At 37.9% G+C, this 72,089-nt stretch overlaps 1 protein-coding gene across 10 annotated transcripts; it reads right to left on the reverse strand.

Annotated features, from left to right (window-relative positions):
- Positions 1-10,853: 10,853 nt before the first annotated feature.
- Positions 10,854-50,502, reverse strand: LOC122313943 (ENHANCER OF AG-4 protein 2-like). Of its 10 annotated transcripts, none has more exons than XR_006243546.1 (13): positions 50,026-50,502; positions 49,264-49,340; positions 35,815-37,845; positions 35,199-35,718; positions 31,776-31,884; positions 31,536-31,648; positions 31,272-31,459; positions 29,763-30,465; positions 29,191-29,677; positions 16,118-16,213; positions 15,368-15,539; positions 14,627-14,847; positions 10,854-11,116 (listed from the first exon to the last, which is right to left on the reverse strand). XR_006243546.1 is itself a non-coding variant. In XM_043129283.1 (12 exons), the coding sequence occupies exons 1-11, from the start codon at positions 50,137-50,139 to the stop codon at positions 15,469-15,471; spliced, it is 4,509 nt and encodes a 1,502-aa protein (XP_042985217.1). In that variant the 5' UTR covers positions 50,140-50,502; the 3' UTR covers positions 14,513-14,847; positions 15,448-15,468. The 10 variants fall into 10 exon arrangements, 2 of the variants coding, with proteins under 2 accessions (XP_042985217.1, XP_042985218.1); XR_006243548.1 differs by lacking the exon at positions 10,854-11,116 and adding an exon at positions 15,773-15,822 and having other exon boundaries at positions 14,513-14,847; positions 15,448-15,539; XR_006243550.1 differs by lacking the exon at positions 10,854-11,116 and adding an exon at positions 49,049-49,133 and having other exon boundaries at positions 14,513-14,847; positions 50,026-50,067.
- Between the last annotated feature and the right edge of the window lie 21,587 nt (positions 50,503-72,089).

The following is a 72,089-nucleotide window of genomic DNA, read 5'->3' on the forward strand; positions in this document are numbered from 1 at the left end:
GTGGCTTTCGACGCCATGGGCTGTGCCAGGCAACAAGCAATGCATGGGTTGTTCCCAATGGTATAATTCTGTTTCCCTCATTATTTAAGTTAGTTGTGTAGTTGGATATTGTGGACTATGCTATGTTGTGGAGTTTGCTATGTAGTTGTAATGTGAAGTGTGGATGTGTACGTGAAGTGTGCTGTATCGTGTTGTGAAGTGTGGGTGTAAATTATGTGTTGTAGTGGTGATGTGACATAATGTAATGTGAAGGGAGTACACGTGGCGTGTACTCCATGTTGTGTAGCAATGCACTGTGTAGTGTACATCGTAGCAGCAATGTGGCATAAAGTGGATTGGAAAAAGTACACATGGAGTGTACTCTGTGTGACATAAAAGGAAGTGTGGATTGAAAGGAGTACACGTGACGTGTATTCCATGCGAAGTAGTCGTGACACACCATGTGACCTGTCACGAAGGTTGGGATGGTTACGTAGTTAAGGAGTGTAGAGCGTGATGTAAAGTGTCAACAATTGTGAAACAATATCCCGGAGTAGTTGTGATATGGTCTTGCCGTAGTGATGGGTGTCACGGTGTAGTTAGGAAGGAGTCCTGTCATGTTAAGTGTTAGGATGAGCTATGTTGTTGGATGGGTAGCATGAAAGGTTATGGTAGCCGGGTTTAAGTAGAAGTTGGTATCGGAGTATAGAGCTTGTTTACACAAGCGGACGTTCAACGGATTACAAGTTGATTTTAGGTGATAAAAGGAGGTAAAGTAGGTGTTTAATCTGGTTAGACACATGTGCTGGATGGATTTACTATATATATAATGAGTAATCTGTCCTAAGCATGGGTACACTATGTTTAAGCCTCATAGTTGGTTTAAAGTTGTGTGGCATGCATGGATGGGAATGAGGATGAAGTGTGGGCAAGGATGCAGAAAGGAAGTGATGTGTTTATTGTCTAGGATTGGGATGCGTGACTCAGTCGGTCTAAGTCATGCATTGGAATGAAGTTAATAGAAAGAGTAAGGTGTAGGTCCTAATGTCTTAACCCTAAAGTGAATCATGGAGGTTCACTTTAAACGATAAGATCTTGAAGTAAAACACCAAGTTTGGAAAAAGGTGACCCGCATGGGTCCTAAAAAATGGAAACATGATAAAGAAGACATGGAAAACGAGATAGAAGGAGAGTGTGTCTAAGTGAAGTGTAGTTTGTGTTTTCTAGTTTAGTTGCTTATGCACTAGATACAAAATAACCCTAAGGTTGTATATGCATGTAAGTTTCCATTTGATACACATATGAATAGACTACATGAAATGAGTATGGCATAGAGTCCAAGTAAGTATTATGTTCATACACTTCTAAAGTTTTCTAAAAAGATATGAAATGAAAATGAAATGTTTTTCCTTTACAAAGTTTTAAGAGATGACATAAACAACGTTTTACAGAAGTATGCTAAGTATAAGTCTTCAAGTATATGTATGTAATGGCCCTTCTTGGCAGCCCTTTTTTATACACCGTAAGTATCTAATTGTATGCATGTGATGGATGACTATACGTAGTAAGTATTGGATATATTTTCACGAAATGAAATGTGAGGCTTATGCCTTATGCTTTAAACGATACTTTAAATAACGCGAAGAAAGTGTTTTAAGATGTCCTTAAGAACTGATGCTTTAAAGATGCCATGAACTGAGGTTTTTAAATGATGCCTTGAAAGATGATATTTAAGCTTATGCTTTTAAATGATATTTATGAATGCACAGACTGAAAAAATGAAGGAAAAGAAAAGGAACTGTAGAGATGGTCGTAAGTAAGGATGGTGGTAAGTCTCGCATGTGATTCCCGCCTATAGTAACTGGATGAATGAAAGTTTAAATGTATGAAATTAGTAACGGCCACATAAATGAATAGGCAGATTGCAATACTGCTAACCCTAACCCAAGAGGCATAACAGTATGTACAGGCAAAAGGAAAGTGATAAGGAAATGTACATATGCTCAGACTCTTTAAAAAATGAAGACACGAGGTGTGGGGAAATGTTTTACGAAAGAAAACCCTTTTGAAGAAAAACCCCACCTCGTAATGTGTTAAATGAACTCATTTCACCATTATTTATATTGATGATGTTCTTATTTATTCAAAATCTATTGATGAATATTGGAAACATTTACATTCGTTTCTTCACATCATTAGACAAAATTTGAAATCTTGCAGTTCCGTAACTCTTTTTCCTTATAGTCAATGATTTGTACTGGCTTCCCTTCGTAGGTCAGGTTGAATTGCAAAGGTATGCTATCGGGATCTACTACTACTGGTGTCTGATTCCCAAAACTCTTCTTCAATAAGGACACATGGAATACATTGTGGATTCCACAGAATGGAACTCGATTAGCAACTCCAAACGGTATGCAACTGCTTTGACTTTGTCCACTATCTCATAGACTCCCACGTATCTTGGACTTAATTTGCCTTTCACTCTGAAACGACTTACTCCTCTCATAGGTGATACCTTCTAGGGGTGTACAGAAAACCGAGCAACCGACCGGAACTGACCTCAGGACACCAGAACCGGCAAAGAACCGGTCGGCGGTCGGGAGAAAATTGTATGAACCGATATCAGTCGGTTCGGCGTACGGTTTGGCTCTTCAGAAACCAAAAAACCGGCCGACCGAACCTAATACATTTTTTCCCTTTTTATATAAATAAAACGACGCCATTTCACTTAAGTGAGTGAAACGGAGGCATTCTTTGATCTATATGTTTCAAATTCATAAAGTAAACGGCGCCGTTTAGCCTAATGCCAAACGGTGCCGTTTTGTATTAGGGCAAAACTGCCCCTTTGCCCTCTTGGCTCTCAGAATTTCAGTCCTCTCCGTCCCATGCCATCTAACCTCTCGCCTCTCGGTCCTCTCCCTCTGTCCCGATTCTCTCCTCCGGACCTCTCGGCTCTCGGTTCTCCAGCAGTCCAGCGGCCGTCTTCCCCATCTGACCTCTCCCTCTCTCTCGATTCTCTCCTCTCGGCTCTCTCCCGATTCTCTCCTCTCTAGAGTTTCGTCTACCAGAGATTCGTCGCAGACGCTGCTCCTCCGTCCCAGACGACGCCGACGGCGAACCGAAGACCGCGCCTACGCTAGTTGAGACCGATGGAATCGGTTCTCTCCCCCCCAGTCGATTGGTTTCGGCCGGTTGTAAGCACCGTTTTCCCACGTCGGTGGGGTTTCGGTTTGACGCCGAAACCGATGCCGACACATCGGTTTACACCCCTAATACCTTCACATAGACCCAATCTCCAACTTCAAATCCTATACTCCTCCTTCGGTTATCAGCATAACTCTTTTGTCAACTATGTGATGTTCTCATCCTCTCTCTGATTATATGGACTTGGTCTTTTATCTCTTGCAAGACTTCTAGTCCAAACACTTTACTTTCTCCTACTTCATCCCAATACAACAAGGATCTACACTTCCTGCCATACAAGACTTCATATGGTGCCATCTATGGCCTGAAAAAACTATTATTGTAAGCGAACTCTACCAGAGGTAGTTGCTTCTCCCAATTTCCTTCATATTCCAATATATAGGCTCTTAGCATATCTTTCAAAGTCTAAATCATCCTCTTTATTTGCCCATCTATTTGCTAATAGTATGCACTACTAAATTTCAAACTAGTGCCCATTGAATTCTGCAAACGTTTCCAAAATCGTGATGTAAAATGAGGGTCTTTATCTGACACAATTGTCTTAGGCACTCCATGCAATCTGACAATCTCTGCTATATAAATTCTCATCAATCTCTCCAAAGAATCTGTATTCTTGATGGGTATGAAGTGTGCACTTTTTCGTTAGATGGTCAACTATTACCCAGTTAGTATTATTCCCGGCTAAGGTCCTTGGAAAACCCACTATAAAATCCACTTAAATATCTTCCCACTTCCATTCTTAGATTGGCAATCACTGCAATTCACTTGTAGGCTTCTGATGTTCTACTTTAACTAATCTGCAGACAAAACACTTGTTCATAAATTCTGCTATGACTTTCTTCATTCCTTCCCACCATAAATGTTGCTTTAGATCCTGATACATCTTCATACTACCGGGATGAGCGATGTAAGGTGTGTTATGATTCCTTCATCACTTTTTTCTGTTAACTCTTGATTTGTTGGGATGACTCTTTGATTCTTGTAATACAGAGTCCCATCTCCTCTGATATTGAAGTCCCTTGGTCATTCCAACTTCTTAACTTTTCTGATGACTTCTGCAAGCTTGTTGTTTAACTTCTAAAGGTCTTTTAGTTCTTCCTAATCCAATGGAATGAACTCTTCAACTGTAGTTAGAATGACTTTTTGACTACGGTTCCCAATCAACAATTTCCTTATACCACATAAGAGGGAACTTACTTCTAACAATGGAATAGATGAATCTTCCAATTTGCTCTTGCGACTCAAAGCATCGGCTACCACGTTGGCCTTTCCAAGGTGGTGCTTGATGTCGCATTAATAGTCACTAATCAATTCCAACCATCTTCTCTGCCTCATATTAAGGTTCTTCTGCTCAAATAGATACTTGAGGCTTTTGTGATCTGTGAAAGCTTCACACTTTTCACCATACAAGTAGTGTCTCTAAATCTTAAGAGCAAAAACCACTACAGCTAACTCCAAATTGTGAATAGGATAATTCTGCTCATGATCCTTCAGTTGACGTGAAGCATAAGCAACCACTTTTCCTTCTTGCATCAGTTCGCAATTAAATCTTGCATTTGATATGACACTATACACCAGAAAAGGCTTAAAAGGCTCTGGCAATGTAAGTGTTGGCGTAGTTGTAAGTCTTTTCTTCAACTCATGAAAATTTGCTTCACACTTATCGCTCCAAACGAACTTCACGCTCTTCTTAGTCAAGGCAGTGAGTGGTCTAGACAAACTGGAGAACCCTTCCACAAACATCCTATAATAACCAGCCAGTCCTAAGAAACTTTGAATCTCACGCACACTGGTCAATCTCTGCCAATTCATTACATATTCAATCTTGCTCGGGTCCACTGTTACTCCTCCGCTATAAATTACGTGACCTAAAAACTTCACTTCATAAAGCCAGAACTTGCACTTACTGAGCTTAGCATACAGCTTCTAGTCTTTAAGTATAGTCATGCCATACTTAGATGACTTTTGTGCTCCTCCTCATTCTTCAAGTAGATTAGGATGTCATCAATGAATATAACAACAAAACCATCCAGATAGAGTCTGAATATTCTATTCATCATGCCATGAATACAGCTGCAGCATTGGTTAACCCAAAAGGCATCACTAAAAACTTGTAGTGGTCGTACCTTGTCCTAAAGGCAGTTTTCGGCACATCCTATTCCTTGACTTTCAACTGATGGTATCCAGATCATAGATTGATCTTTGAAAACACTGTTGCTCCTTGTAGTTGATCCAGCAAATCATTGATCCTAGGTAACAGATACTTGTTATTGATCGGTACTTTGTTCAGCTCTCTGTAGTCTATGCACATACTCATAGATCCATCCTTCTTCTTCACGAATAGAACAGATGCTCCATACGGCGAAGAACTGGAGCGAATAAAGCCCTTCTCTAATATTTCCTCCAGCTCCACCTTGAGCTCCTTCAATTCAGCAAGAGCCATATGATACGATTCCTTGTGAGTCGAAGCTGTTGCAGGTTCCAACCCTCCCTCGAATTTTGTTTCTTTATCCAGTGGTAATATAGGTAACTTGTTAGAGAAAACTTCAGGAAAGTCTCCAACTAGGGGTATCCCATGGATTTCTTCACTCCCAACTGTCTTCCCACAATCATCAATAGAAAAGTTCAGGCTCCTTCCTTATTGCAGTTCATGGCTTGCAAAGCCAAAGTCATTAGAGGGATGGCCTTAACTGACGCTCTTGCAAAACTCATCCTGTCTTCACTTGGGGGTTCAAACACGACTTCTCACTTCCAATAGTCTATTTTAGCATAGTGTTTGAATAACTAATCCGTCCCCAAGATTAGGTAGAACTCCATTTGACTAAATACTAGCAAGTTAGCCTTTAGCGTCCTGCCTTCCAGCTCTACAAGATAATCCTTAACTAAACGGGTACAAGCTACTATATTCCCATCATGAATTATCACTACAACCTGACGAGGTAATAGCTCAATTTGCAAACTAAAAATCCATGCAAATGCTGCAAACACAAAGGACTACGACATGCCCTAATCGAATAGCGCACAAGCCATGAACCTTAATAGGTTGATGTTTCCTAATAATCATATAATGCAATATTATTATTATATACTAATTCTAACATATAAGCGAACAAAAAAGGGTACAAAAATTTAGGAAATACCAGTGATTACGCCAGTCTCCTTAGCCTCTGATGCATCAACATTGATATCACCAGGGATTACAGCATACACGCACACTGGGATGTGGGGCCTTGGCTTGTTATCACCAGCTCCACTACTTTGTGCGGCATTGGGACAATCTTTGATCAACTATACAGTCTTCCTGCATCGAAAACAAACTATACCCATAGCGACATTCACCAAGACACTTTGGGCACTGCGGGTGGAAAGACAGCATTTGTCTTCCTATCACTATTCCTTTACCTTTAGCCGGGTTGGGAAAATATATCTTCTTCTTGGCACTACTGCTTGCAACAAACAGCATAGTCCTCTTTCGCTCAGAATTGAACTGCATCGCCAGACTTCTCTGTTTAGCTTTTGCTATAATAGCTACGTTCACCAACTCTTGGTATGTCTCTATTCTATAACAAGCCACATGGCTTCAGATCCTAGGCAAAAGTCCTACTCGAAACTTTTGTGACTGCATCCTCTCTATAAAGATCAGGTGTGGTGTGAACCTGCCATAAACTTGGCAACGTACTATTCTACAGTCAAGTTACCCTGAGTTAAAGATGTAAACTCCTGCATCTTTTGTTATTTGACAAAATCTAGGAATAATCTGTCGTCAAACTCTTTCTCGAATATTTCACATGTCAGTGCAGCGAGATTTCCTAGTTTCCTAACTAGAAGCTGCCTTTGGGTATTCGACCATTTTCCTACTTCTCCTTGCAATATATATCCAGCGTATAGAACCTTCTAGTCTTCAGTGCATCCACAGATCTCGTATGTCCTTTCGAGATCGATAATCCACTTTTCAGCCCCTAATGGTCCTTCATTGCTAGAGAAATTCAGGTAACGAAGGATTAGGAACTTCTCATACAAACAAACCCCTAACTTCGGGTCTGAGTGCGTGCACTTGCTGCTATTGCTAGTGTCTAAGCACATCAGTCAACAGACGTACAACTTTAACTAATCCTCTATCCATCGAGGGATTCTGATTCTCTTGATTGATATCTCCACAAGGGTTCCAAGGTATCCTACTACATATCATGTGTCACTTCCTTAAACACACAAGCACATGTATCAAAACCACGCACTATCTCTTATACATCAAGAAAATCAAGCCTAACAAAGACTAAACTTTCAACTCAACGTACCTTAAATTCACTTTTTATCTCCTATGTCACATGAACCCTATTCAATGCTCAATCCTTGTCTCTACTGTACCACCGTGATCTCCACACCCTACTTCATCTTCACTTCACTTTCTGCATGATCTTGGATTATTAATCACTAATCTACCCATTTTTCTACATATAATGATTGAACTAGCAAAGTAGAGTGCATCTATTGTCATTGCAAAGGGTGTGGTGGTGGTCATTTGACATTGGCAGCTATGGCAGCTGGGGCTCAAGAAAGGTTGAGACTATAAGCAAGGTGTGCATTTGTTGACGAAAAACGTGAACTTGTAGCTTAGTTTTAGGCTCTAGATAATGACCTTAATAATCTTGTAGAAATAAATCTATTTGTAAATCTCATTTTTAACACACCCAACAAATAGACCTTCCACATCAGTTATGTCAAGAAAATATTGGTGTTTTGACTTTTTGAAAGTTGTAATAGGTCCCACAACTAGTGGTGTGTTTAACAAACTAACTCGAATGTAACAAAACTAAATCTCATAATGTTGCTACTACTAACCATGCGCTCTAATAATTTTTCGGTTTCTCTATCTTTGGAGATGGATGTGAAATTTCTATCTTCTTTTGAAAGCCCCCATTATAACGGAAAGGAAAAACGCATAAGAAAAAAAGCCCACAAAAAGAGATCCGGTATGAAAAAGGCTCTGTATTTTGACGTGAAAGCTACAAAGGTGGGAATATATATTAGGGCATAATTTGGGTCATTCCCACGTTTATGGACTCCGGAGCTGTTATTTTTTTTAGATATATTTATTAAATTGTTTTTCTTATTTCTCAAGGGCTGGAAGGGGAAAAAGAATTAAAAGATAACTAACGCCACTTTCGACTCGATCTACCCGCACTACTCAAATATCGGTCTGGTAAGTTCACACGCCAAAGAAAGTAGGTTCAGCTTTTGGTCGACTCAAGACCCAACATTCCTGCTCGGGTTGAACTCCGAGAAGACCCATGGCGCTGCATAAAAAGAAATAAAATGAGAACTAACGCCAAGAAGGTTAGTTCAGTGCCCTTTTTCCTTGCCCAAAGAATCAAGAAATTTGCCACCCTGAACGCAGTTTTTGAAGAAAAACTTGTGCATTGTAGTGAGTCATCTGGCTAAGATTGGTACCCAAGTATTCGACAATTATAAAAGCATAGTCTGTGACTTGCAAATCAGAGGTTTATATTCTTCGTTGTCAGACTCAAAATAAACTTTTAAAAGTGACTCTTCACAACTCTTTTTTGTTGGAAATATTGCATTCAGAAAATTAATGGTATGAAAAGAGTAGGAGACCCCAAAATACGCCAAATGCATGAAAATGAAATAAAAAGAGAAATGGGGTCAAGAAGTTTGCCCAGTCTCGTGTTTTCTTAACATGGTTTTCGTCCCCGAGTCAATAAAATGGATCACCAAAAATGCTGTTTTCAAAGTAGTTAATTGATTGGTTCTTATTGAGTCATATACTGCAATTGGAAGCTAAAGCAGGGAAATGTAGACCGAGTGAGACCACATTGAGGGGGGCGACGGAGATCTAATCCCACGCTTGTTGAGAGATTGTGGGATCGAGAGATTGTGGGATCCAGACCATATAAAAGAGGATTGACAAAACCAAGAAACAGTGGCTCTCAAGTGTCACCTACAACGGTCATGAGAGTCATGTGTTGATGTAATGGCAGACTGATGGTTATGCAAAGGGGGATGAGAAGCCAGTGGTGGGTGGGATGTGGTTGCTTCTTGGCAAAGTTGGGAGGTGATTTTCATGGACTGGGACAGAGGTGAGGTGCGGAAAACAAACAGAGATGTAATCAAGAGTTGTATCAGAGCTCTTTATAAACATGCATGTGAGCGCTCTAGCTTAGGGTACTTGCCAAGGCATACTCTTTGCTGGGGCTCTGGACGCCGCTTCCATCTACAATATGCAAGGGCTTGTGGCAAGTCCAATAAGTGGGTGCTTTTATCCTTATATTATAACCAAAAGGAAAATACTTATGGTTTCCTTTATGAGGGGTGTGAGGATTAGTCCAATTAAAGAGGAATCGTCTTGCTGTGCCGTGACTCGTGTTAAAAGGGTCATCCCAGATTCGTGTTAAATGGATACAAAGCAAAGCTTTAGGTGTTCCAAATATATTGGTCATCGTACACGCTAAAAGATGAAAAACTCGGGTGAAATATGACTCTTTAACCTTAGTAACAGTACCCCATTAGGTAGTAGGCTCCACATCTTCCTTGAGTGGATTCAACTTAATAACTTATCGAAAAAAGAATATAACAATAAAAATGAATACCAACTCTTTTGGGTGTATCCTTAATGAATGACACTCAAGATTTAATATCAGAACTCTTCTAGGGAGTTTTGACAGAACTGGCTATTGTAATCACCGCGCATTTTAACCCAAAACGATGCTCCCTTCAAAACGGGCATTTTCTGAGGAAAGAGTATCAAATGATATTGAGATGAAATTCTATGATTTTTTAAAACATAAATGCCTCAAATCCTACCTCTACCTTTATTTTCAAAGAGGCAAGGATCTTGCTCACATGATAATTTTGTTTTTGTTTTTGTTTTTATTGGCACCGGGTGTTCAGGAACATCTTGACTAATCCTGATGGTGCACAGGCTCTTGGCAAGAACTTTCCCGTAAATGTACATCGGGTAATTCAATGGGAAAAATAAGAAACAAGAAAAATTAAAAACCATTATATTTTGAAGAAGCAACGCATGCATTTAGCAGGCAGCCAATCAATCTCATCGCCTCACACTATCTACACATAATATATTGACACTTTACAAAACACAATCTGGCATGAATATTAAACCAATAATTTTCCAAATACCATTGGTTTGCTTTTATCCAAACCCAACATGCTACAAACTATCAAAGTCATCAAACGATTAAGAGATGTCTCATCAATAAAATATCTAGGACTACTAATAATGACTTTATAAATCATATCTAGAGAAAAATCAGATTAAAAATGGAATTTCAAGATGCATGATAAACATGAGAACATCTAATCCAATGGCTGGTCACCTAAAATTTCATTCTAATGAAAATATATTTAATGGCATTTTTACCAAGTGTTTCCCCAATTGCAGATAGCAAAAACCAAACTATCAGTCCATGGCAGATTTAGTAGTAAGGGATCTGAGAGGGTGATGACAAACGATCTCCAATGAAAGATCTTGAAAACAAAATGGTAAAATTGGCTGCTGTGAAGAAGATTTCGAAATGTAAACACTATCTTCATCGCATAAGTGAATGATTGAGCAATCAACAAATTTTCTGTGTCATGTGTTTATATCATAGATCATGAAGCAGATCACAGTTTTGATAAATAATAAAATTCTATTGCAGAGAAAAGAACCATCTATTCTTGAAGCATGTAAGAGAATTATCATAGAATTAATATGAGGAGCATGTAAGAGAGCCATCCTCATATGGATAGAAGTAGTTTAACAGGAAAGTGTACCAGTTATTAGCATCATACAACATTTACCTCAAAATCTTGTAGTTATATCTGCCATAATGTATGAAACCATATTAGTGGATTGATGACCAGATTGATAACCTCAAAAATGGTGGACATTTTGGTTTTAATGTTTTTCCATAACCTGTAACAATACAATATGTTATTACCACAAATTCTGAACTGAATTGTACTTCGGCGAAAGACAAAAGAAAAGGCATATAGCACAGTACTTGTTGCTTTTCATATACTCCAAGTGGGCTATATTTCAAGCATGTACTACAGATGCATGAAAATTACAGCTGGTCATATCGGCAATAATCCCTGATTCCATAACCTATTAAAGATAAATATAGCTTTCAAGTTGAACACCCCTCCTAAACTCCCCCAAGGACAAATGACATCTACTCTACAAGAAACAAAGTGGACTGCCTTGCCTCTCTTGGGAAAATTTTGACGTTGGACAATTTAAGGAAGCGGGGTATTATAGTTATGGATTGGTGTTTCATGTGTAAGAAGCATGGGGAAACTGTAGATCATTTAGTTTTGCATTGTGAGGTGGAAAGAGCTTTGTGGGATGGCATTTTTTGTAGAATTGGTTTGGCTTGGGTGACGCCTTTGAGAGTGGTTGATCTTGCGTGTTGGAATGGGCTTCATGATTGTGCTCAAATGGATGGGGCTTGGAAGATGGTTCCTTCGTGTCTTATATGGTGCATTTGGATGGAAAGGAATGAGTAGTGTTTTAATGACAAGGAGCATACTTTGGAGCAAATCCTGAACTTTTTGTGCACTCTTTATTGCTTTGGTTTTTTGCTTTAGTGATTAACGGAACCTTTGTTCATGATTTTCTGTTGTTGCTTTCTGTTTCATAGAATGTATATCTAGTTGTTTTGTTTTGTATACTTCCTGTGTACATGAGCTTTGCCTATACATTCGTTTCTAATAAAATTACTTCTTAATTATTAAAAAAAAACAAAAAAACAACAAATTAATTAAAAAAAGAAAATCTTTCAGCAACACCTAGCTTCCACAACTGTGCCACTCAACTTAAATCATATACTATAATAGAGTAGGCAATTTGGGAATTTAAGGGAAAAGGATGTCAATATCATGATTGAAGGTGAAATCAGATGTGAAGTACAGGTATGAAACAGAGATGCTATTTAGACATATCGCTAAAAGAATAAGAGTGGAGGCATGAGGCGTTAAGGGAGTGCAGCATATTTAACCAATATAGACAGATTTACAAGAAAACTATATGAAACTAAAAATGCACCATGAAATGTCAGGCAAAAAAAATAATAATAAAAGGAAAACAGAACCAAAGACACAATTGTAAGCTTCCACTCTAACTCCTAAAATTACTTCTTTCCCACTCCCTTAAAACATTCTAATCCACATCATAATGGTATCTGCAAATTTAAAAAGTAAATATGGGGCATCATAGCATGGGGAAAGAAGTTCAAGCCCTTTAAAGCGCTTCCAAGGGGCTCCAATTATAAAATTGACTAGTCTTTTTGGAGTATATGCCCAGACATCACTTTGAATTTCCTTAAGCCGTTACAGTAAAGTGTTGAAGCCATGATAACCAAAAGTGTGATCATGATGTAATGGCCTGATGAGACGTCAGCAATTTAAGGGGGAGATTGTACTACCCTAAACTGTGTATGGTAAGGTGGTGAATTCTCACTCCAAGCACTTTACAATGATTCCAAGGAGCTCTAATCGTAACATTAAAGTCCTTTCAGAGTATCAGTCCAGATGAGACCTGGACTTTCCTTGGGTCATTACAAGATAGCTCGACTTCTGAAGCAATGGGAGCGGATGAAGTGGGATGGTTAAAAAAGTCATTTGAGGAAATTGAAGTCCATGAGGTGGTGAAAGAAATGAGTGGTGAGAAAGAATCAGGACCAGAGCGATACTCAATGACTTGTCCCAAGCCTATTGAGAGGAGGTATAAGAGGACTGAATGAGGTAATGAGGGTTTTCATGACTTTTGTGCTAGGGCAGATTTGAAAAAATCCTTCATGTGACATCCATTGTCCTTATTCTGAAGAAGCACCCCGACCACATCCCCCCCCCCCCCCCCCAAAAAAAAAGAGGCACCGCGTGGGCCCAAAACCCACCCACCACAAAACATAAGGTGTATGGACATAAGAGTCTTTGGACCTATAAGGCTTGTGAGCATAATGCATAATCCACAAAATCAAGGCAAGAGTCCTAGCTAATAGGTTGAATTCGGACTTCTTGCTGTGTATGTTGAGGAGATGCAACTTCGTGGAGATGTGGTGCAGTTGGACTTATAAGTCTTGTTGAATGTCTTTCCCAAAAAGGTTTTTTTGAAAGTTCACATGGATTGTGACAATGGTAGGAATTGTTTTCATTATTGTTATTGTTATGAAGACTCCAAGTAGAATGATCTCAGTTTCCCTGCTGCAGGTTTGCTTCAAGAGTCTCAGAGGAGACCCATAATGAGAGAGGACTTCTGATCTCAAATTTAGCATTTGCAGACGATACAATGATTGGTAATGTAATGAACTCTTTGCGTTGCTTGTTCCTTTCTCCAACGCATTTTCAGGGTTCAACATTAACTTGGCTATGTTGAGTTTCTATCGATTGGTAATGTAAATGACACTGAAGGTCTGACAAGTATCTTGGATGTTGACAATCTAGCATGTCATACTGATGGGTGACTGAAAATGCTCAAAAAGGCTGCTAGAATTCGGTGCATTTAAGAAATATGTGCCTAAGTTCAACATATGAAGGGAAGAAAACCAACCGTACTCCAGAATAATAACGTCTGGAACTTAAGATAACCAAAATAATGAATCTAAAGATCCTAGACCAATTAATAAGCCTTCGCCATCAACACAAACATGGACATAAGTTATGTGTGGGGCAGTACATCAGTTCAAAGGTTAACTAAGAGCAGGATTTGATGGCAGGGAAGAATTTCAAGTGACAAAGCATTGCAGCTCTCATGTCCCACTATCAACTCTAAAAAAACGTGCACATCTGTCTGTATGTGTGCATGTAAAGGTACAAGTTCAGGTTTGATCAAGTGTAACCCTTTGCAAATGTCATACCATCATCGTACATAGATATATACAAACACATACGAACATGCACAGTCATGTTCAAGTTATGGCTGCTAATGTTACAACTTCAATAATTTTTAATGATTCACTTCATATCAATATCATGTTTTTTACGGATCAATCCTTTATTTAATGCTTTTTCCCAAATATAAGAGAATAAAACTTAAAGATGAGAAAGAGTTTAATCTCAGATCATCTTCATCCTTTGCAAGTAGGGTGGCTATAGGGAGACTGCATAAGCCAATGGTGAAATTACCAAAACATTCAACCAATAAAATGTTCCTGAGTGATAGCAGCTAAATCAGAAGTAACTTAAACCCTACACATATATCAAGTAAAATAAGGGAAGGGACGAGGGACAGGAATGACACAAACCCAATTAGTGGAGCATGTTACATATATATATATATATATATATGTAAGGGATGATGAGACCAGAGAACAATGCCGAATGAAGAATAATTTAAATTCCCCAAATCTCGAATTTGGTTTACGAATTCATTGCTATGTACAAAATACTAAAATAATTACAAGAGTTAAGAAACAGATGCACTAACCAAGTCAAGTGACATGGGCCTACACTAGGCAGAAAATGTTCTCAGGATACACCTGTCAGGAAAAATTAAAATCTACAGAGTCCTGCCCAGAGCCTCCACTAGTTCTTAACACTGCCGTCATGTGTGGATGGATTGCCCTGAAATTCAATCTTACTCCGAGGCAATACGTAAATGGCATTTGCTACTTGGTGCAACCAAAGTAGGTAAGACAAATTGATCACCTGAGAAAAAGAATGCCAGTTAAATTAGCTCACCCAAGAACACCCCCTTCAAGCCAAAAGGAAAATAATAACAATAACAATAACAAGAGGTTTCTATAAGCCAACAAAGGAGTACATGAACCAAATGGAGAGATATCGAGTATAAGAATATGAGAAATGCTTTAGCCACAAAGAAATTCTACAAAAGTAAAACCACAAACTGATGTGACTTAATGTGGTATGTCAGATTGTAAAGCTACTTCTATTATAAAGTAAATTTAACATATCACATGAAGTCATGTCAATTTGTAAGTTTACTTTCGTGGAATTTTTCTGTGGCTGTAGCAGTTCTCTAAGAATATAAGAAGTGATCAGTCCTAAATGTTTGCTTAATGAAGCAAACAGAAATTTAGGGAATATTTGATCAAATGGTAGTCCAAATTATTTAAAATATGATCCCAAGGATTCCCCTGTAATGTGCTTTTAATGTTAAAATAGGCACCAAAATATAATATTCAGATAAATTTGACAAATTACATACATGTGACCTTCCACTTCATTTGGAGAACGTTAAGGCATTTCCTTCTAAATTAAATCAGCTGCAAAGTACTGAAAACCTACAGGTGTTCTCACTTGAGACTATCAAGCTGGCCTCCAACAGTTAAGAGAAGAATTGTCTGGTCTACAAGGAAACATCTGGGACACAGCCTGACCTGGAGAGAAGTCCAAAAATAATTCTTTGTAATAGAACTCAACTCGTAAATAGTATAGCAAGCACAGGTACTAAGACAAGGCAGTTATGTTCAACCACGCATGGGTAAGCAATTCAAGCAATGAAGTGAATATGGTATCCAAAAATACCAAAAATTACAACTATAAAATCTTACCTAATAATTTAAAAAAAATGAAAAGAAAAAAAAGAACAAAGGTTCAAGACAAAACTAACACTTGACAGCTTTCCTCTCTATCTATCGTCTCTCCCATCCAATCTACTCCCTGAGACAGAATATTCTCATCATGACAAATGTAGATCAAGTTCCAACCGTTTTTCCTTTCTACTTTATATGTTTTTTTTGGGGAAATAAAAGAGTTACAGGTTTTTTAATGAAGATTACGAGCAGATCAACATCCATTTCCAGAACTTGACAGATAAAGGCATATCAAGACATATCCTGTGTGTAGTTGCATAGGGCATCAGACAACCCAACATCAAGGCATGTCCATCCTTGTTTATAGTACATAAAGTTGCGTAAAAAAGAATTGGCAATGGCTTTTAGAAAGGGAAGGTCACCTGATGTTGGAGCTCCAATTGGTAGATTATTAGGGGCTGGCCGCTGAAAACCAATATTATTTGCAAGTGGCCTCTCAAGGTGTGGCCGAAAATAACCTGCCATTGTAACGAGCTTTAAAACCATTCTGTATATATGCACTTCAAACTTTCTATATTAACCTCCAACTTAGAACATTAGCTTAAGACATACAGGACCTAGATGATAAAGATATCCCCATAAGAAACACAAACTGGGAAAAGAGAGAAGCTTCTGGAATTTCCAGTCCATGGTATGGAACAAATGCTAATAAAAAAACAAGCTTATAAGGAAACTATGCTCAAAAAGCAGATGCAAATAATGAACATGTACATATGTAGTCAATTATACATGAGTGCATGTGAAAGAATGGAACTGATGCAACCTTTTGCAGCCTTCTTGACCTTTTCCTAAATTTTTAAGTCTCAAATGAAGCTAAAGTTGTCAACTCAATTATGGCAGAATAAGTGCATGTTTAGAATTGCTACCAATAATAGAGCTTTTGATGTAGAGCTTTAAGATGTAGAACTTTATTCTTCTACAGCGGGTTATATGCGTTGAAGCTAAGGGCTGGAGGGGAGGACAGAATATTATGGACATGCACAGGGAACAAGAAATTTTCAGTCCGTTCTTACTACAAGGCCTTGACGACCCACTCCTCCAATGCCTTCCCTTGGAAGAGCATTTGGAGGAGCAATGTCCCCCTCAAGGTTGCTTTCTTCAGGTGGGTGGCTTCCCATGGTAAAATATTGACTATAGACAAGTTAAGAAAGCATGGACTCTTAATAATGGATTGGTGCTTCATGTGCAAACACAACAGTGAATTTGTGGACCACCTTCTTCTTCATTGCGAAGTAGTTAAGGTATTGTGGGATGAGATCCTCTTGAGGCTTGGTATCGCATGGCCTGTGCCTAGGAGGGTGATCGATTTATTGTCTTGTTAGCAAGGGATAAGGGGCTGTATGGAAGATGGTACCTTTATGCTTAATGTGGTGCACATGGACAGAAAGAAATGGACGCTATTTTGAGAATAGGGAACGCTCTCCGGAGGGTCTTAGGGCCTTTTTCTTTCATACTTTACTACTTTGGGCATCTACTATTGTATTGAATAGAACAAGTCTTAACGACTTTTATGCTACCATCCGTGGCACTTGGATTGTAACTAGGCTCTTTCTTGTATACTCCATGTATACTCAGGCTCTGCCTATTTACGTGGATCAATAAAATCTCTTTTACCTATCAAAAAAAAAAAAAAAGAAAAGATGTAGAACTTTATATTAAAAAAGCTCTATCACTGAATAACTAATTAACTGTGGGGTAACCACAAATCTAAAGTGCTTTAACACTATTATGCTTGTTAGGTAACAAGATATAAATGTGTTTTTACAAACAAAAAAGGACATTTAAAATTCTGTTATTCTTCAATATAAAATTTTTCTATCAAATAGCTTATCTGATTTTTTTATAAAAGAAATAAAAGCGCTCAACTTTTCATTATTTTTTATACCAAAATGGTTAATAAGATTTTTTTAAAATTTTATACTGATTGATTTCATACTTCTAACTTTTTGAAAAAATATTTTTTATGATAGAAAAATTGAAAATTAATATAATATCTTTCAATTAAATTTCACATTTAAAATAGCAATAAAATCATATAAATGAATAAAACGATTGATAAAAACTTCATGCTTTACAAGATAGGTGCCGAAGGTCAACGCTCATTCTGGTGCCTCTTCCTCGAGCACGAATGTGTTTTTGACTCAGACGTTTAGGGGACCTCTCCATCATCACAGACTTTGTCGCCGGTCGCCAGTGACCCTCTTCCTTTGTCAGAGCCGATGGTTAAAGCTCATTCTAGTGCCTCTTCCTCAAGCACGAACATGAATAGGTCTCAATCATTGTCAGTTGTTGCTTAGGGAACCTCTCCATCATCACAGAACATGCTGCTGGTCGCCGACGACCCCCTGCTCCTTTGCAAGCATCAATCTTTGCTTTGCATGGCCTCCCTTCTCACCCCGATTGTAACCAGTTGCACACCTCTAATTCTGGTGTAGTGATGAATGATGAATCTTAGAGGGTGTCTCCTCAGATTATTAATGAGGAGGGTTTTCCAAAGTTTTGTGCACAAATGAGGACGCGGATTTGGTTTCGGATGTTCAGTCTAATGATGAGCATGATTTGCATTTGGTATGCAAGGAGACTAGGGTGGGTATTTCTATTAATGGAGTGGAAGATATGGGGGATGTGGCTAGTCCCAATTGCTCTCTGCCTCCGGCTCACTCTTTGGCTGGTTTACATTCCAATTGGGTTTGACAGAAGGTGGATGAAATCCGTGACTATGTAGGGATTTCTTGTGAGGACTTTGACGAACAATTCAAAGCTCCTCATAGCTATTGATGCGGGACAGCCTATTTTGACTAGATCCTTTTCAAAAAAAGAAAGAGAGCTTATGAGATTGTCATGCTCTATCAATTACGATGCAAGGGATGGTAGTGCAAGCAGAGAGGTAGGCTTAAAGATAGGGCAATCAGCAGTGGTTTATGAAGCCAAAGATCCTCTCTTGGAATGTATGGGGGTTGAACAATCCGTCCAAGCGTCTTCATGTAAGAAATCTAATTCGGGAATGGAAAGTAGACATCATTTGTTTGCAGGAAACCAAATTGAAGTTCATTGATAGAAACATTATCAAAAGTTTGTGGGGCTGTTCATATGTTGGATGGGTCTCGCTTGCTTCTCAGGGGGCTTTAGGGAGTATTATTTTGATGTGGGACAAGAGTTGTAACTTTGGCGGATGAGTATATTGGAGAATTTCTTGTGGCTTGTTCTTTCTTGAATGTAAATGATGGTTATGGGTGGGCTTATGAGCCCAATGTTGATAGGGATAGGAGATTCCTTTGGGATGAGATTGTTGGTTTGTGTAGTTGGTGGAAGGGCCCGTGGTGTATTGGACGGGATTTTAACATCACTTGGTTTCTAAGTGAAAGGTCGGGGATTCCAGCATTGGTTTGGCCATGGTTGATTTTTCTAATTTATTCTTTGATCTAGGCTTGGTTGATTTACCTTTGGCATGGGGTGATTTCACTTGGTCGAACGGGAAGGCATGGTCTTGGTTGGATAGATTCCTTGTTTTTCCCTCTTGGGAGGCGCATTTTCCTGAATTATGACAAAAACGTCTACCTAGATTATGCTCTGATCATTTTCCATCCTTCTTGATTGTGGGGGTATTTACAAGGGGCGGATATAGTTTAAATACGAGAACATGTGGCTCAAATTTGATGGTTTTGTAGATAAGGTGAAAGCGTGGTGGTCTTCTTATCAATTGTCAGGTACACCCAACTTTGTCTTAGCTGGAAACCTCAAAGCTTTGAAGAATGACTTAAAGAAATGAAATGAGGAGGTGCTTGGGAACATTGGGGATCAGAGAAAGTCTCTTTTCGAGGAGTACATAGATTTGATGAAAATGAGGTTGTAGGGATTCTCTAAATTGATGAGAAGGAAAGGAAAATAAGTGCACAAATTACTCTTGTGAAGGCGATCTCATGGCGACAAAAGTCTAGGGCTCTTTGGTTGAAGGAATGAGACAAGTGCACAAATTCTTTCATAGAGTTGCTAATTCTCATAGAAGAAATAATGCAACTGAGGTGCTCCACTCGGATGGTAGTGTTCTTATGGATCATTCAACTATTAAGGATCACATTATCCTTTTTTATGAAAAGCTTCTTACGAAGCAGTTTACTTGGATACCCAAAGTTGATGGGGTTGTGTTTGATTCAATTGACCAACCTAGTGCGAGAGAATGTTTGAAGAAGAGGAGGTGCTTAATGTGATAAGAGGTATAAACAAAGATCAAGCACCAGGACCCGACAACTGTTCCATGGCATTTTTTCAGGAATGTTGGGACATCGTCAAGGAGGATATCATGAAGGCTTTTCTCGAATTTCAATCTTTTATGAAATTTGAGAAAAGGCTTAACACTATGTTCAATGGGCTTATCCCTAAAAAAATTGGGTCCATAGAGGTGAAGGACTTTCAACTCATCAGTCTTGTTAGTGGTGTGTACAAGATTATCTCGAAGGTGCTCACTGACCATTTAAGTTTGGTTATGGGGAAGATCATCACAAAATCTCAAAATGCCTTTGTCAATGGTAGACAAATCCTTGACTCTGCTCTCATTGCTAATGAATGCTTGGTAGGCATTCAATAGCTACCAATTGGGATCCTTTGCAAATTAGATATGGAGAAGGCTTTTGACTATGTCAATTGGGATTTTTTGATGTATATCCCTGGTAGGCAAGGTTTTGGTGAAAAATGGTGCAAGTGGATGAAGTATTGCATCTCTTCAGATAGATTTTCAGTTTTGGTTAATGGCACTTCAACTAGTTTTTTTTAACAGCTCACAAGGATTGAGACAAGGGGATCCTTTGTCCCCATTTCTCTTTCTTTTAGTTATGGATGTGTTAAGTAGAATGTTGAAGGCGGAGGTGGATAGGGATTTTATCTCGGGCTTTTCTCGGTGGGCAGTTCCACCCATGGCAGCATTAATGTCTCTCACTTACTCTTTGTGGATGATACCTTGATCCTGTGTGAGCCAAATTCTGATCAGATCTGTTCTTTGAGGGAACTTTTGTTATGTTTGGTTTAAAAGTCAATTTGCCCAAATCTGAAACGGTCCCTGTAGGTTTGGTCAATAATCTAGGGGATTTGGCTGATATATTGGGATGTAAGGTGTCTTTTTGGCCTATGAAATATCTGGGTCTTCCCTTGGGGGCACCTTTTAAATCTAAGGCAATTTGGGATGGGGTTTTAGAGAAAATTTAAAGTAGGTTGGCTGGCTGGAAAAGGATCTACTTGTCCAAAGGTGGTAGAATCACCTTAATCAAGAGTACTTGATCAAATATCCCAACCTATTTCCTATCTTTATTCCCTTTGCCTACAAGAGTAGCAAATAGAATAGAAAGGATATTCCGTGACTTCTTGTGGGGTGGATTGGAGGATGAGAAGAAATTACATTTGCTCAAGTGGGATAAGATTTGCTCTCCTTTATATTTGGGAGGTTTGGGGATTAGAAAACTGAAAACTTTCAAAAAGGCACTTTTAGGGAAATGGTTGTGGAGGAATCATCAAGAAGGGGATGATGCTCTTTGGAGGATTGTTATTGATGCAAAATATGGGAGTATTTGGGGAGATTGGTGCTCAAATGAGGTTAGAGGAGCATATGGAGTGGAAGCGTGGAAATTCATTCGCAATGGATGGGGGGGAGTTCTTCAAAAATTTCAGATTTGAAGTGGGTAGGGGTAATCGGATAAGTTTTTGGCATGATTTATGGTGTGGAGACGTGGCCTTGAAAATTGCTTTCCCTTCCCTCTTTAGAATTGCTTCAGATAAAGGCACTTCTGTAGCTGATTGCATGAGCAACACTGCTGGGCTTATTCAGTGGTCAGTAAGTTTTATTAGAGATGCTCAAGATTGGGAGGTGTGGGCTATCATGATTTTTACAGCTTGCTGTATATGCCTTAAATTTAAAATCTAGAGAGGAGGATAGACTAATCTGGAATCAGCTTGGTAATAAGAAATTTTTGGTTAGATCTTTGTACAAAGTCTTGGTGCCACATTCTTCTAGTGATTTTTTCACTTGGAAAAATATTTGGAGATGCAAAGTACCTCTCAAGGTCCAATTCTTCGGGTGGTTGGCTGCTCATGGGAAAATACTTACTATTGATAAGCTGAGAAAGCATGGAACCATTGTAATGGATTGGTGCTTTATGTGCAACAGGTGTGGAGAATCGGTGGATCACCTTCTTCTTCATTGTGATGTGTCGAGGGCTTTGTGGGATGAGGTCTTTGTCAAGTCTGGCATTTCTTGGGTGATGCCTAAGAGTGTAGGGAGTCTTTTGGCCTGTTGGAGAGGGATTAAAGGAAATCGTCAAATAGCTGCTGTTTGGAAGATGATTCCTCTGTCTTATGTGGTGTATTTGGAATGAGAGGAATGGACGCTGTTTTGATAATAGAGAACACTCGGTGGATGGGATTGGGACTTCTTTTTTTTTTTTCATACTTTGTTGCTTTGGGCTTCAGTTATCATAATGGATGGATTTAGTTCCAATGACTTTCATGCTGTTTTTCAGCTTTAGTTTGTAATTAGGTGTTTTCTCTTGAAAACTTCCTGTGTACTTGGGCTATGCCTAATTACGTTGTTTTTTAATAAATTTCGTCCTTCAAAAAAAAAAAAATTATTTTTGTTTTCATTGTCTTCTTTCCTATCTTTGATGGGCACTGCTATGTGCTTTTCTCTTCAGATTTTGCACAGAGTTCATTTGGAATATTGTGTAACTGATGCTGAAATGCTACATTATTTTCCCGTTCCACGGTCTTCTTGATTTATGCAAATGGGATATTATGTGAGGTTTGCAAGAATGAGAGCAAGATTGTGATAAGACCTGAGATTCTGGAAGACTTCCAAGAATGGAGAATGAAGACAGGAGAAAGAAGAAATAGTTTTATTATCAGTTGCAAATGGGATGGCTATTTTGTCAGTTGCACATTGCATCAAACCAAAACTGTCTCCTGCATTTGAACTCAAATCACTTCCTAGGAGAAGCACCAATTAGAGGCTTTTTCTATGACGTACATGATGGGCCCCGAGGTAGACCGAGCCTCAGAGATCCTTTGTAAGTTCCAGATAGAGCAATCAAGAGAATGAGAGCTAAGAAGAGCAAGGAAACAATGCAAGGTTTAGTGCAATCCACTTGGGAAGAGTTTAGCAAGAGCCCAACATTCAATATGAACTTGAAAGAAGGAGATCCAACATTATTGAATGAGAGCTAAGAAGAGCAAGGAAGCAATGCAAGGATTAGTGCAATCCACTTGGGAAGAGTTTAGCAAGAGCCCAACATTCAATATGAACTTGAAAGAAGGAGATCCAACATTATTAGAGTGTAAATACATAAGGGAGCGTGTGAGGTCTTTTTCCACCAACATTCTTTTGGTGCAGCGCATACGATGTCTCATAAAAGTGACTCATCACCAAAGGAGATGGTAGATAACTCATTTGTATTCCAGGCCATGCAACAACAGTTTGAGTAGTTGAACATAGTGTTAGAGGAAGTGATGGATAGGATAGATCATCGAGATACAGTGAATAGAAATATGCAAGGTGAGAGGGAGACATGAGCCTAGTATTGAGAATGGGTATGAGTATGAAGAGTACGGTGAGTCTCTTATTGCCAGGCGTGCTCTTAATACACAAATTGAAATAGATGATATGAAAAGTATGGTGAGTCTCTTATTTTTCATACTATATGCCACATCAACAATAAAATATGTAGTATGATCATTGATGGAGAGAGTTGTACTAATGTGACTAGCACAACTTTAGTTGAGAAATTGAATTTACTTACCTTGAAACACCCTAGATCATACATATTGCAGTGGTTAAATGATTGTTAGGAGATTGGAGTAAATAAGCAAGTGCTTGTATCTTTTTCAATAGGAATGTATCAGGATAAGGTGCTCTATGATGTTGTGTCTATGCATGCTAGCCATATTTTGTTGAGGAGACCTTGGCAGTATGATAGAAGGGTGATCCATGATGGGTTCAAGACATATACAATTTTGTAAAGGATGACAAAACAATCAAACTAGCTCCTTTATCCACAAAACAGGTCCATGAGGATCAACTAAAGTTGAAAAGTAAGGTTGATAAAAAAAAAAAGTATAAGTGAGGTTGATCAAAAAAAGAAAGAGAAACTGAGACTGATAAAAAAAGAAAGCAAAAATGAGGTTGAGCAAAAAAAGAAAGATAATGAAATCGTGGAAGAAATAAATAGTGAGACCGAAATGAAAGAAAAATGATAGAGAAAAGAAATGAGGGTGTGGTTGAAACCTCAAGAAAAAAAAAAAAAGAGAGAGAAAAGAAAGACGTGTTAAAAAAAAAAACGAGTGAAGAAATTGAGAAAAACAAAGAGAGAAATGAGTTTTTACGTTAAGGCAAATTTTAATACTAACGAATTTAATGAATCTTTGCCTAGTGTTGTTATTTTTTTGTTGCAGGGATATGAGGTCATGATTCTTAGTGGTATGTTTAGTGGACTGCAACTTATTAGAAAGATAGAGCAATATATTGATTTTGTGTCAGGTGTGACAATGCCTACCTGACCTTCCATTGAATAACATGAGTCTTCGACATATTTGAAGGGACAAGGTAAGTTGTTGACTAGTATGCATACCAAGTGAGAGAAACGTATTGAGACTTTTCCTCATGTAATCAAGTGCACACAAGGTAAGGAAAATTTTGTGGTTGATACTTTAGTAAGAAGGTATGTCCTTATCTTCATTTTGGATGCAAAGTTATTGAGATTTGAATATAATAAGAAATTACATGCTAATGATGATGACTTTGATAGTGTGTATGGAGCATATGAGAAAGCATCGTTTGGTAAGTTCTATAAACTAGATTGGTACTTGTTTAGAGAGAATAGACTTTTTGTGCCTAATAGTTCTACACGTGAGTTGATTGTGCGTGGAGCACATGGAGGTACTTTGATGGGACATTTTGGTGTAAAGAGAACCTTAGAAGTGTCGCATGACCATTGGTGAGAGTATTGTTTCCAATTCATTGAGTTTACATATAACTGGATTGGTCACTTTGGTGTAAAGATGAGTTTAGGCGTATTACATGAACACTTTTAGGAGTATGGTTTGCCATTCATTGAGGTCGCATATAATTGGAATAGTCATTTTGGTGTAAGGAAGACTTTAGATGTGTTTCGTGAACTTTTGTGGGAGTATCATGTTTGTGGGAGTATCATTTTCCATTCATTGAATTGTTGCATGAATGTTTGCAAAAGTATCATTTGTCATTATTAGAGTTTGCATATAATAAGACCATACATACGACTATTTCTTATTCTTCTTTTGAAGTTGTTTATGATTTTAATCCACTTACTTCTTTAGCTTTGATGCTTTTACTTGTTGATGACAGGAGAAGCTTGGATAGACTTTTTCAAATTCTTGAGAAAATTAATGACAATTCATATCGAGTGGATCTTCCAAAGTATCATGTTTCTATTATTTTCAAAATCACCGATCTTTTTCCCTTTGATGCAGGTGGAGAAGATTCGATGTCGAATCATTTTGAGCAGAGGGAGAATGATGGCCCCAAAGTAGACCGAGCCTTAAAGATCCTTTGCAAATTCTAGATGGGGCAATCAAAAGATTGAAAGCTAAGAAGAGCAAGGAAATATTGCAAGGATTAGTACAATCCACTTGGGAAGAGTCTAGCAAGACCCCAACATTCAAGATGGGCTTAAAAGAAGGAGATCTAGTTCTCATCCACATGATACAAGCAATGGAAGAGTGCAACATAAATTATGGCATATTATTATGTTTATGTGATTGAAGGCCTTGGATTTGTTTATTTCATTAAAAATGCTTATTTTATTAGTTTACAATAATTGAGTTTATTATGAAAATTGATGAATTTTATTCATTGTGAGTTGAGTTTATCTTCTCTTGTTCTTGATTGAACTGAACTTATTAAAGGTAAATCACAACCTCTGTAGCGTTCCTCCTTTGTAATCTGGGTTCTTGAGACAGGTTTTTCAACAAATTTAGATTTTAATATAATCTAGGTTCTTGAAACGAGTTCCTCAATTGGTCTAGATTTTCCATCCACGGACTTGATTTTAGGTTTCTTGGGTGAGTTTTCAAATTGATTGTGGGTTCAAAAAATTCTAATTCCGCGAGTTCATATCAGTACATTTAGGGGTTTTTTTTTTTTTTTTTAATTCTACAAGTGCCTCAATGTTTGGTTACCAAACAATATCTTTTCACTATAAAAGTACTTTTAAGTGCAAAAAGAACTTTTCACTAAGTGTGCATGGGTCTTTGTGTGCGTACAAATAAAAAGAGAACATGCACACAAGCAAACCTGCATATCAATAGCATTGAACCGGTGCATCCTAAGTATTTGAAGACCTTGATTCTTTTACAACTAATTCCCAGAACTTCGAACATAACCATTCGAAAAGTTTAGGGCACATTTAGTACAAAACCAAAATTTCACAGAATTAGAAATCACTATTCTGGCTATTCCTATTATCTTGTCTGGTTGCAGCATAAGAATAGAGCCTATAACTAGTCAATTGTATCTTATGGTATTCATATATGATTTTTATCTGCTTAAAAACTATATATATATAATTTTTAATGTATGACATAAATTTATATTTTATAACCTTTTTTTATAAGTAAAAGAGATTTTATTGATCCATGTAAATAGGCAAAAACTGAGTATAGAGGGAGTATACAAGAAAGAGTCTAATTACAAGCTACGCACTATGGAAAGTAGTGTAAAGTCATTAAAACTTGTTTCTTTCAAGACAATAGAAGAAGCCCAAAGCAACAATGTATGAAAGAAAAAGGCCTTGAAGCCATCCAGAGTGCGTTCCTTATTGTTAAAACAGCGACCATTTCTTTCGTTCCAAGTGCACCACACTAAGCAAAGAGGCACCATCATCCAAACAGTAGCAATGTGACAATTACCCCGAATCCCTCTCCAACATGACAATAAGTCTATCACCCTCCTAGGCATTACCCAAGCAAGACCGAGCCTAGTGAAGATTTCATCCCATAAAACCTTGACTACTTCGAATTGAAGAGGTAGGTGATTTGTTGATTCACTATTGTGTTTGCAAATAGAGCACCAATCTCTTAAATAGAGGCCATGCTTTCCCAACTTGTCAATAGTCAGTATTTTCCTATGGGCTGCCAACCAGCCAAAAAATGCAGCCTTAAGGGGGGACATTACTTCTCCTAATGCTCTTCCAAGGGAAGGCATTGAAGGGTTGAGTCGTTAATGCCTTGTAATATGAACGGATTGAAAATTTCTTGTTCCCTGAAGGTGTCCAAAGTAATCTATCATCCCCTCCTACTTGTTTATTTAGTGCATATAGCATGCTATAAAAGTCAACAATGTCTCCCACCTCCCAATCCTATACACCACAAAAGCATCCTTATCTGATGCAATCCTAAAAAGAGAGAGGAAAACCATTTTCAAAGCAACATCACCACACCTAATGTCGCGCCAAAATACGATTCCCGTGCCCTTTCCAACCGCAAATCTGAAATTACCAAGTAAATCGTCCCATCCATTCCGAATGAATTTCCATACTCCCACGCCATAAGCCCCTCTTACTTCATTAGAGCACCAACCTCCCCACAAGCTTACATACTTAACATTTATGATGTTCCTCCAAAGAACATCCCCTTCTTGATGATACCGCCATAACCATTTTCCAAGAAGGGTCTTGTTGAAAGATCTCAATTTTCTTACCCCCAATCCTCCACAAGACAAGGGGGTGCAAACTTTATCCCATTTAATCAAATGGAATTTTCTCTCATCCTCTAACCCTCCCCACAAGAAGTCTCGAAAAATCTTCTTCAGTCTATTCGCCACCCCTACATGCAAAGGAAATAGAGATAAGAAGTACGTTAGGAGATTAGATAACGTACTCTTGATAAGTGCGATTCTTCCGCCTTTAGACAAATAAATTCTCTTCCAACTCCCCAGTTTGATTTCAATTTTCTCGACAATATCATCCCACATAGCCTTGGATTTACGAGAAGCCCCTATAGGGAATCCAAGGTACTTCATAGGCAAGCATGACACCTTGCAGCCCAAGATAGCAGCCACTTCGCTTAAATTGGTAACCGAACCAATTGGAACTATTTCAGATTTTGATAAATTCATTTTAAGACAGCTTCGAAACAGATTAGAAGAGCTCTCATTGAGCGAATCTGATCAAGGTCTGGGTCGCAAAAGATTAGCGTATCATCAAAAAAATGGAGGTGAGATATTGTCAAGCTATCGTGCGCAGAACTACCCACCAAGAAACTTGAGATAAAGCCCGTCCACCACCCCCTCCATCATTCTACTCAGCACATCCATCACTAAAATAAATAAAAGTGTAAAGGGTCCCCTTGTCTCAAGCCCCGTGAACTATTGAAAAAGCTTTCAGGAGTGCCATTGACCAAGATTGAGAATCTGACGGTTGAAATACAATGTTTTATCCACTGACACCATCTTTCTCCAAAATCATACCTACCAAGTATATACAACAAGAAATCCCAGTTCAAATGATCGAAAGCCTTCTCCATATCCAATTTACATAATATACCTGGGATGTCGACTCGGATCCTATTCTACAAGCATTTGTTCGCAATGAGAGCCGAGTCGAGAATTTGCCTTCCTTTAACAAAGGCATTTTGTGACTTCAAGATGATCTTCCCCATAACTTCACTTAGCAAGGACTTTTGAGATGATCTTGTAAACCGCACTCACCAAACTTATGGGACGAAAGTCTTGCACCTTTACCAACCTCGCCCTTTTCGGAATAAGAGCGATGAAAGAGACATTAATGCTTTTCTCAAATTTCATTAAAGAGTGAAATTCAAGAAAAAACTCCATGAGATCCTCCTTTACAATGTCCCAACAAGCTTGAAAGAAGGCCATCGTGAAGCCATCTGGACCTGGTGCTTTGTCTTTGTCCAACCCTTTTAGTATGCTAAGCACCTCATAATAGTGGACAATGTGATCCTTACAAGCAACTCTGTCCAACATAACCCTTCCCTCCAAGTGAAGAACCTCTATGGTGTCGTTTCTTCGATGGTAGTTAGCTACTCTATGGAAAAACTTTGTACTTTTGTCCAAAATATAAAAGTTTATATTTTATAACTAAGGCTTCTGAAATATAGAACTATTTATTAGCAATTTATATCATCCAATATCACAAGTCCTTCCAAACATTTGGCAAGTAAAGACAAAAGCAGCATATTTTAAAGGTTCAGTGCTTGTGATTGCCCCAAACAGATAGGACCAGATTACATTTAATGAGGCCCCCAAATACTTAATTCATGGAAATCATGGAATGTTTATATCTTAAATAGCACACAGATAAAAAGACTTGATGTGTGTGTAAAATTTACTAACATTTTCTCATAAGCGCATTAATATTAAGAAAAATCACAAGGATTAGCCAAAAGTATGAATCAGTACCTTCCTGGGCAAAAGTCAGTCCCGAACGAGCTCTCTCTCCATTCATCCACCCACCATGCTGATGTTCTGTTTTAAATTCCCCCGAGGGCATCCTCCATTGTTCATCGGCAACAAGTTGCCTCTGACCATCCGGAAGGGACGGTAAAGAATTTGGATGGTGATATGGATGCTGAGCATGTTGCTGAATTGTCTGTTTTGCATAAGAGAAATGACTGGATGGGTTGTGAGGTGGAGCAGGGTGTAAAGGTCTTTGCGTAAAAGAGGTTTCACCTTGTTGAAATTGTTGATTGGGTTGAGAAATTTGTGGGTTTAAATACATCTCATTGTGTCCATATTCTAATTGCCTTGAAGAATTAAACCCAGATGGCTCACGAGAATTGGATACTCCTGTTGAAGCAAAACACAATGACTGCTGTTGAAACATTTCACTTTTCTGCACATTATCAATATGACCCCCATGACTAGCCATTTGGACCAGTTGGTTGCCCTGTAAACAGTAGAAAGAAATTGATGCGATAGATAAACCAATATAACCAAGATAAAGTAACGAAAACAACACTCAAGTGTCTTACGCTAGCAGGGCTACAATATTCATGCGGTACAGGTGGTTGATATGGCAACTGTGGTGAAGACTGTACCGACGAGTGATGTGGTAAAAATGGTTGGGAGACTAATGAAGGCTGACTTGGTAAAGCTTGAGCAACCAACAAAGGTGGAGCACCAGAATGGGATAAAGGAGGAGGTGGTAGCTGTGATAGGGGAGGCGGTAGAGGTGGTGGGTGTGAAATGGGAGGCGGTGGAGGTGGTGGCTGTGATACGGGAGGTGGTGGAGGTGGCGGCGATGGAGATGATGGGGGTGGTGGTGGTGGTGGTGAAGAAGGCAAAGGTGGTGGTGGCGGTGGAGAATCTAGAGGCAAAGGTGGAGAACCTTCTGGCAGCAGAGGCAACTTGGTAGAATTTTTGGGAGTAAATTCAGAGGTCTTATCCAAGCTCTGTTGTGAATCAGTTTCAAAAGAACGATTTGTTAGTGAGGGTCTTTCATCCTTCAGGTGTCCTGAAACATCTTCCATTTCGAGCTCAACATCCACATCCTCCAAGATGCAATGGCGCCTGTCATTTGGAGGTACTATATGAGTTTCTGACTCTTCACATGCATGGGTTGTATCCACTGCTGGTGCATCACCAGCTTCCCTGAATGAACTGCCTGGAAAATCTTCTTCCTCATCTTCAAATACATGGGAAGATAAAAAACCGGGCAGCTGAAATGTAGCATTACTGATACAGCAACCAATAGAAAACAAAATGTATCAGAAAGTCCAAGGCCAAGACAAACGCACATGTGGGCAGGTTTAAACTACAAAGATAATGTATTCAAGATAGCACAAATATGTGGATGGATCATAAAACAATTTACCACAAATTACACTAGAAACTCCTTGATGAAAAACCAAATACAGGTTTGAATCACTAACTTCAAGTCCTACAGAAAATGATAACTGATACCATCACGAAAGCCAATAAATCTTTCGTGTATTTGTCTGCATTATATTACTCATACTAGACTGTACTAAGGCTTGATCACTTTGTCCGCAACACTGCCATGGAATGTTATTAATTTAAATGAAACTTTACAGTAATCTTGATCTGTTTCATAATTGATCTGTTTGCCAATTATTTTCTGGTCAGAAATTTATTAAAATCAATAGCATCTTTACTTTGGGGTCGGGGTGAAGAAAGATATATATATTTTTTTATAAGTAGACATATTTATATATATATATATATAGAGAGAGAGAGAGAGAGAGAGAGAGAGAATTTCAAAATAAAAATATTAATTGTTCAAAGCCAAAATAGTCATATCATCATTCTTCTTTAATGGATTTGGCATGTCAAATAGTTTCAGAAGTGTTCTCCATGTCCATGGGGTATCCAACATAGTCTTGAAGTACTAACTGACTAAATCATGTCAAACGATGTCCAATCTTCATTCTCCAAGGATCAAGGATCGTATGAATGACAAAAAATAAGTAGAAGAATGAGAGCTTAAAATAAATTGCGAAGAAAAGAAATATACTGCGGACCTCCCATATTCATCAACAAGCATGCCTTCCATTTCTCTTAATGGATCATCTACAGCTCGTTCTGCTCGTGAAGGACGTCTCAGCGAAAGACCACTGACTGCATCATCATTTGAAACGCCAATGTCATCCATGTAAGGCCGAATAATAGATTCAGGTAAGATTTTCCTCTCAAGCCACAACCGCAAAACCTGGCAGAAAAGATAGCTTCCTAATACTAGAAAACAACATGAATGATCTCAAACACACAGATCAAGGTAAATTTACCTTAAGACACTGACGACGATTTTCACGAGCACTGGCTCCAGGTGGAGCAGCAGAGCCAAGAAGACGTGGCAATGCTGCTTGAACCACAGGAATGTATGAAGCTCCAGCAACGCCTACATATTATTTACCATCCTAATTAAACAACATTGTTTCAAAGCAATGATACAAGCACCAATAATTGAGAAAGAAAGAAAGATTGAGATATCACTAAAAAAGAGGACCTTTCTAAAGAATATATACCTTTCTGACTATGCGAGCATTGGGTAATGGAATCTACAAGAAAAAACAGATCAACTTTACGATGAAAACTAGCCTCAGTTTCCAGCTTTCGTATGAGAAGTTCCACTACCTGCATACGGTATTGAATTCAAATTCATTAAGTCTATTCCAAAGGAATAGCACCTCTTCCAGTAAATCTTATCGCCTATCCTTCTCTGACGAATAACCCACTGATCTACATTGGAACCAAGGAAAAAGACCTTTAAGGACTCTCAAAACTTAATACATTTTGATATGTAAAATCAAGACCTATACATTCTGAACATAACTTATTTTCGGTTGCTCCATCATACTGTTTGTTGATTAAAAAGAATGTAAGTACAGTCGGCATAAGGTGATATAAACAGCCAACCACAACCATTAACCATCAGATGCAATAACAATATTCCTAATGTTATATATTCATACCTACTTATAAATTAGTTTTTTATAGGTGTCATATGATCAAAGAAGTTAAAGAAAACTCACAAAACATCTCACTTAAAAATAACCCTAGGCTCTGTCAATACGCTACAACCTCTACAAGATGGTACCTTCAACAAAACTCTCAACAATCTCCCAATATTTGCCCATCATATTTTGCATAGATAGTAGGATAGAATATGGGACTCTGATTACCCCTTACATTATCAAAACTTAAAATTTATCCGAATACAATCAAAGATTAAATGGGAACAAGGAGAGCAAGCAATGCAGACGGCAAAATCTTAACTTTTTTTTTATCGAATAAACAAAATTTTATTGAGCATAAAATAGACAAAGGCCCAAATATACAGGACATATACAAGAGCATCGTCTCTGCATGCTAGTTTAACGATACAAGAAAGTCATGAAAAGACAAGCCATTAAAATCAATTGACACTGACCAATGGAGTAAAGTATTGAAAAATAAACTTCTAAACTCATCCATTGACTGATCTTGATCTTCAAAGCTTCTTGCATTTCTCTCCCTTCAAATACACCACCATAGATGTGACTTTGGCTCTATATGCTTGAGAGATGTGGCTTTGGCTCGAAATGGTGTTCTTGGATCAAACAGTATATCTCTATTGTTTGTTTTTCTGCCTTCATTAATGGCAAACCTTGAGGCTTGAGACAAGGCCACCCTCTATCTCCGACACTTTTTGTTTTCATAATGGAAGCTTTTAGCAAGACGATTTCAGGGGTCATGGAGGGCAGGTTCTTATCTAGATTCTTAGTAGGGGAGGCAAAGAGTGCCTCACTTCACATATCCCACCTATTATTTGCTGAATATACCCTAATCTTTTGTGGCGCCAGCCATGATCAAATTCGAGATGTGAGGGCACCCCTTTTATGCTTTAAAGCTGTTTCAGGGTTAAAGGTGAACTTGGCTAAATCAGAAGTAGTCTCAACGGAGAATGTTCCAATGTGGAAAGCATGGCTCACATCTTAGAAAGCAAGATATCCCAGCTGCCGATGAAATATCTAGGTCTTCCTTGAGTGCCCCATTGAGATCGAAATCTATTCGGAATGGTGTACTAAAAAAAAATAGAGAGGAAACTGGCTAGTTAGAAGAAAATCTACCTATCCAGAGATGGCAAGGTCACTTTAATCAAAAGTACCCTATCCAATTTGCCAACCTACTTTCTATCACTATTTCCACTTCCCACCAAGGTGGCAAAGTGGCTCGCAAGGAGAAACTTCAACAGGATTTCTTGGTTTTTTTTTTCTTTTTTTTTTTTATTGGTGTTTGGGGGGGGGGGGGGGGGAGATGGGGAACGAACAAATGATGTGCTTAACTTCCATTTGGTAAAATGGGATACGGTGTGCTCCCCTATCCCAAAAGGAGGATTGGGCATTCGAAACTTGCAATCTTTTAACAAAGCTTTGCTTAAATGGCTATAGAGATATTACAATGAACGGAAGCATTATGGAGAGCTGTCATAGAATCGAAGTTTGGTGAACCATGAGGAGGACGGTGTTTGAATGAGGTAAGTGGGCCATATGGGGAGGGACTATGAAAACACATAAGAAGAGGCTGGGACACATATTCAAGAAATATCCATTTTGAGGTGGGTGATGTATCCAAAATAAAATTTTGGCATGATGTATGGTGTGGCGATAGGACACTCAAGGAAACTGTAACAGCATTCCAAAGCATATACAGCTTGTAAAAACCAAAAATGAGCTGTTTTTCCCTCATTTTTAGGGTTTAGAAGATTATATTTTTTTTATCAGTAATTAAGGAGAATTTTATTGAGGTTTAGAAGATTGAAAATTAAGGGCCACATTTGGTTTGCTTGATTTTGAAAAAATTTAGAGAATATTTGAGAAATTTTATAGATTTTTTTTTTTTTTTAAATATCCATGGGTGTCCGGGCCAGCTTGCGCACACCTCAACTAATCCCACGGGGCCCTAAAGTTAACGGTCAAGAAAACCTCCAATGGCCCTAAGGGGACTCGAACTAGTAACCATTGGAGAGCAAACCCAAGACCTAACCAACTGAGCTACCCCTCAGGGTTAGTTTATAGATGTATTTTTTATTGAGGTTTTGTGTAAGGAAAGAGAAGATTTCAATAAATTTCTCTAAAAAGAATGTTTTGTATTGGGGTTTGTGAAAGTGGATGGTAGTGTTGAAAAGTCATTCAAAAAAAAAATTTAATTGTAGTTTTTTTTTTTTTGGTAAAAGTTGTTTGGAATTTTGTGTTTGGGTAGTGATTGGATAAAAAGGTGAAAAGTTAATTGGAGATGTTTGGTTTGATTTTTGGAAATTAAGAGAAATTTTGAAACAAAAATGGGGAAACCAAACATGGCCAAGACCTCTACCAAGCCCATACAATTGCTTACTGCTTGAGACAAATGACAAATGTCAAAAAACCTTGAAATATCTGAAACATTGGGTGCATCAACCCGTTGAAGAAACATACAAGTCTATGAAGTTGCAGATAAAACAATTTAGCCAAAAAAAAACTTGTGGACAAAAACCACAACCAAAGATTCCTCAAATATGCATCAATCAAAAGAAGTAGATAGAAGATAGAAACTACAAGAGTTGAGAGACCAATTAAGATGCATTATACGTTACTTGTTTGAACCAAGGAAGTCAGAATTACCTAATACTAGTTTAGTGACACATCCCAGACAATCATAGAGTAAACATTAAACAAGTGACACGTAAAGACAACTCAAATTCTGAACTAGAAAAAGTATTACCACCTTAACAACAAATCATAGTGACACTAGCTGCTCGGACCCTTATCTCATCAAGAGAATGTGAAAATGATGTTGCTGCCTAAAATAGTGCAATCAATGCACAAGTATAAGGATTTTCTATTTATTAACAATCCAGATCAATTAACATCTTTTGGTGTAAACCAATTAAAAAAAAAAAAAGTAAGCACTAAGCACATTATATAACCTACCTCAGTAGCAATTCCATACTTTGCACAATCAATAGCAAGGCGAGTTGCACGTCCAATACTTTCTTTAGTCCTTGACAAAGTCTCTATCATTCCTTCAAAAGCATCACGAGCCACAGCTGCATCAGTACCACAACTCAGAGAGCCTCCAGCAGTTGTGGGGCCTGAACTCACTCTTCTCTCGTCAATGTCTTCAATATCAAGTTGATTTCGCGATGCAGATTGGCGACCATGATTTGATGGAGAAGCCAAAATTGTGTGACTTTGTAATCCTTGCAAATCCGCCTGCAGCATAATGCTAGTAGCAGTCATAAGAGACTGCACTGCAGGTGGACTGGGGCTCTTTTCCTGGACATCTGAGGAAGACACAAAAGAACTAAAGATTCCAAGTGAGAAATTCTGAGAGTGAGCCTCTCTTCTTTTTGCCTGTGCTGCAGCGATAAGATGCTTCATGGACGTAACAGATTCTGGAGTCTTAGAATCAACCAGGGAACTATTTTTATCTTCCCTACCAGATTCCACTCTGAAAAATAAAAAGAAAAAGGAAAAAAATGAATAAGGTAGATGAGAAAAACAAGTAAAATAAACAAGATGGATAAATAGTCACAAGGGAGAACACCTTTCCCCAGGCAAAGAATTATACTCCACTAATTTCCCAGTCAAAACGGTGGATTCACCAACCCTTGAGATTGATTTAGGAGTGTTTTTAGATCTTTCTCCTGGAGAAAGCCTGGTTCTTTGAATTGTTTCTTGATTCTGAGTAGAATTCATGCTGTTAGAAACAACACCCAAACCCTTAGCAGACCCAGCATGAATCTTCTTCTGAGAACCAGTACCAGAAACTTTAATCGATGCTTTGGCCTCTTTATGCTGTTCTGCCAGTGGTTTGGTAGTAGGACCAGACTGGGGAGACTTTTTTGGGGAAATCAACACTAATTTTGCCACCTTCAACAATGACTGCTCCTTGGATGACAGCTGCTCAGATCTATGAGAAACATGAGCAGCAATTTCCTTTTCATCTCTCTTCCCATCAGTTTGACGTATGCCTGGTGACAGAGACTCAGTATGTAATTCAGAGGAAGACTCCTTTGAGTGGCCATCCTCAAATGCAACAGAAACTCCAACCTGCTGAGCGATATTGGAAGAATCATTACGTGCATCACTGCTCTTGGTAGCATCTGTAACGTTTGAAGTAATATTTCTTGCTGATCCATCATGAACAGGAGTTTTTGGCTTATCGTCGTTGTCGTCATCAAAAAGGCAAACTGCTCTCCGTTTTTTGTTCTGTCGGTTTCCTGGAACCTTAACATCACTGGAAGATGACAGCTCATTTTTCAATGAAGTAGATTTTCTTTCTGTTTTATCATCAATGGGAGCAGTATCGGAGTCGGGCATAACCTCCATTGCTTGACGTCGACGCTTTGTCACAGGTAGAGCAGCCTCATCACCAGAAGCATTCGGTCCAAAAATACTACCTTGGGCTCTTGAAGGCAAATTACCTTCAGGTTTCACAGATGATGTTGAGCTTTTAAACTCTGACTTTTTCAATGCCTTCTTGTCAACCAAATCGGGGCTGGGAGAGTCGCTCTTTTTTCTTCTTGTATGTGCTCCATAGGCACCAATATCACCAATATCGTCATGGTTTGACTTTTGTGAACCATCATTTGCACTACAATCAGGCCTTCCTTGTCCATTCTGGGCATTCTTTTCCCCGCCAGAAGATTTTTCCTTGGCCTCCTCATCTGGATCAATACCAGGATCCTGCATATTATCAGCAACCTTGACACGTTTTTTCACTCTTAGCAAATCTTTTGATTTTTTTATAGCACTGTTACCAGAATCAGCTTTAAGAGGGCTAGAACAAAACTGGTGTATGCTGCTACTAGAGTTGATTTTGCTCTTAATTCCATCTTTCAATCGCTCAAGAGGTTCAGGGGGATCAACAGAACGACCATCATTTTCACCCTTCAATAACGTTATGGCAGATGTACTAGTTTTGTGTATTCCCATTGCACTATCACCTCTCTTCTTTGAACCACCTATCTTCTTCAACTTGTGATCATTTGTCAATACCTTCTGTCCCTCGCCCTGTTTCTTGGTGCAGGAAACATCACCTTCTACATTTTTACCAACACTCAATTCTTTCTTAAGGTATAAAGACTTATCTGGACAGGATTTCGGTAATACCTCTTCCTTTAGTTTTGCATTATCAGATACTCTAGTACTGCTGTCAGGAGAAATGACCAGAGAGGAATTATCATTTGCACAACAGGAGACGGGAGGCTTTACATCTGGACTTTCAGTTCCACCTTGGGTCTGTAAGCTGCACTCTAACTTTGAGTCAGAATCGCTTACAGCCTCATTCAATATTTCAACTTTGTATGTCATCTTAACAGTCTCAACCTTTAAGTCAACCTCTACCCGATCATCCTCCACACTGTTGACAGAGGAAGCCTCACACCCAACATCTGATCTATCAGTATCATCTCCAAGACCGCATGATTTCTTCTTTTGCAATTCATCAAAGGCAACACAAATTTCCTTCACAGCTTGAGCAAAGCACTTGACTGTTTTACCCTGACAACGGGCAGATAATTTACTCTTAACCTCATTAGTGAATGTCTGAATATCCGCAGGTGCAACAAAACCTCTGTGAATGGAAGAAAATAACAAAGGGCAAAGTAAGAAGTGAGCTAGTAGTCAACTGACCAATGAGACAATAAGCACTGTCAAGCACACATGCAAATAAAAATGGATCAGAGAAGCATCCCAAAAGATAACCTCAAATTTTGTCCAGCACCACAAAACCAATGAAACTTTAACATAGATTGCTGACCAATTGAACATAACCTATAAATTCATCTACACCATTTTTCACAAGTACAAGAAACAGCCCTTGATGAATTTTAAACAGACACTTGATGGTTTAAAAATCGATATATTTTAGGCAGACTAACGTTAGTCCAACACTCGGAACATGTTAAAGTGTTCACATAACACAAACAGCTCCCCTGCCTACAGCGTCATCTCTCAGCAGCAGACACATGATAATAAAGCTCCAACTCAGGAGCACAATGCTTAGCCGATCACTAAATGTATTAAAACAATACATATGTTTTTTTTATGATGAGTGCCTCTGAAAACTGTGCAAATGCATCATGTCTTTACCTGATTAAACCCCCGACCTGTGTATCATGCTCACATCACACAGATAGGGTAAATCATTGGTTTTTCACCAGTGGGAAGTAACACCCAAGAAATTCTTTGAACCCAAGATTTGAACGTTAGAAACATGGCAGTAAACCCCCAAGACCACGTTCCTTACCACTTGAACCAAACCCTAGAGGTTAAAAACAATCCAATATGTTTTTTTTCTTTTTGTAAGTAAAATTTTATTAATATTAATAGGTGTAGCCAAAGGTAACAGCCAGACCCGATGCAATTAGAGATTTATTAAGAATAATTTTATTGGGCCTAAATTATATTTAATACATATCAGAATAGCCCATGAGGCCAAAATTTATTATGGTAGATTATGGAATGTTATAGGGCCAAAAATTGATTTAAAGACCATTTAATATTTATGGACCAAGTGGGCTTATATTTAATTGGTATTAAGCCCAAGAATTTATTTAAAGCCCAAAAGCATTTATCACACGAGCTAGTCTCATTTTAGAATTTAAGATTGGACAGTAGAAAATTTTCAATTTAAAATCATCACAGGTCCCCTACACAGTCTCAATCACTACCAATCCTACTTTAAATATACTATTGAACTGTTAAAGTTTCTTTTTTCTTTTTTTCAAATTTCAAACTCTCCTCTTAAATGATCACGAACACCACTTCCATCATCATCCCTCTCTCTCCTCATTGATCACTAACTAAGTCCGGCTTGAACTCTATGGCACCCTCTCCCAATTTATTTATATACCTATTTCCTTCCCTCTGTTAATCCCTCAAGCCGCAGCACCAAACTTACGCTCAACCCATGCACGCAACCCAGCCTTCCTCCATGTCTGATTTTCTTCTTTCATGGCCAACACCCACTCAATTGCTTAATTTCTTCCCCACAGCCCACGGCAAACCAGCAAACCACCCAACCAAGTGCAGCATGAAGATCACCCATGTCCCACCACGAAAGAACCCACGTTTAAGTAGTGCCACACGTCCTCCCCGTGAACCGCAAGCCTCTAGAGGCACCACAACTCACAGCCCAACACCAACAGCCCTCTGTCCCTCACCTCTCAAGAGTAAATCATCGTGCCCCACTGCTTTGCACTAGCCACCATCACATGGGATCAAGAAGAAGAGCCCCAGCCCTTCCCACCACACGAACAACGTGCACTCAAGCCGAGAGCCATCTTGCACGCCAATAGCCTCTCCTCCACCATGAACCACCGTGGAAACAGCCAATGAAAAGGCCCTATTTTGCTACACCCGAAACAAAGCACCCCTACACATAACGCAGTCGCCACTGCACCTCGGGAAACCATCACACGTAGCCAACTCCCTGCACGTCGCCAGCTCCTTGGACAGAAAGTGCCGACCACCATGTGGGTTGCCTCCGCGTCTCAACATGCTACCACTACACCACCGTTAGCTGCACGTTCCACGCTTCGCGCTCTGTTTACACAAAACACAGCTCACTAGCTCAAGCATCAGGTTGCACATAGAAGCCAACGTCCATGCCCAGCCCTTCACCCCTCTCGGTTCCTCTCTCTCTCTCTCTCTCTCTCTCTCTCTCTCTCTCTCTCCATGTTATCGCTCTCTCCCCCTCCGATCTAGCATAGACCAAATGGTTAGTCTAAAACTTTCTCAGATGAAACCCAAGTGACTTATATCTAAATTACAAGACTACCTGTATCTAAGTGTTAATAGTAGGATTGATAGTTTTATGATATTTTGATAAGAAAATATAAGTTTGAAGGTGGAAACATTTTTAGGGTTTTAATCTTATGAATATTTGGAGAGGAATAATATTTTAGGGTTTCAAGGATGGATTTATGGAAATATAGGTTAATTAATGTGTTTAGGGTTTTAATTACAAGGTACGTGTTCAATTAGAAATTTATGCAAATTACGTGCCTATTTTATAGGTGGCCGATTACGTGCTGGAAATATTGATTAGCTCTACGAGGTAAGTAGCTTAATAATAAATTAGGATTAACATACGTTAGATAGTTATATATTATTATTATTAAAGCCAATTATTTGGAAGCCAATGTTTATGTACCACGTATGTCATGATATCTGCAAGCACGTCATTCATCATAATTCATGATCTTGTTTCATTCAGCATATTATAGTTATATATATTATACATCCCATACATCTCACATTACATAAGATACTTAACCTTTTTTAAGATCAAGTGTACAATACAGGCTAAAGATTAATCAAATAGTCATTCAGATGCATGGTACCAATGCAGTCAGGGTGGATGTGCAAGCGTGGTCCATCATAGTATTATCATCAAATCAGATCAGTGGTTCGGTACCATGCAGTCAGGGTGGATGTGCAAGCGTGGTCCATCATAGTATTATCATCAGATCAGATCAGTGGTTCCCCTTGTGGCAAACCTTGCACACAAGGTTAAATGTGTTGGTCAATCTGAATAGTCAAATAAGCCAGACCATTCAGATAAATCAAATAATTCAAGACAAGTCATACATGTCATAAGCATATGTATGAACGATCATTATTTTTAATTCTCAGAATAAAATATTTTATGAAAAACCTTATGTCTAGTATGTTTACGTCATGATGGATTTTTGACTGAGTTCTCGACTCATTTTAGTTTATTTTAAACCACCCCAAGTGAGAATATTTATAAAGATGAAGCTGCAGGATGAAACTTGGCTCAAGGAGGCATAACAAAGGCTTAGATCATATATACAAATTTTCATTTATGATTTTATAATACAAGTTTGCAAAATTTTCATAAATGCTTCCCCGAAGTCTTTTATATATTTTCAGTATTTAAAAAAATTGATTTTATTTATTATATGGAAATCTTTTGTACCTAGCACATCATTAAAATGATTTTTAAAGTCAAGGTCAGTAATAGCACTCTGGTTGCCGTAGAGTTTCTTAAAAAATGGCCTCATTTTTAACCATAGGGCAGCGGGGTGTCACACCAAGAACACAAAAAAACAATACAATATGTTAAGAATGCCAACTTGGCCCAAACACCCGGTGCCAATAAAAAGAAAAAAAAAAAAAAAAAAAAGAATGCCAACTTAAAATATTACTGTTTCAAAATGATTTTATATTAAACCAAGCAAAACATTCTAAAATCTTCTGTCAGAAACAGTAATATCTTGTAATTCACCCATTTATCAATACTAGCAGTCTCTAAAATACCATTAAAAGAAAAATATACAAATCATATAAGGTCTTCCATGTAGGGTTTCTGCTGACAATCAATAATGTGACTAGCAACATGGCATAAAGCATGAAAGTTAACAAGTCGGGAGAGTTTTAAAAAAAAACTCCTGATCAGATCAATCTTCAAATCATAAAGTTTTACATAAAAATCAGCAGCTTCGCTCACTTCCCAGTCCTGTAGATCTCTAGTAAATTCCACATTCCAATTCAGCATATTGTTAGAAAACAAGTATGAATCAGCCACAGCAGCCCCTTTATTTTTAGTAATCCTGAAAAGACTAGGGAATGCTAATTTAAGTGGTAAATCAACACACCAAACATCGTGCCAAAAGAAAATATTAGTCCCAGTCCCCACTTTGAAATTAATGTTTTTGACAAAATCCCCCCATCCCAGCCGAATGGACTTCCATAATCCCACCCCAAATACCCCTTTTATTTCATTAGTACACCAATTCCCCCACATCCTTTCATATTTAGCATCTACAATCTGTCTCCACAATGCATTTCTCTCATTGTTGTACCTCCAAAGCCACTTCCCAAGGAGGGCTTTATTAAAAAGATTTAAATTCCGCACAACCAAACCTCCACCAGACACCGGAGTACAACCCTTATTCCAACTCACCAAGTGATATTTACGTTCCTCCCCAATACCATCCGATAAGAAATTTCTAAAAAACCTCTCAATTTTTTTACCACCCTGGCTGGAATAGGGAAAAGAGAGAGGAAATAAGTGGGTAAATTAGACAAGGTGCTTTTAATCAATGGAACTCTTCCCCCTTTGGACAAATATAGTTTTTTCCAACCAGCTAGTCTCCTCTCAATCTTCTCAATTACCCCATCCCAAATAGACACAGATTTATGAGGAGCCCCCAAAGATAACCCAAAATATTTCATGGGTAAAGAAGATACTTTACAACCCAGAATATTGGCCAAATCATAAATATTGCTGACTGAACCCACAGGAACAATTTCAGACTTAGATAAATTGATTCTAAGCCCGGAGACAGCTTCAAAACATAACAATAAAGTACTTAAAGCACAATGATGATCCTTGTTAGCATTACTGAAAATTAAAGTATCATCCACGATGAGAAGATGAGAAACTGTGATGCAGCCCCTAGAAACATCTCCCACCTTAAAAGCCTGACACAAAACCTCCTTCAACTACCACTTCAATCCTACGACTCAAGGTGTCCATGACTAAGAGAAAAAGGAAAGGAGATAGTGGGTCTCCTTGCCCTAATCCACGGGAGCTGCTGAAAAAACCAGCCGGAGAACCATTCACCAAAATAGAGAACTTGGCCGTCAAAATGCAATGTCTTATCCACGAGAACCATTTATCCCCAAATCCAAATCTCCCAAGCAAGTTACGAAGAAAATCCCAATTGACATGATCAAAAGCCTTTTCCATGTCAAATTTGACTAAAATTCCAGATTGTCCCATCCTTTTTCTACTTTCCAAACACTCATGAGCAATTAAAACCGAGTCAAGGATTTGTCTTCCCTTCACGAATGTATTTTGGGGCTTTGTTATAATCTTATCCATAACCACACAAAGGCGGTTAGCTAACACCTTAGAGATGATCTTATAAACCCCATTAACCAAGCTAATAGGGCGAAAATCCCTCATTTCTACAGGACCTGCCTTTTTAGGGATGAGACCATAAAAGTTGGGTTAAAACTTTTTTCAAATTTCCTGAAGGAATGAAATTCATCAAAAACTTTCATAATGTCATCCTTCACAATATCCCAGCAAGCATGGAAAAATGCCATGGAAAAAGCATCGAAACCCGAAGCCTTATCCTTAGACATGCCCCTAACTACATCAAGAACTTCATCTTCCTCAAAAGGCCTCTCTAACCAAACTGCAGTAAGATGATCAATGGAGTCAAAAACCAGCCCATCTAACTTGGGCCTCCATGAATATTCTTCACGAAAAAGTTTCTCATAGAAATTCACAATATTATCTTCAATCTCCTCCTTATCACAAATCACATTGTCACCAACATGAAGGACTTCAATGGCATTATTTGTAAGATGAGAATTCGCCATTTTATGGAAGAATTTCGTACATTTGTCTCCTTCCTTAAGCCATAAAATTCTGGATTTTTGTCTCCATGAGATTTCTTCTGTTAGAATATATTGTTTGTAATTAGTTTGTATGAGGGTATATGCGTAACTTGTATTAGGGTATATATACTTGTGTGTACACTGTGAATAAAGTAAGATGTGTTTTCTCATCAAATCTCGATCTACATGTTATCAGAGCGCGATTCTCACGAATCTAAGTTCTGTATGGTTTGAGAGAGTTTTTCAGTGTAGTTTGTGAGCTCACTGTGTTCCCCGGCGTGTTTCCGTGTGGTTTGGGTGCTCGTCGGCGGCTTGTAGGTGGTTTGAAGTGCTTTCCGGCGACTTTCCGGCATCATCTCCGGTACTGGACACCAGGGGTGAACTCGCCGGCAGTTTTTGTGGGTAACGGGCCTGGTTGCCGTCGTCTTTAGCCGCCGGAAGGGGTCACCGTCGCCAATCTAGCACCATTTGGTTGCAGGTAAACTCGTATTCCAATTCTGGAGTAGGGATAACCCTAAACCTGTATAAGGTTTTATTCCAGATTAGAATAAAACCTATTTGGTAACATGGATAGCTTAAACCTATCCTGGTTTAGGATAGGCTGATCCGAGGCAGATCCAAACAGGCCAAACCCAATCTAAGACCGACCCGACCCGGACCAGATCCTAGGCCAAGCCGGCTCGATCCGAGACAGACCCATATCGGGCATATATCGGCCGAAACCAACCCGATACCGGCCAGTACAGAGCCAATTTCGGCCATCGACCCAATTTCGGCCGATACAAGCCTATTCCACTTTCAGGCCGATACATACCGGTTCGGAACCAGTACATCACTTTTTTAACCAGTCCAGACGTGTTTCACCCAATACAGGCCCAAAATTTGAGTTTTTAATCTGGATTTCTACCTTTCCAGATTGTATTTTCCAATTTTTCATCCATATTTCATGCTTTTTGTGTGAAATCTGTTTCTAAGTGAATTGTTGTGATATTTTTTCCATGGCAACTAAATTTGAGTCAATTTCGCTTGCACCAAATGTTAGTATGCCTATGACTTCAATGAAGTTAAATGGAAAGAATTATATGTTGTGGTCAAGATCTGTTGAAATGTTTTTGAAAGGCAAGGGTTTTCGTCGTACTCATTTGGTTGATCCAATTCCTGCTTCGACTAGTTCTACCTTTGCTCAATGGGAGCAAGAAGATGCTCAAATACTGTCTCAGATGTTGGATAGTATTGAACCTAATATTTGTATAAGCTTAATACATTTTGACACCACTCAAGAGGTGTGGGGGCATCTCAAACAGATGTATTCGGGTGCTGGAAACATCACTCGTATTTATGAGTTGTGTAAACAATTCTTCGCTTTGGAACAGAGTGCTTTGGGCCTGGAAGAATATTATTATTAAGTGATGAGCATATGTGAAGAACTCAAAATGTATCAACCCATCACTTCTGATGTTCCAAGTATGCTAAAACAACGAGAAGATTTTAATATTTTTCGCTTTCTTGTTGGCTTAAAACCTGAGTATGAGTCAGTGCATCCTCAAATTTTGGCAAGTCCACAGTTTCACTCATTTCCTGATGTATTCTCCCGACTTCAGCGAGCTACATTGTCTTCTAATCAGGGTAATGAGAGATCTGCTTTAGTTACTTCCTATGTTGCTCTTGTTGGGAGTGGAGGTCGGAGTGGTAGAGGTGCACGACCTATTGACACCCCTACAGGATCCCAATCGTAAATTCTTGAAAGAGGAAGGGGAGTTGTTTGGAGATCTACATATGTATCAAAGACTTGTTGGGAAATTAAACTATCTCACCATCACTAGACCAAACATCTCTTATGCAGTGAGTGTACTGAGTCAGTTTTTACAAACGCCTAGGATCTCACATTGGGATGCTGTAATGCATATTCTTCGTTATCTCAAGCGAGCACCTGCCCTTGGAATACCATATCAACCAAATGGACATCTTAGGGTTGAAGCATTTTTAGATGCTGATTGGACAGGATCTCCTTCAGATAGAAGATCTACTACGGGATATTGTACCTTTGTAGGAGGTAACTTGGTTACATAGAAGAGCAAGAAACAAACAATAGTAGCTCGGTCTAGTGCGGAAGCTGAATACAGGGCAATGGCACATACTACTAGTGAGCTGACATGGTTACAACACTTTCCTCAAGAGATTGGGTTTCCAGCTCCTATTCCTCTCCAGTTATTTTGTGATAATCAAGCTGCACTGCATATTGCCTCTAATCCTGTGTTTCATAAGAGGACTAAACATATAGAGATTGATTGTCACTTCATTCGAGATAAGATACTAAGTGGTGACATTGCTACACCTTTTGTGAAGTCTGCAGATCAACTCGCTAATGTGTTTACTAAATCCTTATCTTGGAGTCAATTAAAACCTATTTGTTTCAAGCTGGGTTTATATGATGTATATGCCCTAGCTTGAGGGGGAGTGTTAGAATATATTGTTTGTAATTAGTTTGTATGAGGGTATATGTGTAACTTGTATTAGGGTATATATACTTGTGTGTACACTGTGAATAAAGTAAGAAGTGTTTTCTCATCAAATCTCGATCTACATCTTCCATAAGCATAAATTTGTCAATATAAAGTACCCTTTTCTTCAACTCCTTTTCTTCACTAGAAATTGTACCCCTCAACTCCTTATCCTCCAAACTGTTCAGCTGTTCCATAAGGAGTAGTCTATTGTTTTTAACATTGCCAAAAGTCTCCACATTCCATTTCTTCATATCTTTTTTGAGCTCCTTAAATTTTCCTGCCAAGATAAAGCTGGTAGTGCCATTAAAGTGATAAGAGACCCACCACCTTCTTACTCTTTCAACAAAGTCTTCCTCCTTCAGCCACACATTTTCAAATTTAAAGTATCTATTTCCACTAACAATGCCCCCACAGTCCAACAGAATAGGATAGTGGTCGGAAACTACTCGCTGTAACCTTTTCTGATTTAACTCGGGAAAAAGAGCTTCCCAAGATGCTGAAACCAGAAATCTGTCAATACAGGATCAAGCTCTCCCATTTGTCCATGTGTAATCTCCTCCCGCCATAGGCAAATCAATCAACTGCAGCTCATAAATAAGTTCTGAACATTCAAACATAGCTTTAGAAATAACCGAGTCTCCAACTCGGTCACAATGAAAACAAGTAATGTTAAAATCCCCTCCAAAACACCATGGGAGATCCCACCAACTGCAAAGTCCCGCAATTTCCTCCCACAATAAACTCCTACTAGAATCTGAATTTGGCCCGTAAACACCAGCAAAAGCCCATTCAACACCATCAACAACATTCTTGAAATGACAAGCCACCAACTATTCTCCCACATAGTGCTCTACTACTTCCACAACCCTCCTATCCCACATAACAATGATGCCTCCTGAAGCTCCATTAGAGACTAACTCGACCCAACCCACATAATTACAATTCCATAAATTATGAACCACCAAATGGCTAACAACCTTCAATTTAGTTTCTTGAAAACAATATCAGCCTCCCGCTGTCTTTGATGCTATGTATGGTCACCCTCCTTGTTAGCCCCTTTTATGAATCTTTGTAGGATTACGATGACATTGCTTGTGGATGATATACTAAGATGTCATGATTCATGTATACTATGTCATATTTCCATTTATGGATTCCATGCAAAATACGTGACATATCACAATTGATAACATCCTACATAGAAGATACTTGTTGCAATGACGTCACGAGTCTTATGATATTGCTATTTTCACTTCCACTTTTGAGACCTGGTTATGTTTTTATAAATGAGGTATGTTTGTTTATGTTAGATCTCTTCCTACTCATTTCCACGTTTGAGACACAGTTATGTTTTATGTGAGGTAATGATTATTTATATTGGATCTTTTCCTAGTCCTACGGGAAGGGGTTTTTTTTTTTTTACACATGTTGCTTTTTTATCTTAGTCTCCAAGACTTTTTTAAATCCTTTACTTTTTCTCTTAGGTTTATCTATTGCATACTCCTTGTGTACTGGGGTAGCACCCCTTTTTACTTCTCTATAGGGAAAAAAAGTCTTTTATTTACATAAAACATATCATTTAGGAGAGGTCCTAGCATTGTTTTCTTTTTACGGTTAGATGGATTTGTTGTATTGTACACTTCCAATGCAAAGGGAAAACCACACGTTTTCTAGACTTACAAAAATCATTACTTTAAATAAAAAAACTATAAAAAAAATAAAATCTTAGACGTCATAATAATAATTCCTATTCAAGGGCTTTTATGTATTTCATCAAGAGACAAAAAAGAAAAAAAAAATTGAGTTCAATAAAACTCCAACCACTTTCTTAAAGCTTTAGGGTTTGATTGTTCTCTCATTGGGTGTACTTTCTAGGGTTTATCTTCTTCCTTCATACCAAGTAACCTGTAAATTCCTTCAAGACTCTCTTTTCTGATCAAACCATCTTTAAGTCCTTTCCCATCAAAGAAGCCTTCAACAAATTATCAAGAAACTTATCTAATCTCTTTCGTGTCGCTTCTAGTTTATTCTCTCTATACAAGAAGCATGATTAGTGGCAAGATTGTAATTAAATCCATATCGGGCTCTCTTGTATACCATCTTGTGTACATGGGCTATGCCTATTATATTAATACAATCGTTTACTTATAAAAATAAATAAATAAATAAATAATCCATATTGGGTCACCTAATAAATTAGAATTTGTTCCTACCACTCAACCGAGAGCTTTGCCCATTGTCCAAAGGTATGACAACTATTTCCTAAAATTCTTTTGTAGGGCAGAACTGCTCTATCCTAAATACATTAATATTTTCTACTGCCAATCGACCTAGGACTTCGAGCATTTCCAAAGATATCAAAACTCTTTCTAAAATTCTTTTCAATGGAGAGCATTTCCCTTTCCTAAATAAGACAGATGCTAAAACCATTAAATATATACAGTTACCAATAGGCAGAATATAATTTTCCATGAGTCCAGAAATAAACGGAGTAAGTATACCTTCCATGCATTGTAAGATGATACCATAATACTTCCCCACAATTCAGAACAACTGCAATATTATCAAATACCCAATATTTGCAAGGATAGCACATTGTTTTTAAGCTCTGAAGGAAAAAAGTTATTCCAAACTGCAGCCTACAAACACCACATTATGTTTTGCACTAGTTTCAACATTTCTCTTCCATTTAAAAGTGATGTTTTCTCTTTGGAATGAACATCAAGAGAGCCAACTATACTATGTGGGATGTGTGAGTGCTTAACAAGAGGCCAGCGAAAATTAAAGGTAGATAGATATGCAGGGCAACATGTACACCAATGTATTATTTCCCAAATACTTTCTACTTAATTTCCCTTGTTTGTTGAAATCCTAACCATATTAAGGGCTAACCTCAATCTAGCATTGCTTCTCGCTGCCAATTATCTCTAGTCACCAAGTCAAATGCTACATCAGGGTCTATGTGCTGACCATCAACCTAAGTACAGCAATGCCTTTGAGAGTGTTTCCATCAAAACTCTTCTGGTAACTTTCAGAATAATAGGCACTTAAAAGTTCACATAGGTATTGTGCCATTTGGGACATTAAAAAATATTTTGCATACTTACATTTCTTGTGTTCCAAAGAATTCAACGAAGTATTTCTTGGGGTCAGGTGACTGCTTCCAGTCTTCAGGCTTACTAATCTGTCAACACAATCAATAAAATCTACCTCAAATACCGAACAAGCCACTAAATAACCAAACAATATATGCCATCCATAAAATCAATATAGGCAACTTTAAACACAAACTTTGAAACAATCATCCATATATACCCACAAAAATACATACACGCAAGCTGGCCGGACACCCACAGACATCAAAAAAAAATACATGCACAAACGAATATGTAGATATAAATATACAAACACACCCTAAAACCTAGCCTAAATCAATTTGTCAATTATAAAAAAGCGGCAAACAGCAACACAGCTGGTGCTCTCTCTTTTTTTCTTTTCTTTCTTTTTTTTTTTTTTTTTTTTGGAAATGTGAAAGAACAATACTTTTTTTTTATAAGTACAAAGATATTTTATTGATATTTTATTGAAATAGAAATGTAAAAGAACAATACAATGGATAGAAAACCCCATTTCACATAAATTCACTACAACCAAACCCATAACACAAATGTATGATACAAAATCATCGCATATAAGTTAACAACATAATTATAACTCATCCAGTAAAGTAATAGCCAAGAGCATAAAACACTGTCAACATTTCGTTCTTTGTACAAAGACAAAAACCCTAATATTCGTACAATCAGCATTGAGACGAAAAAACTAAGAATCGTGATATACGGGAAGCGGGGAAGAAAGAAAACGAAGACCTTGGCAGGCCAAGCGGGGAAGCCTTTGACCTTAGCGAGGACAAGATCACCCAGACTCATCTGACTCTTGTCCTTGGCTTTGTTGTTTGGTCCGCGTCTACGCGTCGGAGCCATGGCACTCGCCCGGAGCCCCAAAAACCTTAAATTCAATAGTTCCTCCTCTCCTCCTCACGGTCGAATCGAATATGCAGAATATTTCAGCTAAAAACTCGAGAGAAATCCTTAACCCGAATACCTGTGAGTCTTGCCTACCAGAGGTGCCGCCAGAAGAAAGTGGCACCGGCCCTGGAGGGCTAGGGCATCGGAAGAATTTTCGAATCGTTGAGATAGAGAGATGCAGACAGTGGAATCGTAGATAGAGATTGAGGCGGTTGGAGAGACTAATGATTTTTTGTGAGGGAGGGTGTTTGGTTTGGCTTGGGGTTGGGGTCTGGACGCAGTCGTAATTCCAATATTCTCTTCAGCTTAGTTTTGGTATGCCGGGTATTTCTGTTTTTGAGCGGAATTGGCCCATTTATTTAAAAAAATAAAATAGTAATAATAATAATTATTATTATTATTATTTTGAGTCTAATTATATGTTATAAAATAGGGGTGTGCATCCGGACCGGATTTTTTCCGGATCCGGTCCGGAAATCCGGATCCGGATGAATCCGGGCGGTTATCCGCCCGGATTATATCCGGGCGGTTATAATAAATCCGGACCCGGTTACGGATCCAGTTTTATAACCCGGTAATCCGTAACCGGTTATACACCCGCTTATTTTTTTTTTTTCCCTGAAAACAACGTCGTTTCTCGCTCCACTGCTCTGTCCTCCATTCGTTCTCTCTTGCTGCTTCCAGGCTCCTCAACTCCAAATTTACACCTGCGATTCAACGGCCAAGTAAGTGTCTCTCCACTTGGAGCCTCTCGAGGGAGTCTCGGGTCAAGTTGGGCTCCAGCGATTCAAACAAGGCCGAGTAGAACCTCAACGCATCTTGAATCGCTGAAAGAACCCTAAGTTTAAACTGAGCAATTTCAACGGCGACGGGAGTTTCATCTAACAAATTGTATAGCTGAAGCATGAAGTGGGCTTTCCGGTGATTTACCTAGAGTCGGGGCGGGTATGCCAGAGACGCAAATCGTAGTGGGCTTTCCGGTGGAACGGGTCGCTGTGGAGGGTGAGGGTACTGAAGCAAACTTCGGTGTTTATGTGCTCTGTTGGCTTGCCTGGGAGGCCGGGACATGGTGGGCATTCGATCCAAGTTTTTCCTGAACTACCTTGTTGTTAGGCATCCCAAATTTAGTCCAAGGCTAAGAAGATCTGAAAAAGAAGAAGAAAAGAGTCTATTTTTATAGTCGATTTCTAGTGATTGCTTCGGATTCAAGATGTTGATTATGTCATTATGCTACTTCATGTGTAAAGCAATGCAAGTTTAGAGGCCGAGGGGACTGTTTCCTCTGCTCTATTACAGGGTGGTAAGAAAGATCTGTTTGGGTTGTCAAATTATGAACAAGAATTTTCCAGATCTTTCCGGTGAAGCCCTTGAACGATGCCGAAATCGACTGGGTGGGTGGCAAAAGGATCGGAACCCTGGCTCAACAGAACCTGGGAAGAGGGGGATTCACGACCAAAAAAAAAAAAATGCCGGATATCCGGTTACAAACCGGATATCCGGATTGAATCCGGTTATCCGCCCGGATTGAGTCCGGATTCAATCCGGGCGGATAACCGCCCGGATTTAAAAATCCGGATCCGGATCCGGTTTTGACCGGATATCCGGATCCGGATCCGGATGCACACCCCTGTTATAAAACACTATAAGTCTAGTATATAAACAGATAATAATTGGGTGGGAAAAAATACCAATTAAACCCAACCGAACCAAAATAAGAAAAATTTAAGTTTCAACTTTGGTAATGAATCGGTCCATATCGATTCTTAACTGTGTTTAAATATTGAGCTGAGCTGAATTGAAATAAAAGTTAAAAATTGAATAAAATATTGTTAGAATATTATTTTTTAATATTATTATTATTTTAAAATTTGAAAAAGTTAAATTGTTTATTATATTTTGTGTTGGAATTTGAAAAACTTATAATGATTAGATAGATGAATTGAGATTAGTTGAAGTGGGTTGAGAGTTCAAGCTGGGCCAATTCCAAAACCGATTTATATAGGTTTGGTTTCAAAATATATCTGAAACCGAAATGAACCAGATTGGTTACATCCCTGAATGAGAGAGATAAACACATATTAGATGGATAGAATGAACACACTAAATTGAGAGTTCTGGCTTTGTTATTAGACACTCGCATATTACATTGATAGAATGAACAGATTAGTAGTGTGCACTCAATATTGTCATCCTTATTTATGGATCCCCAACCCATTGCCCTGAGCAGAATCAGGATATTTAAGATTTACTAACCTTGACTTCAAGAGTACTAGGTCAACAATGGGTACCGGTTAATGAGGAGAAGTGAAAAACAAATTAAAGAATTTCATGCATAGCTTAGGTTCATATTCATGTTTTTTATGTGTGTAATTATGAGTATGCATGTTTTCCAAGAAACCCTAGATTTATACCATATTTACTATACGATGTGTGGCTTATTGAGTATTCAATTCATTTCTGTATGTTATTATGTTTTAACTACCCCACGTGAGGATCTTTATGAGGAATGAGCTGCAGGATGGAACTTGGCTCAGGGAGGTGAGATAAAGGTCTAGTTAGTTATGACCTACTCAATTTTGATTTTTAGTTTAATAAGTTATTTTTGTTAAGCACATGCAACTTGATTGATTTTAAGAAGTGCTTCCGCAGCTTCTTTTTTATATTTTCAATATTTTAGCAAAAAATAACTTTATTTATTTTGTGGAATCTTTTATCCTGGCACTTTGTTAAGGAAAAAATCTTTAAAAGACAAGGTTAGTAACATACAATTCCCTTAGATTTCTAAAATTGATGTTATTTTTAACCTTAGAGGGATTGGGTGTTACATGTGCATACATACTATTTTAAGAAAAGACGTGATTTACTGTACCACTGTGAAAAAATATGATCATGCTACTTATCTTGTAGCATTAATTTAATATTTCTAGCACGTAATCAATCACTTATAAAATAGACACGTAACTCGTATAAATTTCTAATATTGCATAATTTTTTCATTAAACAGGTACTTCGGAATTAAAACCCAAACACTTAAATAAAATTTAATTACTCAAAATCTAAAATCCTCGTAGCTCTAAAATTTCATCACCCCCAAATACTTTGATTTTCACGTAATTTTTTTCAAACAACTATACGGTTCAACCCTAAAATCATATTAACTCCATAAATTACTTGAATTCCACCTACATGCCATATAACTCCAAACTTGATGTATAATTAACATGACTCATACGTAAACCATGCATAATCCTATTTAATCCATGAGAACTCATAATCGACACCTATCACCGCACATGACTCGTAACCCTCTTGTACACTTGTAAACTCAATGCATAACACTCTTGGCCCTTGCACGTTAGATTAATGAACCACTAAACCTATGGACCCATAACAAAGTGGTGGAGGAGGTGGTTCACAACCATGAAGGGTTGTTGGACATGCAGCTCGGGTTTTACATTTGATGGTGGACAACGCCTAGTCGGCAATTTCTATGGGGATGCACTGTTTCTTCAGATAGGTCTGTTAGGGAGAGGTCGATTTTCACAATGGTTGCGATGGCTTTCGCAGAAGACATTGGTGTGGCTTTGGAGGTGGTGTGGGTATGATCTTTGGGCTTACAGTTGAGGTAAGGGTATAGGAGAGGAGGAGAACGCTGGCACAAGAGCTAGCTTGTTGGCCTCGGCAGTGCCTTCATTGCCTTGTTCTTGTGAGTGCAAAACAAAGGCTTGCATGTTTGGCTCACATTTGATATCGTATGTGGTGTAGCTTCGAGCGGTGCCTTACTTGAAGCAATGGCGTGTTTTGTTGTGAGAGGTGTAGTGGAGATAGTTTTAGATTATTGAGACAAATAATTCCTCTACACTTAAAATCTCAACACTGCCAGATGGCAGCACTACAAAGAAGGAAGATTTTAGAACGTCACACAGCACTACACCTGCAGTAGAGAATATTTCGTTGTAACTAAATGTTAATGTGGCTAATCACCATTGGTTCATGTCTAGGAATTTTTGTTTTATTTCTTTCTCTTTCATAAATCACAAGTGTATAAATATACACCATTGTAAAGCTTTAATTTACGTGAATATACAATGACAATAGTTTCATTCCTGAGGATTTTCACTCTCTGTTTTTCATAGTTCTTTCATCAAGCACATACTGTGTGAAGGATTTTATATGGTATCATAGAGCCACTAGAACCAACGTCCCCTTTGCTACAATGGCCGACCCAGAAAGCCCACAGAAAACCCCTCCCCGAGCCAATCCAACCCCTTCTCCAGCTAAAACCATCATTAGTTCCTCATCCCACTTCATTTCTATTAAACTTACCTTGGAGAATTATCTCCTATGGAAAGCACAAATTGTGCCATTCCTTAGAGGTCATCAGCTTCTTGGCTATGTGGACGGCACCATCCCTATGCCACCTCCCATGGTTAACAATGCTGTAAATCCTGAATACACGAAGTGGGTATTACAAGACCAACTCATAGTATCAACAATTAATGCTTCCTTGTCTGATACTGTATTGGCACAAGTGCTCTCCTGTGCAACCTCCTCTACGATTTAAGACAATTTGGAAAATTTATTTGCTGCTCAATCCTCTACCCATGTTATGCAAACTAAGCTCCAACTCGCCACCTTGAAAAAGGGTTCAGCTACCATAACCAAGTATTTTCACAAGGTCACCACTCTGGTTGCTACTCTTATCATCGCTGGCCATCCACTACCCACATTTGAGTTCACTATATACTTGTTGGCTGGTTTAGGTTCTGATTATGAGTCCCTCGTGACCTCACTTACCACTCAGCCTGATCCCTTGTCCACCTCTCAAATTTACAGTTACCTCTTGAACCATGAGTCTCGTATTTCAAATCAGACCAACGCTCTTCTCTCACCCACTTCCCTTACTGCCAATAACATAACCACCCCAAATACTCATACACCAAATTCCTCTTCACACCATGGTTGAGGTCAAAACTCTCATGGCCGTCGTGGCCGTGGCTTTCCTAGCGGTGGCAACTCTTCATCTTCTCGCCCACCTAACTCTCGCCCCGTGTGCCAATTATGTAATAAGCCAGGTCACACTGTCCTGACTTGTTATTTTCGGTTTGACCACTCCTACCAAGCCCCCCACCCTCTTCTTTCTCAACCAATCTCACTGCCATGAACCCAGTGCCTCCTTCCAGCTCTTGGTTCCCTGATACGGCAGCTACGAACCACTTTGCATCTGACCTTTCTAACCTTCATTTCGATGTTGCAGGTTATTAGGGTCCTGATCAGGTCAGTGTTAGAGACAGTTCCTCCCTCCCCATCCATCATACTAGTTCTGCTCATCTCTCCTCTACTTCCCACAATTTTCTTCTCAATCAAATCTTTCATATTCTCTCTATAACTCATAATCTCCTTTTTGTAGGTCAGTTTTGCATTGATAATCTAGTTTATTTTGAATTTCACGCTAATGCTTTCTTTGTGAAGGATTTGAAAACTTGGGCGGTACTCTTTCAAGGCGTTGAAGATGGCCTCTATACACTGCCTCCTGATGTCACGGCTTATCCTCCATCCAACACCACCTCTCCTCAACTTTGTCTTACTGAATGAACAACACCTGCAATTTGGTACACTTGCCTTGGTCACCAGTCAGCCTGCACTACATCTCTCATAATAAATCGGTTTCGATTCCTTGTTACAGCATCCACCAATGTGTCTCCTCCATGCTTCACCTACCCTCAAGCTAAAACCCATGCACTTCCGCATCCAAGTTCTCCTTCTCAATCTACTGCACCTTTTAATCTTTTATTTTTGGACGTATGGGGGCCGGCACCTGTGGCATCCTCTTCTGGATGTAGATTTTATTTTCGTATTATCAATGAATTTTCTAAGTATCTTTGGTGTTTTCCTCTACAATCTAAGTCCAATGTGACCACTTTCTTCATTGCTTTTCTCACACATGTTGCAAATTATTTTTCCTCCAAAATTCGTGAAATACAAACAGATGGGGGTGAGGAGTTTCAACCTTTAAAAAAATTATGTCAAACTCATGGTATAGTTCATCGCGTATCTTGCCCCTACTCTCATGCCCAAAATAGCACAATCAAACGGCGTCATCGCCAAATCGTTGAGACTGGGCTCTCACTACTAGCCCACGCCTCAATACCTCAATAATTTTGGGCTGAGTCATTTCTCACTGTTGTCTATTTAATCAATAGACTTCCTACACCCATTCTTCATAACAAATCTCCATTCCAAGTTCTTTTTAAAAACTTACTTGATTACAAATTTTTAAAGACCTTTGGGTGTCTTTGTTGGCCCAATCTCAGGCCCTTTAATCAACACAAAATGGATCTACGATCCAAACCTTGTGTCTTTATGGGCTATAACCCAGACCACCACAAGGGCTATCTTTGTCTTCATGTGCCCACAAGCCAGATTTATGTCTCACGAGACATCCAATTCCATGAGACCAACTTTCCTGTTGCATCTACACCATCCTAGCCTCAATCCACTTCCCAAACTCTTGGCCCACCCATGAATCTGCCATTACTGCCCATTTCATTAGTTCCAATCTCCTCTGGGCCAAATCTTCACCAGCCCATACCCATTACTCAAGATTAGCCCATTTCACCAACTCTGTCACCTATCCACTCGACAGCTTCCAGAACACCCAGTCGTCATTTCTCCTCTTGGGATTCTCCTTCACATCCTACTCTCCCAATGCCGTCTTCTCCTGCGCCCTCAACGTCTTCTTCTTCATCTTTTCCACAACCTCACCACCCTATGACCACGCGTTCCTGAAATAATATCCATTACCCTCTCAATTGGACCAATGAAACTATCGCATGGCCACCCCTAAAACCTTCCCTTCATCACACTGACACCATCTTCTCCAATGTTCTAGAGGAACCTTTCTTTTTCACAGAGGCCTCCAAGCACCCTGAGTGGCGTGCGACAATGGCCCTTGAATTTCAAGTTCTACCCTCTAACTGTCGCACTTGGGATTTAGTCACATTCTCTCCTACTTTGAATGTTCTTGGTTCAAAGTGGGTCTTGAAGACCAAATGTCGCACCGACGGGACCCTTGAACGCCGCAAGGCCCACCTTGTGGCCAAGGGCTTCCACCAACATGCCGGTGTCGACATTTTTGAGACATACAGTCCAGTTGTGAAACCAATGATGATTCATCTCATCCTTTCCATTGTCGTTTCCTCTCAGTGGCCGCTACATCAATTGGACTTCCAGAACGCCTTCCTTCATAGGGAGTTCGAAGAGGCTGTTTATATGTAGCAACCGCCAGGCTTTACAAATCTAGACTGCCTTCAACACCTCTGTAAGTTGCGTAAATCCTTATACAAACTTAAACAAGCCCCTAGGTCTTGGTTTTCTAAGCTCAGTAGCAAACTTCTGTCTATAGGATTTCTTGCATCTAAATCCGACACATCCCTGTTTATTTTCTCAAACAACATTGATTCTGTGTTTGTTCTAATATACATGGATGACATTATTGTAATAGGCTCCAGTCCTGTTCTCATTTCTCGATTTATTTCTGCTCTGAGTAATTCCTTTCCAATAAAGGATTTGGCGACTTACATTATTTCTTAGGAATAGAAATCCCTTGGTCCTCTAATGGTTTGTGCATGACTCAATCCAAATACATTCATGATCTCTTGAAAAAAATGAACATGCATGAATTTAAGCCTGTTTCCACCCCCATGCCATCCTCTATTAAGCTTACGGCAACTGATGATCCATCTTTTGAGGATCCTCAACTGTATCGTAGCACAGTTGGGAATCTTCAGTATCTCTCATTTACACGTCTTGATATATTTCACTTGCAGTCAAGAGAGTATATCAATATATGCACTATCCTCGCCTCTCACATTGGCAGGCAATCAAACGCATCTTGCATTATCTCCGTTTCACATCTAACTTTGGTCTTCATTTTTCTCACAAGTCTTCATTTAGTTTATCTGCTTTCTCTTACGCTTACTAGGCTGGATGTCCTAACGACCGCAAGTCCACTGGCGGTTACTGTGTGTATTTTGGTTCTAACTTAGTCTCCTGGGGTTCCAAGAAGCAACCCACCATTGCCCGTTCCTCAACTGAAGTTGAATACAAAGCCGTAGCCAACACAACCTGTGAAAATACTTTGGCTTCAGTCCCTGCTTAGTGAGCTAAAGATATTTCTTGCTGACCCACCCACCTTGTGGTGTGACAAACTTGGTGCTACATATTTGGCTGTTAACCCTATCCTACACTCACGCACTAAGCATGTGGCTTTAGACTGCCACTTTGTCTGAGAAGTTGTTGCTGCCAAGACTCTTCGGGTATCCTTCATTTTCAGCAAAGATTAGCTTGTTGATATTTTTACTAAGCCACTCTCCACTGCCCGGTACACTCTTATGCGATCAAGCCTCATTTTTTCCCCAATGACGCTTGCCTCGAGGGGGCTATTGAGACAAATAATTCCTTTACACTTAAAATCTCAACACTACCAGACGGCAGCACTACAAAGAAGGAAGATTTTGGAACGTCACACAGCACTACACCTGCAGTAGAGAATATTTCGTTGTAACTGAATGTTGATGTGGCTGATCACCATTGGTTCATGTATAGGAATTTTTGTATTATTTCTTTCTCTTTCATAAATCACAAGTGTATAGATATACACTATTGTAAAGCTTCAATTTACATGAATATAGAATGACAACAGTTTCATTCCTGAGGATTTTCACTCTCTATTTTTCATAGTTCTTTCATCAAGCACATATTGTGCGAAGGATTTTATACAGATCATGGGTTCTTGCTAGTAGTGAGCTTGAGAGAGACGGTGTCAAGTTGAGCTATTGGGTATCCTTCCGTGTGGTTTGGTTGTGGACTTGTCAATGATCAATGGTGGCTATCTTCATGGTGGTGTCGATCAGACTGAGCATGTGGTGGGTGGCGGCTTGAGGTGTTGCAGATTGGTTCCATGAAGTTTGGCAGCGGGAGGAAGTGCACAAAATCGAGGCTTGTAGTGGCTAGTGGCATATGTGCATGGATGGACGTGGTTGTTAGCGAGGAGGGTGGCTAGACTCACTCTTGATGACATAGGGAGGGCTTTAGAGGTTGTTGCTAGGAGTGTAATTGGTCCGATTTTTGACATATTTTAGAATCGAATTGGTATATGCCTGTTTTGAGAATTGAAGAAACGATAACAGACCAATTTATCATCAAAACCGAAACTTTAGATTCCAGTCCGATTTTCCCAGTTTAAAGATTACATATACTGAATATTATTATTTTTTTACCTCAAAGATTCCAACACTGAACATATTATAAACCAAAGATTCTAATATTGCAGTGACAAACTAAATATTTTTGAAATTTGGTACTATGCTTATTATCAAAACAAAACAAATCAGGCACATCAAAACAAAACAAATTTAGCAGAATCTTTTGCTTGTATGTTCATTATCTAAACAAAACAAAGATTAAGTGCGACAAGCACCTCTAGTCACCTCTAATGTTATATTAATTTTATATTATTAGATTATTAGACATGAATAATGAGATTTTAAAATTTCATATTATATTAATTAGCAATTTAGCATATAATATATATAATATAGTATAATATAAAAAATTATATATAATATTAAAAATCATATAAAAAGTATTTTATATATAGCATAAAAAAATTATATATTTATGTAAAGGTCTAGTTCAATACGAATCAGTGTTCTAAAAATCAAAACCGAAATCAGACCAATTTTAAATTGGTTTTGCTAAATAGGAACGGGTACGGATTGGACCAATTCACTGATTTTTCAATATTTTTGTTTACAGCCCTAGTTGTTGTGCAAGTAGTTGGTCTATACGGGCATGGCTTGTGGTGCTTTGGCTTCCCCATGTGCAGTGGTTTGTTCATGAATGGCTATGGAGGTTGCTTTTATGGTGTTGGTACATTCTGGCTTCATGGTTAGAGTCAATTTACAATGGCTAAAAATATGGGTGACAATTCGTGTTCACGGCTCGTATCCATATCATGTCAAGTCATAGACTATGTAGGTCAACTCGAACACGACATATTAAGTTAAACGGGTTAGACCTTCAAACTCTAATGTGACCCATTTAGTGCTTTGGCTTCCCCATGTGCAGTGGTTTGTTCATGAATGGCTATGGAGGTTGCTTTTATGGTGTTGGTACATTCTGGCTTCATGGTTAGAGTCAATTTACAATGGCTAAAAATATGGGTGACAATTTGTGTTCACGGCTCGTATCCATATCATGTCAAGTCATAGACTATGTAGGTCAACTCGAACATGACATATTAAGTTAAACGGGTTAGACCTTCAAACTCTAATGTGACCCATTTAAATAACATGTCGTGTCACTTATTTTGACCCGTTTAATAATTAGAAATGAATCAACACGACAAGACTCATTTTAACTCATTTCCTGTAAATGATGAGTTGAATTAACCCGTATAACCGATTTGACATGATTAATATAATTTCACATAAAAGTTAAAAACTATATTTATTAGTTGCCACAATATAAAAAAAAAATAAGATTACCTACTAACAGAAAATATCAATAATTTTCAGATTTTAACTTATAATAAAACCAATATTACAAACCCAACAATGACAACTATGAACATAAGTCTGAAATTACAGCCCTAACAATAAATAAAAGGGGTTTAAAAAATGTTTGGAAAGAAAACACAAAAAATAAAAGTGCAATTTTCACTATCGGTACAATGCAGGGGTCACCTTTCTCGGTGACCCTAGCATTGTCCATTGAGAAGGATCAATATTATAACCTAATAATAATAAAATTATAATTTTAAAATAAGTTTTAAACGAGTTACTATGAGTTGATTTCGGGTTAAGTGAATTGACATGTTTATTAATCATGTCTTAAAGCATCCTCAATGGATTAGAGGCTAAATCCATCACATATTTAGCTATTAGACCCCAAAATATCATCACAATAGATTAGCTAAAATTCAAAAATTTGGACTTTAGCTATAGTGAACACCAAAATCATTTCCAAATTTGCTAATTACTGTAAGTACACCAAATGTATATTTTATCATTTACTTTTCTCTCTACTATCATGTCTACTTTCACGTTGAACGAAAGTAATATTTACCAGGTGATATTTTGGGGACACGGCTTCAAGTAAATTAACTATTTGGAAGGCACAACTTCAAGTAAATTAACTACTTTCAAGTAGATGTCTATATTTTCTAATTAACTATTAATGCACGGTACCAGAACTTCTCTTTTTTGTTTAGAATATGATTATTAATTAACATATAATAGGTAGAATGGTAAAATGTGATAAAATAAAAAAATTAATAATTAAAAAAATTAAATATTTTTTTAATTATTAATTACTGATTACTATATAATAAATTAATGGATAATCCAATGTGGGAATTTGATATGAATAGTCAAAGTTAAATTCATCTTATATTATTACATTATTATATAAAGAAAAAATAACTATTCTAATGTGGGGACTTATGTGAATGGAATAGCTAAAAGCCAAATTTATCTCACATTTACCAAAAGTGTCATTTAGCTTTGGCTATTGCATTGAGGATGCTCTTAACGGGTTAACTAGTTTTGACCCGAACCTATTTATATCAAATCCAAACCTGTTAATTTCATTTCCTATAGGTTTTGGGTCTTGGGTTAAACTATGGGCTTGACCCATGGGTTCTTCTCTCTTTTTTTTTTTTTTCTTTTTCTCTTGGGTTTGACAAACCTGGATAGAACCTTTGATATTAGTGGATGCATGGAGAAATAGAAGGTCTAGTATGCCAAACAACTACTTCAGGGAGAGGCTGGCATATGGTGAGACACAAGGAGACAGGTTCTCGCATGAGAGTTAGGAAACGTAGCTACTCTCACCTAGGAGCATTTTAAAAGAGAGTTTGATAGTTGTTTCTTTCTATAGATGGCCAAGAAGCAGAAGGCGTTAGAGTTTTTGAACTTGGCACAAGTCAACATGACGGTAGAACAATACATAGCTCGTTTCATGGATTTAGGAAGATTTTCCCCTCACTTGATCGACACAGAGAAAATGCAAGCTAGGAAATTTCAAGATGGACTACAACCAAGGATTTCGAAACGAAGTTGCTTGCTTGCGGATCGAGAATTTCCAAGAGTTAGTGACCGTTGCTTTGATAACAGAGGTGGAGCAGCGAAGTCTAATTTCTCAAGTCTATAATGATCAAAAAAGGGGAACGCCTTACTCTCTAGGAAAGAATATGGGAAATAAGAAGATTCCCTATACCATAGACAAAGGAAAGGGGATAGTAAATGGAAATTTGGTGCCCGTTACACCACCACCATGTCGGAGTTACGGGTGAAGACATAGTTGTGAATGTCGATTCGCCATGAGAGCGTGTTTTAAATGCGGTCAAACTGGCCATATGATTTGAGATTATCCACGTAATATACATAGAGGAATAGTGATGCCAAGAAGCAAAGGGAAAACCCCGTAAAAGCTAAAGTTTATGCTATCACGCCAGGAGAAGTAGATTTGGAACTTGAGAAAGCAATGCATGCCAGAGTGATTACTAGTAACATTCCAACCCTACTTTAGTTGGTAGCTTGCATTTGTAAAGAATTCCTGAGTAACCATAGTTACCCTTTTAGGTAAGGTTAAATTGATGCAACATATGGCTTGTGCTTTGTTTGATTCTGGAGCATCGCGATCTTTTGTGTCTTATGATTGCATGAAAAGGTGTAAGTTGAGTGCGGAATCCTAGCTCCGAAAGTTTGAGTAGCTATTCCAGATAGAAAGATAGTTGGATGCACTCACATAGTTAAGGATTGTCCGTTGGAAGTCGCAAGACTAACCCTAACTATAGATTTGATAGCTTTTCATTTAATGGAATTCAATTTGATCTTAGGAATGTATTGGCTATCAAGGCATTATGCTAAGATAGATTGCCGAAGAAGGAAGGTGTTTTTCGATTTACCCTCGAAGGACAGGATCTGTTACATGGGAGAAGTAGTTAGGTCGTTTCTGTTAGTATTAACGGTAGGATGAGTAAAGAAAAATATGAAGGAATGAGCTGTCGCTTATCTTGTAGTTATGACTAGTGTGACAAAGGAACCTAAAGGAATCAAAGGGATTCCTGTGATAGAAGAATTTCTTGAGGTTTTTATTGATGATCCTCTTGGATTACCCCCGAATCGGAAGATGGAGTTTGTGATTGAGTTAAAGCCAATAAAGGCCCTAGTGCACAAGGCACCTTATCAAATGGTCCTAGCATAATTAAAGGACTTAAAAGGTACAAATCGAGGAACTCTTCGAAAAGGGATTTAGTCGCCCAAGTTCATCTCCTTGGAGTGCATCAATTTTGTTTGTGATGAAAAATGATAGAACCATGAGGATGTGCATCGATGATTGTGACTTGAATAAGGCAACTATTAAGAATAAATACTCCTTACCTTGGATAGATAACCTATTGGATCAGTTGCAAGGAGTGTCAGTATTTTCTAAGATAGACCTATGATTAGGGTATCATCAATTGAAGACCAAGTACCAAGATGTACCTAAGACAATCTTTCAGACTCGTTATGGACACTTTGAATTCTTAGTGATGCCTTTTTGACTGACAAATGCCCCAACAACATTCATGGGTTTAATGAATCAGATCTTTAGGTAGAACTTGGATAGTTTTGTAGTGGTGTTGATTGATAACTAACTCACTAAAAATGAGTAGCACAAAAGCTATCCCAAGTGCAAGAGGATGTCGTGTAATAATTAGAAATAAAATTCCTAAATCGTCTCATTAGAAAAATTTGCTTAAATCCAAACTCGTATAAAATGGTGAAAAGTTTCACAAACAAAAGTGGTAGTATGTACAATGAATGGAAGAGTGCAACAGAAATAAAAAGGACACTAGTTATTAACTAGATTCATACTTTTGGAATTTTTTTTAGTGTCGAAATTGAACGTAAAAGACTAACAAATTGAAATTAATATTTAAAGATTCAACTACGCTAAACAATTTTAATTAATCTGAAAATTAAATAATAAATTAAAATTAATCTAAAATGTAATTGTAATGCATATTTAATGGAAGCTTAGAGAAATAAGAAAAATAACTAACATAAAATTAAATAAATAGCAAATAAAATGCTCATACTTTTAAGCCAAAAATATCAAGAATATACCATAAACTTCAAATTGAAATTAAATAAAAAGTAGGGAATGAAAAGATCAAACCAAATGAATGGAGATTGAGATTGAAAGCAGTGGAGGAGGCTAGACTGTAGAAACAATTGGACCCCTCAAGGAGCTCTTCAACGTGCTGCAGAGGAATTTATGTGTTGTGGCGTGCATGAACCTTCAAAGGAAAAATCTTCCGTGCGGTTTGAAATGCCCAAGTCAATAAAAATAAATGTGTGCAGTGCTCGTTGAATGTGAGAGAAATATATATTTTAGCCTTCCAAGTCTTGCGACTGAAAGCCCCAAGAGAATTATAAGTTGTCGTGCCTCAATCAAATTCCCCTTTAAGTCTTGTACAACGTGCCTCTTTCTTTTTAAAACAAAGGTGTCCCATAAGTATATGTGAATGAATGCCCCCAGGTCAAAGTTCCAATCTGAAATAAATTCCTTTGATCTGTGCGGTGTGCCAACTTGAAGTCCCAGCAGGTCACTATTTATTAACTCCAACTTCCATGTCTTTTGATCACTACATATAAATAAAAATAAATAAAATAAAAAGAATAAAATATATATAAAAAAATATATATGTGTTGTGCATATAAAGAAAAATTGCTCAATTAAATCACAATTTCTAAAATTAAGCATAAAGCATGCTATTAACCAATTTAAATCACAACTTGGATTTATGCATCTTAAACATTTTTTCAACTAAAATCAATAATAATGTAATAAAATAAATAAAATATATTGGTTCCAAATATATAAAATATGCAATATTTCAGCTCAATCACACCCCCAACTAGTATTTTGCTAATCCTTGAGCAAAATAATGAAATTTAATTGAGATGAACATTGCATACAGATCAAAATTCAGACAAAAGCAATCAAACACAATTCCGAATTCTCACAAAAGGTGATCCATGACTACTAAGCCCCAAGAGCTATACCCACCAAGACTGTCTCAACAATCATTCACATAGAATTGGAGAAAATGTCTCAGAACTCAGATGTGTGTGTAGCTACACGGTTGTGTATTCCTTATTACTAGCCAGGATTTGGCTAGGATTTTTCAATATTAAGATTAATCATTGCTGATTCTAACTACCTCAAAATCTAAGGGACTAGCAGTTTTTACGTCAACTCTGTTTAAAGGTTTAACCCTCAACCCCCAAAGTTAGGGTAACTGTTTCTAGCCCTTTACTTAGGAAAGTTCAGTAAGCTGCCTTTATCTTTTTCTTCTTTTTTTCTCGATTCTTTTTTAATCATTTTTTTATGTTTTTTTTTCTTTTTTCTTTTCTCTTTTTTTTTTCTTTTCTTTATTTTTCTTTTTTCTTTTCTCCATGTTCGTGAACCATGGAGTGCGCGACACTGCAAAAAGATGCTCATTAGGAAAATCTTCATTCAAGGGAGGAATGGATGTAGACACACGAGGTAACTGCATTCATGATAGGTGATCAGCTACCACATTCTCGACTCCCTTATTATCCCGAATAGGAATGTCAAATTCTTGAAGTAAAATGGTCCAACGTATCAACCTGAGTTTAGCATCTTTCTTTGCTAACAAATACTTAAGAGCAGAATGGTCAGTAAAAATGATAACATGAGACCCAATAATGTAAGAACAAAATTTATCTAAGACTAACACAACAGCTAATAACTCATTCTCGGTGGTGGTGTAATTTTTTTGTGCATCATTCAAAATTCGACTTGCATAATAAATGACCGAAGGCTTATTGTGCACTCTTTGGCCAAGAATGGCACCAAGAGCGAAATCACTAGCGTTGGTCATAATCTCAAACGGTAAGTCTCATTGAGGAGTTTGCATAATAGGTGCAACTGTTAAGTGTTTTTTTAGGGTCTCAAAAGCATGCTGGCACTCATCAGTCCAAACAAAAGTAGTATCATTTTGCAATAAAGTATACAATGGTTTTTCAATACTACTAAAGTCTTAAATGAAATGCCGATAGAAGCCAGTGTGATCAAGAAAAGAAAGAATATCCTTCACTGTCTTAGGAATAGGCAGCTGAGATATTAATTCTATCTTGACCCTGTCAACCTCTATACCACTTTCAAATACTAAATGCTCAAGTACCAAACCACTAGTAACCATAAACTGACATTTCTTCCAATTCAATAATAAATTCTTTTCCTCACATCTTTTTAACACAACAGCAAGATTTTTTAAACAGACATAAAAAAAAATTTACCAAACACAGAAAAATCATCCATAAAAACCTCACATATGTCATCAAGCATATCAGAAAAAATGCTTATCATACAGTGCTGAAAAGTAGCAGGTGCATTACATAAACCAAATGACATTATTCTAAAAGCGAAAGTACCAAAGGGGTAAGTAAAGGTGGTCTTCTCTTGATCCTCTGGTGCTATGGCAATTTGATAATAACTAGAGAAGCTATCCAAGAAACAATAAAAAGCATTACTCACTACTTTTTCTAAAATCTGATCTAGGAAAGGTAATGGGAAGTGATTTTTTCAACTAACCGAATTCAACTTTTGGTAGTCAATACACATTCTCCAACCCATTACCTTCCTAGTCGGGATCAACTCACTATTAGCATTTTCAATAATAGTTAAACCAGATTTTTTTTGTACTACCTGTGTTGGACTTACCCACTTCCTGTCGGAGATATGATAGATGATGCCCACAGCTAACAATTTCACCACTTCATTCTTCACCACCTCATTCATGATAGGATTCAACCTCCGTTGTGCATCACGAATTGGTCTCGCATCTCCTTCCAGAAAAATATTGTGGGTAGAAATTGAAGGGTCAATAACTTTGATGTCTACAATAGTCCAGCCTATCGCACCTCGATGATGTCTCAACACTATCAATAACTCTGCTTCCTACTCCGAAGTGAGCTGAGAAGAAATGACCACTAGATATGTATCCTCAATTGGGCCCAGAAAAACATACTTCAAGTTCTCGGGTAATGGCTTCAACTCTATTATTGAGATTTCTCATTCTGATGACTTCATGACTCCTAGTAAATCAAGAGTTTCAAAGACTGGCCTACGCCAATTACTCGTGTAACTCACATATAATAACTGAAGAGACCCAGTTATTAAAAATCTTCTGTGCTGTTTGAAATGCCCAAGTCAATAAAAATAAATGTGTGCGGCGCTCGTTGAATGCAAGAGAAATATATATTTTAGCCATCCAGGTCGTGCGGCTGAAAGCCCCAAGAGAATTATAAGTTGACGTGCCTCAATCAAAGTCCCCTTTAAGTCTTGTACAACGTGCCTCTTTCCTTTTAAAAACAAAGGTGTCCCGTAAGTATGTGTGAATGAATGCCCCCAGGTCAAAGTTCCAATATGAAATAAATTCCTTTGATCCATGCGGTGTGCCAACTTGAAGCCCCAGCGCGTCACTATGTATTAACTCCAACTTCCATTTCTTTTGATCACTACATACAAATAAAGATAAATAAAATAAAATAAAATAAAATAAAAAAGAATAAAATATATATAAAAAATATATATGTGTTGTGCATATAAAGAAAAATTGTTCAATTAAATCACAAGTTCTAAAATTAAGCATAAAGCATGCTATTAACCAATTTAAATCACAACTTGGATTTATGCATCTTAAATATTTTTCCAACTAAAACCAATATTAATGTAATAAAATAAATAAAATATATTGGTTCTAAATGTATAAAATATGCAATATTTCAGCTCAATCAACGACATATTGGTTTATTCCAAAAGTGATAAAGAGCACTGGGAGCACTTGAGAATAGTGTTGAGGACTTTGCAAGAACATCAGCTTTACGCCAAACTTAGCAAGTGTGAGTTTTGGCTTATGGAAGTGAAATTATTGAGACATGTCATTTCCAGTGAATGAGTGGTTGTAGACCTTACTAAGATAGAAGCAGTAATAGAATAGTAGAAACAAGCCAATGCCCCCAAGATACGTAGTTTCCTAGGTTTGGCAGGATACTACAGAAGGTTCATTGAAGGGTTTTCTATGCTTTTTGGTCTACTAACGTTATTGATAAAGAAGAATGCCAAGTACGTTTGGAGTGAGGAATGTGAAAGGAGTTTTCAAGAACTCAAAAAGAGGTTAACCACGACGCCTGTGTTGGCTTTGCTTGAGCCTTATAATCCATATGTGGTTTATAGTGATGCTAGGATGCGTATTAATGCAAGAAGAATGAGTATTCGCTTATGCTTCACGACAACTCAAGGATCACGAGCGAAATTACCCCACTCATGACTTGAAACTCGCTGTAGTAGTCTTTGTCTTGAAGATCTGGAGACATTATCTTTATGGAGAAAGGTGTGAGGTTTACACTGATCATAAAAGTCTCAAGTATTTGTTCAGTCAAAAGAACTTAAATATGAGGCAGAGAATTGCCAAGAGATGTTATGTTAACAATGGTGCAGGAGATTGTACCATTAACAGAGGAAAAAATCATTGAAGGACAAGGCAAGGATGAAAAGTTGGAGAAGCTTTGACAAAGAATTCTAAGATCTGAAGGGTTGTAGAATTTTTTGATTGGAAAAGGTGAAATGCTGTGTATTGTGAAATTTTGCAAGTGTACGAAATCGTATCAAGTAATAAAATGATAAGAAAGATGTTGAAACCACGAGGACTATTAACTATTGAAATTGTTCTAATTCTAAGTTATTTGAAAATCAAGAAAAGTGGTGGATTTTGAATTAGAAAATCAACAACAAATTAAATTAAATCAACAACTGAAGAATTGACCAAATATTTGAAAATAAGAAGATTTTACCCAAGAAGAAAACACTAAGGCATCTGACTCACCCAACCAATCTAATCTCAAATCCTAATCATACAATCAATCAATTATCATCCTATTTGACGGCAGAATATTATAACTTATCTAAAACCCTCTCTCGAGTAGAATTAGAATTACTCAACACACGATAACCTGCGATATGTCTATGCAAATTTAAAACATTTGAGCACATTAAGATTAATAATATTTCACATAAAAGTTGCATAAATCACGTTGACACATTCCTATCTTTCGTTCAATTCATGGCATACATCATACGAAGCTAAACCACATGCATCATCTCTTGAATTAATATGCACAACAAATCATTCAACTATTGAAAAAATAATTGAAGCCATTAAACTCAATGATGTATACTCAAAAGGAATGATAAAATTATGATCATAACGAAAAAAGATTCAGGATTGTCATAGAGAGGCTACATTATAGCCTTAGTAATAGAAATTATTTCATAATCTAATAAAAACAAACCATAATAATTCTGGAATTCATAATGAGAATTATGTAAAGAGAAGATTAAAGTGTTAAGAAGGAAACTCTATATAGATCGAGAATGTCTATCGTTGATGAACTCCAATTCTACAGATTTTTGACCTTCTGCTTGAAGCACAGTTTTCTCTCTGAATATGTTCATTTTCGGCTTTGGCTTAAACACGAAAGTTGTAGGGTTTTCTCTTGGATTTCTATAGAAACTACAATTACCCTTATTGGAGTTGTCTAGAAAATGTTATCCTCCAAATACTGAAGGATACATCAGGAATTTCGAGAAATGAACGTTTCTTATTCTCTGGATGACACCTTTAATTTCCATGTCTCCTTCAATTTATTTATTCCTAAAAAAAAAAAACAAAATAAATAAAAACTCTAACCAATAAGAAAATTAAGCACAAACTAGCATAAAATTAAGAATAAAAGTATGACAAAATTTATATAGAAATTAAGCACATCAAACAACCCCAAATTTAAGATTTGCTAGTCCTTGAGTAAAAAGAATAGGGAAAAGAAAAATTAAACGAATAGAATAAGTTGATTTCTCATAATGATTACCTCATAGATAGCATAAAAAAACTAATTCAAGGAAAATCTAAACATTTAACAAGTTTTTAAATTAATTCAAGAGCATGCTTAGGCTACAAGAAAACCTTTGAGTGTGTGTTAAGTAATCAATCTCAACTTGCTACTCTATTAATTCGAATCAATTTATGCAAACTCGATTGAATTATGATTGATCTCTATGAGGATGAGATTCTTGAACTTCATATGCTTATTTTTCAAATCGACAATTTATGTATGTATGTCATCATATATGCCATGCCATGCCACGTTATTACATGTTTATCTATTACGCATGATTTATTCTGTCATGAATATTTATCTGTTACACAATCTATTCTGTCATGTATTATTGTATGTTATAAGTATGTCAAGTTAAGTATACCATATGTTACATGTATGTCATATCATGTAATATTCATTATTGCAAGTATGTCATGTCAAGTATGATATTTGTTACATATTTGGTCATGTTATGAAGTATTTCCATCTCAAGTAAGTCATGTTTTTCAAGTTACGTTTAAGTTAGTTATGTCTAGCATATTCATGATGTAATCACTATGATTGTCCGAGCATCTCCACTTGTAATTCACACGAGGTACTTTTGGCGAAATCATTTTGATTGTCAGAATACCGTTCAAGTTCAGTTATACAGATACTCCTAGTGTAATCATTCTGATTGTTAGGGTATCTTATTTAAAATACTTGTGATGGAATCATTCTGATTGTCAGAGTATTACTAGGTACTCTTGGTGTAATAATTCTGATTGCTAGGGTACGTGTTTTAAAATACTCGTAATGGAATCATTCTGATTGTCAGAGTATTACTAGGTACTCCTGGTGTAATCATTCTGATTGTTAGGGTACGTGTTTTAAAATACTCACGCTATGCTATATGTCAAGTTATACTATGCTTACTTACGACTTTAATTGTGCATTCATGTTTTTACTGCCATGCATGCATCATTAACCTGTGTGGGAGTTTCCTGTTAACTTACTGAGATTTGTAATCAAATCTCACCATGGTAGTCCCAACTACCATTCCCCCCGAATGGTAGGCGATGTGTCAGGATCAGAGTAGGGAGCGGAAGTTGGTAGATTGGAGGAGGTTGATTAGACGTAGCAGACACGACGTGAAACTTACAACTTCCATAGTTAGTTTTTGAACAATATTTTAGCCTCGTTAGTCGAGTTACACGAGTTACTCAACGAACTTTCTCAATAGTGTATTTTGGTAATGTAAATATGGAGTTTGGTTTCCCATGCTTTTGAGATTACTGTCTTCTAAGACTCGTACTGAAATTATGGATGTTTATTTTGTTAGTTATGCTTGGATTACGATTTAACTATTTGAGATATTCAAAAAAAATTATCCATTGCAAATATTGCATAATGCTAGATACATGTTAGGAACATTGTATCTTGTATATCATGAATGGGGGTAGGTAACCTTGTGTTGCATATCCCGACGCTTCGGATGTCCGTCCGATCCCAAACTGAAATTTGGATGCGTCACAACACCCATTGATATCCAGGAGGCTATGGATAATGTGGAGAGCTTCGTAGTAGAATTGTGTAATGTTTTGTTTTGTTTCCATTGTAATTTAATTTAAGCATTTTTCATAATCTGCATTCACAAATATTTGATATTTTATTTTTATTTTTATTTATTCTTATAGAGTTGGGCACACAATCAAATGTGACAACTATTGAAGATTGAATGTTGAAGGCTTGAAGCAGCAATGAGTAAACATGAAGATCAATATATATACATATATATATATATATTGCATTGTTGTTACGTTTAAGTCTTTAAGACAATTTGGTTTCGTTTATTTATGTTATTTTTCTACTTGCGTTTTGGTATGCTTAAGACAACTTGGCTTGCTT

The sequence above is a fragment of the Carya illinoinensis genome, chromosome 6 (genome assembly GCF_018687715.1).
Source record: "Carya illinoinensis cultivar Pawnee chromosome 6, C.illinoinensisPawnee_v1, whole genome shotgun sequence".
NCBI classification, from domain to species: domain Eukaryota; kingdom Viridiplantae; phylum Streptophyta; class Magnoliopsida; order Fagales; family Juglandaceae; genus Carya; species Carya illinoinensis.

Coding starts and splice junctions, on each gene's coding strand:
- LOC122313943 (XM_043129283.1), bottom strand. CDS start 50,139: ATGGCTCCGACGCGTAGACGCGGACCAAACAACAAAGCCAAGGACAAG. Junction 37,846..49,263: donor TTCTTTGGAACACAAGAAAT/GTAAGTATGCAA, acceptor TTCCATTCACAG/AGGTTTTGTTGCACCTGCGG. Junction 16,214..29,190: donor ACTGACTTTTGCCCAGGAAG/GTACTGATTCAT, acceptor TTACAATGGCAG/GTTATTTTCGGCCACACCTT.